General features: G+C 46.2%; 1 protein-coding gene and 1 long non-coding RNA gene across 2 annotated transcripts; both read left to right on the plus strand.

Annotated features, from left to right (window-relative positions):
• The first annotated feature begins 40,187 nt into the window (after positions 1-40,187).
• Positions 40,188-43,219, plus strand: LOC128322070 (uncharacterized). Its single transcript, XR_008305502.1, has 5 exons — positions 40,188-40,257; positions 40,578-40,641; positions 41,703-41,788; positions 42,112-42,184; positions 43,134-43,219. It is a non-coding gene; the product is annotated as an uncharacterized LOC128322070 (long non-coding RNA).
• Positions 43,220-44,020: 801 nt separating this feature from the next.
• Positions 44,021-50,281, plus strand: LOC128323199 (uncharacterized). The gene is made up of 13 exons (XM_053245918.1): positions 44,021-44,085; positions 44,934-45,003; positions 45,304-45,473; positions 45,842-45,964; positions 46,084-46,204; positions 46,295-46,432; positions 46,826-46,999; positions 47,175-47,327; positions 47,552-47,671; positions 47,773-47,881; positions 48,205-48,267; positions 48,535-48,726; positions 49,021-50,281. Exons 1-12 carry the CDS (start codon positions 44,021-44,023, stop codon positions 48,717-48,719), a joined length of 1,491 nt encoding a protein of 496 aa, XP_053101893.1. The 3' UTR covers positions 48,720-48,726; positions 49,021-50,281.
• The last annotated feature ends 21,299 nt before the right edge of the window (positions 50,282-71,580 follow it).

A 71,580-nucleotide genomic window follows, 5' to 3' on the forward strand; every position in this document is an offset into this window, starting at 1 on the left:
TCCTATCCAGTTATATCCCATCTGGTCAGATCTTCTCAAGTGGCCCTTTTGTTGGTCCCTGATTTCTGAGAGATTTGGGGAGCTAGGACCCGTGAAAGGGCCTTTTCAGTTGCTGCCCCATTTCTCTGGAACTCCCTTCCCCTTCAGATTAGTTTAGCTCCTTCCTTATTGATTTTTAAATATCTATTGAAGACTTTTCTTTTTCTACAGGCTTTTACCCTTTAATTTAACTATTTGGTTTTTCTCTTTGTTAGTTACTTTAGTTTTTAATTTAGAATGAAATTTTAATGCTTTCTTGCTCTGTATGCTTTTGTACACCGCCCAGAGTCTTCGGAGTGGGTGAGTATTAAATGTTTCTAATACATAAATAAATAAATAAATAAATGTGTCACAAACTGCATGCTGTCAAGATGAGACTCTTCCTTGTAAGAGGGGTAGCTGCCAGGAATGTGGTGTAGTGGTTAGGGTGCTCGACTAGGACCAAGGAGACCTGAGTTCAAATCCCCATTCAGCCATACTTGCTGGGTGACTCTGGGCCAGTCACTTCTCTCTTAGCCTAATCTATTTCACAGGATTGTTGTGAGGAGAAATTTAAGTATGTAGTACACTGCTCTGGGCTTCTTGGAGGAAGAGCAGAATATAAATGTAAAATAATAAAAATAAAAATAAAAATAATAAATTGTCCCAGTCAATACCTCTTAAAATGTGAAACAAACACCACTAGTAATACAGGATATTGTTTGGACAAATTATTGGCCGGGACTCTTTTTCTTTTCTGTACTTAGCTTTTATTGTTTACTAATACCTAATATAAACAGTATAATACAGAGGTTTGGTATAAAAGCCTCTTCTTGGAAAAGAAAAAAATATATTTATAATGAAAGGGCTTTCATCAAAAGAATAATTTGCTATCACCAAAGGCTTGCATCAAAAGGAATGCATAGTTTAAAAAAGGTCATCTTTAAAAAATAAACACTCAAAAATAATCAATAATCAATCACGGCTTGAAAAGCTCTCTCTCCTAGCCCAAAGGCTAACTCTAGCTTGCATACAAAAGGTGGCTCTTTAGTGCATCCTGGCATCTCAAAAAATATGCTTAAAAGGATATAATATAATGCAAAGCTATTCCTTCTAGTCTCAAAAGAGACTGGCTCCATCTTAAGACAGTCCATCCTGCTTCTTTAAAAGTCAATTTTCTCAGCCATAGGCTGGCTGGCTGGCTGGTTGCCGGGTCAGCCCATGATTCCAAGTCTCTTCTGTGTGTGCTCTGGAGCACTACATCTAATTATAGGGGAGCTTTCACTCCAACAGCCCCTCCTAATTCAAAACAATCATTTTAGCTCATGTTATTTGGTCCTTGAAATGTTGCTTCGAGTGGAGATACAAATATTGTTTTGCCTATGTGCATTCCTTCTCCTTATTAAGGTCAGACTGGTCTCTCAGCAGTGGAATGTAAAAACTTGATACAGGTATGAAAAACCTGGGAAACAGTTCATAGCACTGCTGGTAGGCACAAAAGTTATTCTTTCCAGCTTCCGCACAGCTCTGGCCCAAAATTGGCTCCTCTCATGTCAAGCAAGACGGCCAGATTACATTTATCCATAACAATGCACCGTCCTCCGTGCATTACTTGAATGGTGTAGCAAACAAGAAGGGGAAAAACCCCTCTTGTGTCTGACAGTAAATTTCATGCTCCTTAATTATATTTAAGTTTGGTTTTGCAGGAAAAATTCACATTTCTTTATTTATTTGTCAAATTTGTATACCGCCCCAAACTTTCATCTCTGGGCAGTTAACAATAACATAAAACCAGTTAAAAATATACACAAATCTTAAAACAGTTTAAACAATCTAAAAATCAAAACAGATCAAACATTTAAAAATTTTAAAAGCTGAAAAAGCTTGGGTGAAGAAGTGGATTTTCAAGTGCTTTTAAAAAATTATCAGAGATGGGGAGGATTGTATTTCAGTCTCGGGGCAACAATCAAGAAGGCCTGTCCCCATGTGGCTACCAGCTGAACTGGCAGCAACCGAGATGAACCTCTCCAGATGACCTCAATGAGCAGTGGGGCTCATAATGAAGAAGACGTTTTCTTTAATAACCAGGGCCTAAGCCATTTAGGGCTTTATAGGTTATAACCAGCACTTTTTATTATGCTAGGAAACATATTGACAGCCAGTGTAGTTCTATCAGCAAAAGAGTGATATGGTCCGTAGGAGGTGACCCAGAGACTAACCTGGCTGCTACATTCTGTACCAACTGGAGTTTCGGGACTATGTCCAAAGGCAGTCCCACATAGAGTGCATTGCCGAAGTCAAGTCTGGAGGTTACCAGCATATGTACCACTGCTTTGAGGTCATTCATCTCAAGAAATAGGGGCTTTCTATCAGCTTTGGCTGATACACAGCTCAGCTGGCGTAACAGCCGAAGCTGACAGAAAGCCCCTCCAGCCACTGCCTCAACCTGAGATACCAGGGATAGTTAACAATAACTCAGGGGATAAGGGGACACTGGGGATAAGCGGACAAGTGCATGTGTGGATTGCTAACTGGTTGAAAGACAGGAAACAGAGGGTTGGTATAAATGGAGAGTTTTCACAATGGAGGGAAGGAAGAAGTGGGGCCCCCCAGGGATCTGTACTGGGACCGGCGCTTTTTAATTTATTCATAAATGATCTAGAAGTTGGGGTAAGCAGCGAGGTGGCCAAATTTGCAGATGATACCAAACTCTTTCGGGTTTAAAATGTAAATTGATGCAAATTAGGATGAAAAACCCCAACTTCAAGGATCTTGGGGTCATGGTGGACAGCTCGTTGAAAGTGTCAACTCAATGTGTGGCATTGTGAAAAAGGCCAGTTCCATGCTAGGGATCATCATTCATTCATTCGATTTCTATACTGCCCTTCCAAAAATGGCTCAGGGCGGTTTACATAGAGAAATAACAAACAAATAAGATGGGACACCCAAAGGGTGCAAAATCTAAAAAGAAATACATTGGAGGTACTGTGCTGCGAGGATAGGGCCAGTTACTCCCCCCCGCTAAATAAAGAGAATCACCACATTAAATGGTGCCTCTTTAGGAAGGGGATTGAAAATAAAACTGCTAATATTATAATGCCCTTACAGAAAACTATGGTGCGGCCACACCTGGAGTACTGCATAAAATTCTGGTCACCACATCTTAAAAGGGACATTGTAGAACTGGAGAAGGTGCGGAAGAGGGCAACCAAGATGATCAGTGGCCTAGAGCACCTTTCTTATGAGGCAAGGCTACAACACCTGGGGCTATTTAGTTTAGAAAAAAGACGACTGCAGGGAGACATGATAGAAGTCTATAAAATCATGCATGGTGTGGAGAAAGTGAATAGAGAGAAATTCTTCTCCCTCTCACATAACACTAGAACCAGGGGTCATCCCATGAAATTGATTGCCAGGAAATTTAGGACTGACAAACGAATTTCCCCCCCACACAACACAATCAACTTATGGAATTCTCTGCCACAAGATGTGGTGACAGCCAACAACCTGGATGGCTTTAAGAGGGGTTTGGATAACTTCATGGAGGAGAGGTCTATCAATGGCTACTCGTAGGAGGGCTATAGGCCACCTCCAGCCTCAAAGGCAGGACGCCTCTGGGTACCAGTTGCAGGAGAGTAACAGCAGGAGGGAGGGCATGCCCTCAACTCCTGCCTGTAGACTTCCAGCAGCATCTGGTGGGCCACTGTGTAAAACAGGATGCTACATTAGATAGGCCTTGGGCCTGATCCAGCAGGGCTCTTCATATGTTATTATGTTCATATGAGAGGTGTGGATCCAGAAGTACCCCCAGACAGTTCCTTTTGGGGAAGCGTGACCCCATTTTGAATAGGCAGATCAAAATAGTCTCTGGAGTTCTGACCCTGCAAAATAAGTACAACAGTCTTATCTGGGTTCAGTCTCAGTTTATTCTCCCTCCCTCTTCCAGCAATATGAGTGAGCTAGCAGTGGCATACCACTAATGAGGCAAAGGGAGACGAAATTCTCCTCGCCCACAGTCTCTGAGGGCCCCCCACCAGGCCATTCCTTGTCCTCTCAGTTCTGCCATGCAGCATGCCTGCATGGGAGAGCAAAGGCAGCTGCCTGCCTGCCAAATCTCTCCCTGCTTCCCCACCCATGCAGCATGCTTGTGAGAGTGAGCTGCTGGGAGCCCCAGGTGATGGAAGGAGGGAGAGAGGGAAGCAAACTTCCCCTCGGCAAAGCTTCCTCCTCCTCAGCAGGCTGAGGTAGCAGAGAATAATTGTTTGGATCACTGCTGACTTCTGTCTTGCTGTTTTGGGAGGGGGATGGTTCTATCTGCCTTCTATTTCCCAGGCTGACCTGGAGGTAGAAGAGGGCGGGAGACACTACAAAGAAGATAAGAAAAAGTAACCCCTCACCCTATCCCATTTATTATTGATGATGATGATGATGATGATGATGATGTTGCCAATTGTGGAGCTTGGACTTCAGTTTGCAAACTGTCTCTCTTCAAAGGGGAAAGGGGAAGAGTTTCATGTGTGTGTGGGCGTGGAGAATGGAGCACCCTCTTGGAGATCGGGTCTGTCTTGTGTATGCTTCATTTTTTGTACCAGTGTCTGCTCTCTGTGCTTGCAAAACTCATGAACTCTGCAAATGTCCTGGAGCAGGAGGGAAGCTGGGAGACTGGAAAAAATGTCTTACTTCCAAACACTCCATTCAGCTCTGATGAGGGAAAGAGTGCAAGTCAGGAGAGAGAGGCATGAGAGAGCAGCTAAGCAGCTCCTGCTTTCCCGAATGGTAGGTCTCTTTCCTACCCAGCCCCCAAGTTGCATTAAAAAACAACAAAAATTCAAAGGTCTCCCCCATCCTCCCTCAAAAAAACCCAATACCTTGGTTTTTTACATCTTTATATTCTTGGAAATTCAGTTGTTTAAATATTGGATCCTTTAGAGACAGAGAGGGGAGTGGATAAAGAATTATGCAGGATGTGGGAATATGTTAAGTTGTGTGTTGAAACGTTTCTGCTAATGCATATTTTCATGAATATACTTGTTTAATATTATTACATTCTTGTGAGTTCAGTTGCTGTTTGTGCCCTCAAGAACCCATGTGTACCATGTTGTGTGTGTATGTGTGTGTGTGGGGGGGGAAAGATTCTTGACTTCCCATTCAGTGTATACAGGATTGCAGTTTTATTATAAAAGTATATCAGCACAAAGTCTCAGGTGGTGTGGCTGTGTTTTGAAATAAGTGTCAAGGCTTTCAAACTGAGTCACTTGGTGACAACCCTAGATTGGAAAAACTCTGAAAGATCCACATCCAAGCACGGGTTTGCAGGATTATTTGGATGTTTTAATTGTAAACCACCCTGAGCCATTTTGGAAGGGTGGTATAAAATTGAATTAATAAATAATAATAATTAAAATGCAGCATGTAATTTCTACAAGTTGCCTTTCCCATAATTTGCAAATTGTTTTGTTGGGTTTGAGAACACCCCCCCCCCGCCCCCGCCCATCATTTGGTCCATATATCTTGGAGTGGATTCAGATGACAATTTGGGTTGTCTGTTAATCTGCCACACTATATTACATGTGTCCTTAATGTTCTTCTGCAGCAGAGACATGGGTCCAGGAGAATGAGAGGAAGGCAGCGAGGGGCCCATTTTAAAATCTTGTCTCTGGGTACACTCCAGCCTTGGTACGCCCCTGAGCTAGTGAGCATCCATATGAGTGAGATACAGACAAAAAAACAGGGCTGGCACAGTCGCTATGAAGTAGCATTCCACAGAAACCTTCACTTTATGGCAAAACAAAACAAAATTGGTTGAAATCTACATTGAACACCACATTTTTATAGAATATTTAATGCTCTACAATTTTCATATTTAACATGTCCCCATTGGAGCAATGATTTGTGAGATATATGCAAAAAACTATTTTTGGTGGGTGCCCAGTTTTCAAAGATGGTGGCCAAAGCTCAAGTTCTAACAATCAGGACTTTTAGTAGTATGTTACTTACAACAGTGTCCTCAATATCTGTAGCAATTTTCAAAACTTTGGGATCCCCCCACCACCAAATTGCTGGATTTTTTGAGGCATGCCGAGTATAGGCTTCAGGGAGGCCTACTCGGATGCCTCTCTGGAAGCCCCATCCACCCACCCAGTGACCTTGTTGTTACACCAAAAGTAAACCATTTTGTTAGTAAAGTCAGGTGCCCACAGGTGAACCACGACCACCACCACCACCACCACCACCACCACCACAGTGGGGGGAATTCTAGAATTGTGAGGTCAGGAGTAATGCCCAGGGTTGTCCATTCCTCTGGACAGTGCCAGAAGTACCATCTTCCCCTGAAATAAGGGCGGAACCTTCAGGCGCCTGATGCATCTGAATAAACTTGCATCTCAGCCTCAAGGAATAACCTGGACCTCCAAAAGCTGGTGCCATAACAATCAGTAAGGAATTCCAGTCGCACCCCTATATTCACCTGCATCTCAGCCATAACTTCCACCCTATGATGAGATGCCCTAAGGCTTCTTCTGGTATCATATAAATGCTGTAACTGGGTGCAAGCAAAGTTCAGCTGCCCCATGGACACTTGGGTCTCATGTAACAGTAGCTTTCTTAGCTGCTGCAAAGCCACAGAGGTGCTCCTGAATCTCCACAATCTTTGGCAAAGGAAGCCAACACTGCTGCAAAACAGTGAGAAAAAGAAGTCAAGTTAGCAGGATCTCCCTTTTCTCAGTTTACCTTCCTTGGGAGGTGGGGGTCAGCCCACTGCCAGGCCCTGCTGCCATGGGATTGGTTAGAGATTGGTTAGAGCTTACACACTTCCTCCCTACCAGCACTTTGCAGCAATTCAACAGAGACCCTGTTTCCCAGAGGTCAGTCTACTGCAAGGGCGTTGTTCTGCTCACAGATCAGTAATAGAGCACCCTTGGTGATGCTCCAAGATTGCATTGGTGCAGAATTGGCTATAAAGTGTGTTTGGTCTATACTGTTGGGGTTTTTATAGGTTAGAAACAGCAGCTTGAAATGTGCCTGGAAGAGAACAGAGAGGCAGAACAGCTGTTGGAGCACTGGTTTAATGTGTAAGCAAGTTCTCTCTTTATATTGTTTATATGCCCTATGGGAAATGCTAGTTAAACTGCAAGGTATTGAGTGATCATTACTGTGTATTAGAGAGGTTACTCTGGGTTAGGTGTACTGCTGAGAGCTCAAGAGCTGACAAGACAACCTGAACTTCATGCGATGACTTCCAGATCACTAAATGTCTGCTTCAATCGACATCATTTTCCTTCCCCTGGAGATGTCGGTTCTCTGGAGTAAAAGAGTCCCAGAAGTACAGAGCCACAACATGCAGGGACAAACGAAGCATTATGTTAATGAACAGTTTGTCCTTATTTGTGTGGATTTTTTGAGGGGAGGGGAACTGTCTTTTTAAATAGCAGCCAATCCATGGAGGAGCTGATCAAGATTGGGGCAGCAATATATGGGGAGTGGGGGTTGAATCCTTCACTCCTGCACTGCAGTCCTGATGAATTTGACTTCCCCATAGGTACCAATGGCAGCTTCTCTCCCAGATCAAAATGCAGGAATGGGGAAGTGATTTTCATTGGACCATGGTATGAGGGGAAAGGGTTAACACCCACTCTCCTGTTCACCTTGGTCCCAATCCTGATCACACATACATCTTGGCAGCTTTTTTTTAAAGAAGAAAAAGAATGCACCCACATATGCAAGAAAAAACTTTGTATTTAAAATAGTGTGTAGTTAGTTTAGCCCTTTGAATACCTCTCTGTGCCCTCACTGTTTGTGCTGAGATGAGGACAACACTATGAACTGTCAACTGAAAAGACAGAGACAGTTTGGATGATTCAGTCCCCTTCCCAGGCCTGATACAATACTAACTGCATGGGCAGGGGACTGTATCATGGCTGTCATGACATCCTCTGTGGACATCCAGATGACTTCCCAGCATGTCTCTTTATTGCATGGGAGCAATGGGAACATGCATTTCATGTTCATCTGAAATGTTCCTTTAACATTTCAGGTATACTCCACAGGTATACTCCAAATACCCAAATATACTCCAAATACAGGTGCTTGAAGAGGGCCAAAAGGGACTTGTCAAAAGGACATTGAGACATCTGTAGGGATGGCATGACGGGTGCACTCTCAATGTGTGCCCTTCTAATCACATGGGCAGGGGACTGAATAATCTGAACTGGCTCTTCATTGTATGCAGGTTTTTATATAACGAATAAGTAAAGATTATGGAGCCTTTATCTCCTTGGGTGGTCAGCTTGCATGGCAAAAGGGGTTTCTGGCTCTAAGGTTTACAGAAGTTGTGTACTCCTGCTTTAGTTAATATCTGGTGTAAAAGAGTAACTGCAAACAATGCACTCATGCTGCTTTTTCGTCTTCTTTGGCAATGTTACCTTGGAAATATGTATTCATGCCAACATCTTATTTACTAAGAACATTCCCTGTTTCCTAGTAAATTGCTGTCCCTGTTTTGACCCTATTCTTGTCTTCTTGTAGAATTTTTTTCGTGTGAGGTGCTCACCTTGTCATTCTTCCAGGGTCATCTCCATCTTCAAGATCTCTAGAATAGAATCACAGAATTTTGGAGTTCAAGGGGACCTTGGAGGCCTTTGAGTCCAACTCCCCACTCGGTACAGAAAATGTCTGCAGAACCTTCACTTTAGTGCACAAGCATCTGAGTGCATTTGCATCAGTTTAAGGCAGGGATTCCCAACCTTGGGTCCTCAGATGTTGTTGGACTACAGCTCCCATCACCCCCTGCTGCAATGGGCTGTATATGATGGGATTTGTAGTTCTGAGTGCTCGCGCAGGGCATACTGGAGCTTCTGGGGGCCACGCGGCCCCCAAACTCCCCAGCCCCTGCTGGCTCTGTCACGGAGCCAGCAGTCATTTGGGTGGCCGATCCGGCCGCCCAGGCAGGTCTGCCCGATCATCTGCAGGCAGAGCAGGTTTAGCCTGCTCTCCCTGCAAACCCGGACAAAGCGGGTCTCACTGATCATGAGACCCGCCTCAGTCTCTGCAAGATAAACCACTCTGGCAGCTGAACAAACTACTCAGGCCAACAGAGGATATCTACCTGAGTAGTGTGCCATGTTGCAGAGTAGCCAGAAGGAAGAGAGGACAATGTCTGTGCACCCATGTACACAGAAGAGGGCACTTCCGCAGATGCTGCTTTCCCCTCCTCTTCATGACAAGCTACACGTAGTAAAATTCAACACCACTACAGGGATCGGTGTGTGAATAATACAACTTTGTGGGTAGGATTAGGGAGCATGCTGCTGGGTCAGGGAGTGTGCCACCACTGGGGTGGTGGCTGTTGGGTGCCTGTGGTGGCAAGGTGAGGAGGAAGGGCGAGCGAGACAGCCACAGAAATCAGTGAGATGGCCCTAGAGGCAGGGCAGCATGGGTTCTTGGGAATGATGTGCCCTACTACAGCTCCTCCCCTGGTGGGTAGAAATGTGTCAAATCTCTGGCATTGCTAGCTAGAGTGGGAAAGACCTCTGTCTGAAATCCTGGAGAGTTGCTGCCTGTCAGACAATAGTGGACTAGATAGACCAATGGTCTGACTCAGTATAAGGTAGTAGGGATGTGCATGGAACCAGTTATCCTGGTTCGGCTTGAATCTGGAACAGATTTGAGCCAGCTCAGGCTCAATTGAGTCAGGCCAGTTCTGGTCCAGCCCACAAGCCAACTGAGCCAGCTTGTGGGCCAGCTCAGGGGTATACCTGTAAAGGGGAATCTGGCTTGGATTCCCCTTTACAAGTACAGGGGATTCCCTATCCTGAGGGGGGGGGGCAGGCAAAAGGCTTTTTAAAATCTTCAAATGAAGCTGCGGGGATGGTGGAAGTGGCTACTGCGGTGGCGGAGACATCTGAGGTGGTAGTGGGGGCTCCTCCAACTGCCTTACCAGGCTCCCAAATGACAGTTCAGGCCAGCTACAGCCCGGGTCAGGCCTCTGAGCACACACACCGAACTGGGTGAAGTCCGCACACACCAAACTGGGTGCAGCTGGTCCAGACTGTCATTTGGAGGCCAGCGGGATGGTTGGTGGAGCCCCTGTCCCTGCCTCCAATGTTTCCATCACAGCCACTGCAGCTGCATGTGCCACCCCCATCACACCTGGGGCTTCATTTGAAAGTTAAAAAAAATCCTGTTCACTTGCCCCCTCCCTTTAGGAAAGGGAAACCCTTGTACTTCTAAAGGGGAATCTTTGCAGGATTTCCCTTTACAAGTATGTATGTGTATGTATGTATTTATTTGATTATTAACCCCAGGCTGACCTGCAAGCCAGTTCTTTGAACCGGGGGCTGGTCCGGTTTGAACCTGGACCATCCAAACCAGGTTGGCTCAATGCCAGCCGGCTCACACATCCCTATAAGGTAACCTCATATGATGACTGGAAGGCATCTGTGGCACTTTACTAGTTACTAGTAAATTTTATTATTAGTTGATTACTAGTACATTACTAGTTGATTCGTATTTTCAGTATTTCATTTGCCCAGAAATACATGAATATATGCAACAACAACAAAAAACCTCAACAATTCAAAGTTTTGAATCCCCAACTCAGCAGATAAAAGAGCAGAGCAACTTTCCTCAAAATCTTCCTCCCTACACCGTTTCTCTTCTACGTATGGTACAAGGTAGCCTTTCAAAATAAACCATTATTTTTGTTCACATTTTGAAGCTTGTCTTTTATAGGACTGCTCAAATTCCACATCCAGATCCAGGTGGATTCCATTATATGCTAACATATAGACATGGAGTGAGTATTGCAGTACCTGCAAAGATGTTATTTCCACAGCACAATTAAAGTGACATGGACAGCTTAAGTCTGTCACAAACTCTATCACTTCTTGGGTCTTTCTCAGATACTTAGCAGCCCACTGGGAAGAACCATGCTGAATTGGCTGGGAGTGGCCCCTTTATCTGCCCTACCCACAAAGTTGTATTATTCCCCGAAGCAACTACCATGCTGTTAGATGTACATGCAAATTGGGCCCAGCTCTTTGAAAGCAGACATATTTGGAAATGGAGAGGTGAAATCCATTACAACAATATAAACAATGGAGTGTACTTAATATCTCTCTGGCCGTCTCCCCTGAGACAGAATGCAAGACTCATTCAAACAATGAAAACAGCTTCAGCTGGTAATGGTAAGTGACAAGTTAATCACAGTATACTCAAAACACACTCACTCATTTTAAAAGCTGCTGGTTATCATTACTATATCTGCCACCACTATCTTAAATCTACCCTGTTAGCAAATATTTTACACTCAAATGCACCAAGTCATCAATAACAGGCTATTGATACAATATTTAACCAAACAGTTCCATCATGCATTTGTTACAGCTAACACTTAAACTGAAAGCAACTAATAGACTTGCTTTATTTTTGGCTGTAGGAGAAGCAGGCTTTTTGTTGCCTGGGCCTTCTAGATTCTTTATTTTTAACTTATTCTTTATCATTTTATGCTTCTAATTCATTCATACATACACACATACGAGAGAGAGAGAGAGAGAGGGAGGGAGGGAGAATGGGGGGGGGGGGTATTGTAATGCTCTCTGTACTTTAACCTGAAGGATAGGATTAAAATGTAATGATTCCATAAACCAGTCATTGGGCCAGTTCAGATGCAACATGGAAACTTGGTTGAATTTCATCCTTCTCGGTTTATTTTTTCATCCAGACATGCTGCTCAGATCCATCTGAGGTTCTGTTTGGCCCAACAAACTGAGTATTGTAACCAAAGTTTGTAATTGGCTTGTTTGTTTTAACTGTGCTTCAATTCACTGCTGCGTTGAGTCTGACCTGACCCTGGTGGTTTATTCTCGGCTTGTTGCAAGAGCTCCACCTCTGCCCACAGAGATGCAGGTGTAGGGTGCCTAGAAGCAGTCTAGTACCGTGGCTGCTTTAGGCAGCCAATGTGTCACAGTGGTTTCTTCTTGGGATGTACTCAGGCACAGACACTAACCAGGAGTTTAATGAAGGGAAGGATGGGGTGACAGGAATCAAAAGGAAGCAGCAAGTGGCTTTCTGTGATGTGATGTCGTGGGCCTGCTTCCCCTCTCCTGCTTCTCCTCATCCTGCTTTCCTCCTCCCTGGCCACAAAGCAAATGTTTCAGAAGCAAAAGTGTCAACGCTCCTATCCTAACCCAATTTCTGACTGGCCATGTTGGACCCCTCCTAATCATTTTGGATCCCTCTCACATTTTGGGGTTTGGCACCTCTGGAACCTTTGTAAGAAAACTTCATGCACATGTTCCTGAGATGTGTGCTTATGAACCATATGTGCAGTCATTGCCCTCAACCATGTAAAACACTTGGTAGCAAATGCTATCCAGTGATGGATGCTTTGGGGCCAAAACATTGTTCACTGTCCCTGCCATCAATAACAAATCCCTGCACCATCTCTGATGCTGATTGGCTAGTCATATAGAAAACACATAGGGGGAAGGGATAGCCATGCCAAGAGCAGCCAAGGGCAGACAAAAAGAGCCGAAATGGCTCAGGAAGCTTTTCCACGCCCACACACGCTGACAACCAGTGCTAAGAGAGGGAGTGATAGGGTGAAGCATTGCCAGTAGTAGGGCAGACTTGGAACTGTGTCTGGCTGGGGAAAGGGAAACCTCCAGCAGCCAAAACAAACCACGCAGTTGCTGATCATCTGTGGACCCAATCTCTAATGTATTTAGAAGTTCAGTTAAAATAATAATCGGTTCCATGTTGTGTCTGAATGGACCCATTGTCTTTGTGGTTTTTGCATAGCCGTCCTGCACTTTGGAAGACTAAGGCAAATAGGAAAGGGAAGATGTGGTTAAAACACAGTGAGCATTACCCCCCCCCCAAAAAAAAAACCCCAACCCAACAACCCCACCCCTTCCCATCCCCCTGTAACATGAGTGTTGGTCCTTAGTTGTAATCTGAACTGAGAATTCTGGTGCAGAGCTGGAATAGGGCAGGGGGATCAGGCAACAAAGCAGAAAAGTGGAATCTGACAGAGTGGAATGGTAGCAACTTCACAAGTATACAAGGAAGGAACAGGTAGTCCATCAGAAGTGCATTTGTAGAAAGTGTTTGTGGATGGATGGATCATGGCACTGTTTAATTTCTGTCTGTACATTTGCTATAGAAGGTAAATGGCATTGTGCCTTGTACAGATTGATCAGGCAGAAAATCATTGGGGCATCTCTAGAAAGTGATTGGGGAAGCTGCCCCTGTTGAATTCCTGTCTGGATACATATCTCCCCAATCCAATGCCATCTGAAAGGTCAAGGCAAAGTGTGGGTTATTGTATTTATTATTTATTTTTCTATGTATATTATTGCTTTAAGAACTTCTGTTGAAAAGCACTATATAAATATTGGGAGTCACTGTCATAGTAGTGGTGTGGGTGCATGGAGCCAGATCTGTAAAGCCAGCATAATATACAAGACTCTACACAATCTTTACTGCTCACATGGTGCTGTAGTTAGGGTGATCACCTTAGCTTGCAATTTCCATGCTTTTCAGAGCAAGAGTGAAAACTGCAAGGACCTTAACTCTCATCTTAAACTGAAGGTTTAAAAAAAACACAAGTGAATCGTCCTTCCTGGTGTAGAGGTTAAAACTGGCAGCTGGAGAGTGCCTGACTGAAATCTTAGCCCAGCTACCAAGTTCATAGGTGACTTTAGGGATGACCTTCTCTGTCAAGACCGTCTCAGTCCATCTGCAATATGGAAATAAAGGAGTGGTTCTGTCTCACAGGGCTAAGGATTATGAGGCCAAGTATCTGAAATACTTTGAACTGTTGAAATATATTAAATCCTAAAGATCTTTATTACTTCTCCTCTGCTTTCCTTCAGGCCATCATACAGGTTTACTGTCCTTTATCAAACCCTGTCTGTCAGAAATAGTTCCTTGTCACCTCTCAGGAATGCCTCCCTCTTTCATCTTAAAGGTTCATGCCTCATAAAAGACAGACACCAGCTCCAGAACAGTTTAGCTTTTAAAGAAGCCTGGTTTATTCGAATGTGCGAACATAATCTCAGAGGATAAGATTTTGGAAGCGAGATCATTCTTCCTTGACAATGGGAAATGTCTGGCTCCTTAGTGGTTACAGATTAAAACCAATATGTGCCACTCATATACCATATTTTTTTCAGTTGTTGGCATGACAACAAATCTTCAAGAGACAAATATGAATTATCATATGCATACCATACTTCTGTTCCTGCCTATTTGTCTGCCTGCCATGAAGCAGGTTCTACATAGCTACATAACTTTGGGTAGTTTTCTGGCCAAAGTGAATAATAACTCAACCTTTGGAAGCCTTTGTTGTTGTTACTTCCAGTTTTACAAATCTTCCCCACCCTTTCCTTGACTTGTTATATAAAACAACTAAATACTAACCGCTATAAATCACAGCTCTGCTTATTGTTATGCTCCAGCCATTTCTTCTTTAAGCAAAGAAGTCATTAATAAAACAAGCACACCATCATTTTGACAATGATACACATGGGGGAGCCAGAGGGTTACTTGCAGGTGTCAGATTCCAGTTAAGATGCACAACAAATTGAGGGGAGGGAAACTGGTTAAAAAAAACAACTACCACATAATCCAAAGGAAATCAAAGATCTCTTCTCTCTCCCTCCTCACTGCCTGCTGTCCACCACCACTGGGAAAGGTATACATTCCTAATTGGACTAAAGATGTTGTTGTTTTCCCTTAACTTGGAACAGTGTGACTAATTCTAGTATTCTGCACATATGTCCTCAAGCATTTGCAGCTCGTGTAACAAAAACAGGTTGTAGAAAAGATTTATGACCAAAGAAAATGTAGTAATTGTGGCTATTTCTTAAAACTTTAACTTCTTAAAACTCTTCCCAATAATAGGCTTACTTTGAGGAGACATTATGCAAACTGCTTTGGGCGGCAGGATCCAGAAATTCACTGTTTCTTGCCTCTAACCTCCTGCTGAGAAATAATGGGTTCCTTCCAGTTTAGGGCCACATCTTGAGTGTGGCTTCTGAATTTCTCTGTGGGGAAGGGGACATAATTCTGTGGTCATTCTGGGCTTTACATGCAGAAGGCCTCAGCTTCAGTTCTTGACATCTCTAGACAAGGCTGGGAAAAGACCTCTGTCTGAAACACTGGGGAGTTGCTGCCAGCCAGTGTAGACATTATTGAGCTCAATGGACCAGTGGTTTGACTCAGTATAGGCCTGTGCACTGTGCAAAACATCAGATTTGATCTGATCGGAGGGAAAATGAAAATTGTCGGGAGAGCCGACATGGGCCTCTCCAAAGATCTGGGGTTGGAAGAAAAGGTAACGTTTACTGACAAAATGTTGACATTGTGCCTGACACCCTCCTTTCCCACCCTGACCCCTGCTTACTGGGGCTCCCTGGGCCTCGGGGCAGTAAGCAAAATGCTTTCTTTACTCCCTATGGAGTGGTGGATGGAAGCAGCAGCAGCAGCCACATTCGCCCTCATGGCTTGCCTTTTTAAAATGTTCTTTCCCCTTCTGTCCAGAAAACATTAAGCCCAATGCAATGTATTGTGGCTCATGTACTTTTTTTCTTAATGCATTCAGACTTGCTCTCATTTGTGCCAATAGAAATTGTTCCTGGGGCAAATAGCAGCTGTAGGGTATATCTATATTTTGGATAAAGAGATAAAGCTCCCCCCCCCCACTGTCATGGTCCTGATCCGTATTGCCCCTTGTGTGTGCCATTTATGTTATAATAATCAGGAATGTCAAATCCAATCATGCAATAAGTGGACCATCTTATTTGGGCCTTATTTTGCAGGATTGTTGTGACTCACTAGCCTTATTTGCAACTTATGTTCAATGTGTACAGTGTATGCCTGTTCAGATCTGTATTCACATACAGTTATTCACATATTATGTTCAACACAGGGTACACTTCCTATATGCACCCTGCTTTTGAGTAGATCAGCACACAAGTTCATTTTTAAAGTGAATGCATGTACAATCACTTGCACAAAAACATGCACATGTATATGGAAACCTCTGTACATGTACAACATAATGTCTGGATAAGGCTAATGTCAGTCTTGGAGAAAACTGATTATCTAGACCCATTTCAAACTGGTTTTCGGGCAGGCTATAGGGTGGAGACTGCCTTGGTTGGCCTGATGGATGCTCTCCAATTGGGAACTGACAGAGGAATTGTAACGCTGTTGGTCCGTTTGGATCTCTCGGCAGCTTTTGATACTATCGACCATAGTCTCTTTCTGGAATATCAGAGTGTTAGGGGTGGGAGGCACTGTCTTACAGTGGTTCCACTCCTACCTCTTGGACAGATTCCAGATGGTGCCAATTGGAGACTGTTGTTCTTCCAAATCTGAACTTTCCTATGGTGTCCCTCAGGGCTTCATATTGTCTCTGATCTTGTTTAATGTCTACATGAAACCACCGAGAGAGATCATCAGGAGATTTGGTGCAGGGTGTTATCAGTATGCTGATGACACCCAGATCTACTTCTCCATGTCAGCAGCATCATGAGATGGCATAACCTCCCTAAATGCCTGCCTAGAAGTTGTAATGAGCTGGATGAGGGAGAAGAAATTGATCCTGAATCCAGATAAGATGGCGGTACTTATTGTGCGGGGTCGGAATTTGGGAGATTATTTTGATCTGCCAGTTCTGGATGGGGTCATGCTCCCCCAGAAGGAACAGGTATGCAGTCTGGGGGTGCTTCTGGATCCGAACTTCTCCATGGTGTCCTAGGCTGAGGCGTTGGCCAGAGGTGCTTTTTATCAGCTTTGGCTGATACACCAGCTGTGTCTATTTGTTGAGATGAATGACCTCAAAAAAGTGGTATATATGCTGGTAATTTCTAGACTAGATTACTGCAATGTGCTCTATGTGGGGCTGCCTTTTCACGTAGTTTGGAAACTATAGTTGGTCCAGAATATGGCAGCCAGGTTGGTCTCTGGGTCATCTAAGAGAGACCATATTAAAAAACTCCACTGGCTGCCGATGTGTTTCTGGGCAAAATACAAAATATAAAGCCCTAAATGGCTTAGGCCCTGGGTATTTAAGAGAACATCTTCTTCACTATGAGCCCCACCACATGCTAATATCATCTGGAGAGGTTTGTCTGCGGTTGCCACCAACGTGTTTGCTGGCTACTCAGGAAGAGGCCTTCTCTGTTGCTGCCCCTGGACTTTGGAATGTGCTCCCTGTTGAAATAAGAGCCTCCCCATCTCTGGCAACTTTTTAAAAGGCAATGAAGACACTTGTATTCACCCAGGCTTTTAATTAGATTTATGGTTTTAAATTTTTAATGTTGGTTTTAAATTATCTTAATGTTAATGATTTTAATTGTTTAATTGATTTAGTTTTGATTTTAATTGCTTGGTTTTTATTTTGATGTAAACCGCCCTGGGCCATTTTTGGAAGGGTGGTATATCAATCAATCAATAAAATGAAAAGATAAGGCTGAGAGAGACTCGTGCCTGAAACCTTGGAAAAGCCGCTGCCTGTCTTTATAGACAATACTGAGCTAGATCGACCAATGGTCTGACTTGGTATATGGCAGTTTTCTATGTCCCTATGCCAATAGAAATAAAAATGCAACAGAATGTATCCAATATTAATTCTGCTTAGAGTAGACCCACTGTAATAATTGAAAGTTAGTCATGACAAAGTCTGCAATCCTATAGCTGTGACATAATCAAATGAGCAGCAAGGTATATGTATGGTGAAACAATGATACGATCAAATCACATGGGGAGAAGAAGAATTCATTTTATCCCAGTTAATCCACTCTCCCCTTTCCACTCTCTCTATGCTATTCTTGAAGCACTGAGAGCAATGGAGGGGGGTATTACAGGAGTGACTCTGAAGGTTTCCCCTAAACCCAAGCTGTTAGTAAGAAGGCTAAACAAAGCTTCTGGTTTATATACAAATCAAAAGGATTTATTTGTATATCCTCCTACAAATCAGAAAATAAAGAAGATTCTAACTGCCACATAAGCCAATGTGGTGTAGTGGTTAGGTTGTTGGATGAGGACTGGGAGACCCAGGTTGAAGCCCTCACTCAGTCATGAAGCCCTCAGTCAGTTCACTGGGTGATCTCAGCCACTCACTATTTCTCAGCCTAGTCTACCTCAAAGGATTGCTGTGAGGATAAACTTGGGATTCTGTACATGGAGTCATCTGCTCCTTTGAGGTGCTCTCTCGCTTTTGCTCTCAATGTGACCAACTTTACAGGCCGTTGTGAGGGAAAAGATGGCTTTTAAATTTTTAGAAGCTTTCAATCCATTCTAAGCAAACATGGCTGCTTGGTTGTGTGTCCCACAGCGATACTTACTGAGACTGTTCTCATGACCAGCCTAACCCAGGCTAGGGCAGCCCAGCCCTGGGTTAGGCTGGACATGTGAAGCATTGGGATCCTTGCAGATCCCGGCTCTCCCATGCAACCTGACTCCCTTACTAAACCCAGCTGCTAGCCAAGGTTAAATGTGCAAGCACGAGGGTGTGAGGTTAAGGGTGGAGCGCTACTCATCTGGGCAAGAGGGAGGCTTGCAGAAAACCTGGGGCTTGGTCATCTGGGGGGAAGGTGAGTTAAAAGCAGTTGCCCTCCTCACCCACTCTCAGCGATCATGAGAATCACCGCAATGTGTTCCACTCCCATCACAGGCAGGTAACCTGGAAAGCCAGTTAAGCACTCTGCATGCCTTCCAGCAATCTGAACACAAAGCTCTCTAAAAGTACAGACAGAGAGTATGCAGATGCTTTATTTCAAAGAGAGGAATGAAATGGATATTTGCTACCATTAGTCAGCCACAGTAAACAACAGAGGACACAGACAGAGAGATATTTGTAAACTACTCTGCAAAGCAACCTACCTAAGCCTTAGGCAAGTTGCAAATTTACACTGAGACTGGACCAGAACTTCAACCTCTTCAGGTCAGGTCAGGTTTCTAGTTGCAGTGTTGCAGCTAGAGGGACAGAGAAACTTTAAAGCAAGATTTCTGTGAGGTAGAGAGTTCTCTTCCATCTAAAATCCAGGGGTGGGGGGAAGCTGCTCCCTCTTGCCCACTCCCCCCAGGACTCCCATGCCACTCTCATGCCTCATTTCCCATTTTACTCACAGGGACAGTCTCTCTCTCTTTTCCCTTTGATTTTCAAACTTGGCTGGCTGACTAGTCAGCAGCAGAATAAAACTATTCAAACTCCAGAGAGCAGAGAGAGTGAAACCGAGCACACCCACGAGGATGCTTGGAAGCCAATGAGCTGCCTGCTTGCAATTAAAAGGCAGCTCCTGAAGCAAGAAAGCAAAGCAATGATTGTCTGAGATGTATTTTGGTTTCAACAATGTATTTAAACAATAAAAAATACCAGAGTAAATGTATTTTAGATTCAAAATACAAACGTATTGAAAATATGGATTTTAAATACTTGTATTATAGATACTGCCCATCTCTGCTAGCAACGCTCCTGATATCAGGGAGAAAGGTTGTATCTATTCTCAGCTGTTTACCAGCTATGCTGATTTTCTGTTTTCAGGAGCTTTTAAAAGTAGTGGAACATTCAGAATGGTGGTCACCCCCTGCAGTGTAGAAGTGACACACAGTCCATTCTGCTACCTCAGCACTCTGTAAACCAGTCCTGAGAAATCTTGTTCTTCTGAGCTCCTTGGCAAAAGGGCAGGGTAGAGGATGCAAATAGGATAATGTTAATTTATACTATTACTACTACTATTAGTAATACTACACACACACACAATTATTTATTGTTATTATGCCACATTTCAATTGAAAATTTCCCAAAGTGTCTTGCATAGTGGAAAAAAGAAGAAGAATATGTAGAGTGTGAATTGGATTTAATTTAAGTGCTGTAATTTTGCTTGATTATGGAACACATTTCTTAATTATTTTATTTATTTACTTATTTATTGAATTTATATACTGCCCAATATTGAACAGGTGGTGTACAGAATTAAAACATAATATAAAATATAAAACATTTAAAATTCATTAAAAAAATAAAAATCATAATAGTTAAAACACATTAAAATTTAAAATTTTGGTATCAGTTGAAGGCCTGGGAAAATAGGTACGTCTTTAGGGTCCTCCTAAAAACAAACAGAGAAGGAGATGCTCTTATTTCAGCAGGGAGTGATTTCCAAAGCCCTGGGGCAGCCACAGAGTAGACCCGATCCTGAGTTGTCACCAAACGAGTTGGCGGCAACCATAACCGGACCTCTCCAGATGATCTTAAAAGGCGACAGGGTTCACGACAGAGAAGGCGCTCTCTTAAGTACCCTGGACCTAAGCCATTAAAGGCTTTATAGGTAATAAACAGTACTTTGTATTTCGTTCAGAAATGTACAAGGCTTTCCCCTGGAACGTTGCCATTTCTGGCAGCAAGCCAGGGTGGGGGGAGAGTGGCCATGCTGAGCATGGCAGCTGCTCTAAGGAGAGCAGCGAACGCACTCATGGCACGGCCCATCATGGGATGCGGGAGGGGGAAGTTCTCTCACTCCCGGCTCTTGCTGTTGCTGCACCGCCACTTGTGTGGACATGTGACGCAGAGATGGGAAGCACGACCACTGCTCATCTGTTGGAGAAGGCAGGCAAGCTCCTGCCTTCCCTGCAGCCTTTGGAAGCGGCATCTGAAGGTTGTGAGTATGACCTGTGATTTCTCAAGATGAATACAGCCCAGTACCTATGCATTGTGGGCTACCAGATCCTTGCCAGTTTTTCTGCAGTCCCAGGCAGGCAACAAAACCAGCCTAGCTGATATCGAGTTCTGCAAGTCTGCTATATCCACAGCACAGCCATACCGCTTCAGAACCAGCTCAACAAGGTTTTTTGTTTTTGTTTCATGTGTGGGTTTTGCTATTGACTGTATCCCTGAACCTAGGCCTGCTCAGATTCTGTCCCCACAACAGGGGGCTACCATTTCTGAGCTCAAATGACAGCAGACTTGTCTATTCTCTCAGGATACATGTCTCCCACAATATCCATGCTGACAAGTTGTAAAATGTAAGCTAAATGATGCTACTGTTCCATGGAATCAAATGGAAGGAATGTAGCTCTGTTCCAGGCCCTGTGCCTTTCAAAATATTCATAAATGACTGGAAGGAGTAGCGGGGTCGCTTCTCATATTTGTATTTACACAAAGTTGTGCGGGTAGCTTACACCTTAGAAGACAAAATCAAGATTCATTCTGATTTGGACATGCTTGGATATTGGGCCAAAAGCAATTAAGTTCAACAGAGACATCCTGCATTTGGATAGGAAAAGACCTGGCTTGGCAGCAGCACATGTGAAGAGGACCAATGTGTCTCCACGGACAAACAATTGTACATGAACCAGCAGTTTGATGCAGCTGCTAAAAATGCGAATGCAGTCTTAGACTCCATTAACAGAAGCATGTTGTCCGGATCTGATGAGACCTTACTTGGAATACTGTGTCCATTATTGGGTCCTGCATTTTAAGGAGGGCACTGATAGACAGGAACAACAAAGATGGTCAAGGGTCTGGAAGCACAATGAGGAACCATTGGAAGAACTGGCTGAGTTTAGACTGGAGAAAAGAAGGTTAAGCAGGGATAGGATAGCAGGGATAAATATCTGAAGGGCTATCACATAGAAGCAGGAGCAGACATATCCTCTGTTTCTCCCGAGGGCAGGACTAGAACCAATGGGTTGAAATTACAAGGAAACAAACTTAGGCTAGACTTGAGGAAGAATTTCCTAACTGTAAGAGCTGTTCAACAGTGGAACAATCTGCCTCATGCAGTGGTGTGCTCTCCTTAACTGGAGGTTTTCAAACCAGGGATGTGCAAACCGATTCGAGCTTGAACTGGGTTTGAGTTGAACTAGACTGGCCCTCCAGAAAGGGGGCAGGCAGTCCAAGCTCAAGCCAAGCCGGGCCTGGTTCAGGTCGAATAGGTTTGGGCTGGTTCAACCAGTTGCAAAGGGGGAATCTGGTAAGTGGAAATCAACCTGAACTGATGGGGTGGGGAGCACCGGTGGGGCCTAGGGGAGCCACCACCACCGGTTGCCACCCTTGGGAGCCATGCCACCATGCTATGTTAGGTAACCTCCTGCCCGCCTGCCCAGCCCACCCTTTTTCAACCCTGTAGGGTTCTCCCAGTGCTTGTAAAGGAGACTATTTACCAGATCCCCCTTTACAAGCACTAGAACAGGAACCGAACTGGTTTGACCCTGGTTCTAGGCATGAACTGAACTGCTGGCCAGCTTCTTAGAACTAGTACGCAGACTAGATGGTTTGAGTTCAGTTTTGAGCGGTTCCATACACACCCCTATTTCAGACAGAGGCCGAACAGCCATCTGTCAGGGATGTTGTAGCAGCTTCCTGCAGTGAGCAGTGGGATGGACCCGAAGACTTCCAAGGGCCCTTACAATTTTAAATTCTATGATTCTCTGTTTTTAACTCTGTTTGCAGCTTCCAATCAGACTTTGGAAATAATCTGACAGTGCACACTATGTCAGCCACTGCAATAATGCTACTTATCACTTACGAAGCACTTTTAATTTAAACAGTGTCAAGCAATCATTTTAATTATTTTTTTTTTGCTCCAACAACAACCATGAGAGGTAGGCCACAGTTCCCATTTGTTTGTTGAGGAACTGAGACAAAGAAACAGTGACTTCTTATGGCCACAGAATCACTCAATGGCAGAAGTGGGAGTTGAACCAAGTCCTACTTGTACTAGGCAGAGACAATAATATGGAAATAAACATACATACAGTAGTACCTTCTGAACATCTCATTTTAAAATCTGAAAGAAGTGGGGGTTTTTTTCATATAGGGCCAACAATTAAGTAGTACCTAATATTTTTATCCTGAATGTGCAGTTATTCTGTATATGCAAGTTTTCAAAGCTGCTAAAAACCATTGAGATGGCCCAATGATCAAATAGTTTTTGAACATGTTGATTCTTTTGGAAGAAGTGCTTATTTGTTCACTCAACCTGCTTTCATGCTGTTGGCACTTTCATTAAAATGCTAGAGAATGACAACTTCAAATGCAGTGGTGAGCTTAAACAAGCTGACACTGAAGGCTTTTAATACATTATAATTTTGCCTGCCAAGAAGACTTTTGCTTTTTAACCTGTATCATCTTGTGCCATCTTTTGCTCAAAATAGAAGTCGCAAGGAAATGTCAGGCACACGCTATGAAATGCCATTTTGCTTTGGCTCTTTTGTGCATATTCTTAGGCTTGGCTCACATGTAGATATCGGGGATGTGCTGGAATGACTTCTCTAGTTTCATCTTTGCAAGTGTTGAAAAATACCCCCCCATGTTTAATGACCTTTGACACTCATTGTAAATATATACATGTTGTTCTGACATCAGTAAGTGAGCTTTTGTTCTTTGGACTGCTTTTTCTTTTGTGTGCAGATCTCTTCTTCTTTATTGTGGCTGCCCTCTGTCCCATGGGCCCTCACTGCTGTTTCTTGCTCAAAATTATGATTAATTTTACGTATAAGATTACATGACATCATCCTGTCAGATGCTGCATTTGGCTGTCATCATCAAAGCAGCGTGGATTACTACAGCTAGTCAAAGGGCAATGAAAGCAAAGGAGGCAGAGGTCAGTGAGGGCAAAGAAGAAATTGTGTTATAAAAACACAAAGAGATGCCAAATAACAGGGTGAGTGTTCAGTGAGGTGACATTGGCGGAGGGGTGTTAATTAGTTCACCTGTGCCAGATACGCCATCATAACAATTTTTGAAATTAGCAGATATTTAGAGAAAGTCTAATTCATATGGCCTGTGATAGGGAATGTGTCCTGTTTCTTCAGAAATTTGTTATCTCTCTGCACAGTACAATAGAAAGGTCAGGCTATGTTCTGGAAAGAGAAAATCACAAATGTTCCCAGCAACCCTAAACCTGCTTCATTTGTAGTCTCTTATCATCTTTAGCCAATGTCTAGAGTCCTGAAATTTGTGTCCTAAAGAATGATTTCCAGATAACAACCCTAAGTTGGAGTTAAATCCTTGAATTGTGAATTTCAAACTTTTCTATTTTTGTATCTCCCTCGCGCCTCCCATCACCGCTAGTATATTTTTGGTCTGTTTTCTGGACAGGTTTCCTCAGGAAAAAAAGCTTGGCGGATTATTGTTTGTTCAAATTTTAATGAAAATGCTAATGCTGTTGCCAGACCTAATTGTTTAACGGGAAAGGGCAAACATGATTTACATTAATTTGAACACCTTTATAACTAATTAAAATTATAGCCTTGTGGCCACGCTATCAGACACCCTTGCACTTTAATGTGGCAACAAAGTATTGTTAGTCACTCTCTCATGTGAGATTTTGGTTTGATTTATAGATACTTTCAGGCAATTTTACAATTTGAACCTAATCAAACTGAACTGCAGATTTTGCACTCTGTGTGGCTCAAGGCTTTCATTCAGCTGCTTACTTCAAAATATTGCTTGTTAGGCAGGATTTTCTCTCCCAGCTTGCTCTTCGGAGTTTGCATTAGGCCAATTTTACCTAGAGCATCGGTCAAGGATTTTACAGATTTAAATCTCATCTGCTGAAGATAAGAGAAAAACGCTTAAAGGGAAGCTCTTTTATGAATGAATAACACTTGGCTGTGGAAGATGAATAATTTGATAATTTCCTGCCCCCTGACTTTTTTCCGCTGCTGATAGTTTTAATCCAAATATCAGTCAATAAAGAGGCTAAGAGCTTTTAAAATATTGTTTTGAATATTGCTTCATGCAGAAATTTCAAGTCGGTTGTCTTTTAAGAAGACAGCACTGAAACTTCCAGTGGTTGTGCAATACTTTATTTACCAATATAGCATCAGAGAGCAATCTAGCACCTAGACCAGGGCTGCTCAACTTCAGCCCTTCTGCAGATGTTGGCCTACAACTCTTATAATAAATAAATAAATAAAGCCACTGTAGCTAGGGATTATGGGAGTTGTAGTCCAAAAAGAGCTGGGGGGCCTAAGTTGAGCAGACCTGACCTAGACACTATGATGCTAGATTTTAAAGCACCATCAGTTCTCCAAAAGCAACTGGCATTTCCTTGGAACCTCTTAAATTATTTCTTGCAAACTAGCTGCAAAACTAAGCACTTGCATGTTTGCATGCAGAAGGTTCCAAGTTCCCTCACTGGCAGCATCTCCAAGATAGGGCTGAGAGAGATACCTGCCTGAAACCTTGGACAAGCCACTGCCCATCTATGCAGACAATACTGAGCTAGATGGACCAAAGGTCTGACTCACTATATGTTCCTATGTTCCAGCTTTCTATGTTCCTATGTAACTTGTTTCTGCTTTCAGTGACTATATGAAAAACTAGTTTCTCCATCTCCTATCCAAATGGACAAAGTTCCTAAGCAAGCATTTCCCCTAGAAAACTATAGAAGAGCATTAAGAAGATATATCCCATATTCCTCCCCTCACACCCCGACAACAAAAAATGTTTGCAAGAGTATCTTTCAAAAACAAATTAAAATAAGTAAAAATTACTAAATAAATCCCAATGTATACACTGGCATGGGGTCGCTTCAAGTATGACAAAATTTCTATAGGAAAGGCCTGCAGAATTTGTGACCCACCAAGCCAAATGCAGCCCACCAGCCATGCTGGTGGCCTATCGGATTCCTGAAGATTTCATATTTATAGCAGGCCGAGGTAGGGATGTGCCCTTTTATGGGCCTCTGAACATGTTTGAATGACTGGCAGTTCAGCCAGTTTGAAGGCGGGGAGGTACCTTTAAGGGTGGTGGAGGCTGCTCTTACCCCTCCCACTGCATTTCCTCCAACAGCACTATATTTTAAAAGGGTCCGGTGGGGCGGCAGTGTACCTCTCTGTCGCTCCGTTGCCTTGTTGGACCGGAAGCGACAGAAAGAACCCAACACACATGTTCCATCCCCCACCCACCCTGTTTCCTGTCTTCTCCCTTTTGAATGCCAACATATAAGGCTCTTTCTTATTCATGTATACATGTACTGGAAGGTACTGAAACAGAGGTTTGACTCCTAGTTCTTTCACCAGAATTCTTTTTCCCTCAGGTGGACTTGCAGCACTAGCTTGGTGTTCCTTCTGACACTCTTTCCTCCTCTGGTTGAGTCTGACCTTAAAAGCTGGGATCCTTTTAACCCTTTCCCTCCCCAAGAGCATGTTAGTTGGCTCAACACAGTCTTCCCTTTTGCTCAGTGGCTTCCTGACTGGCTGCTTAGTCTCAGTTTCCAGGGCTAAGGGCTCCTAATCCAGTACCAGCCTGCTCACCTCTTTTTTTCTTTTCACTGGGCAGACTCTGAAGTGGGAAACTGGCCAAGATGGCAGGAGTTTGTCCATCCTCTGCTATAGCCCTGTTTTAGTTGCAACCCATCTGAAGGACTTTTCCCATGATGATTGTACACAAACTTGCTTCTTTCTGTTTACATGTATTCTGTAAGACATGGTCCACTGTGTACATGCATAGGAATACACATATGCATCATTATGTGTAATGATTTACATGTAGGTTGTTTGCTATTTTGTTGAGATCAGAAGCCAGCCAAAATTAAAAAAAATAATACCCTACATTACTTCTGAAATGCTCCTAGCCTCAAATTGTGGCAAATTTCTAATTAAATAGAATGTGACATAGAAGGGTCAGCAAATGAGAATAATTAACTCTGCACCCTTGCTCCATAAGTGTTCAAACTTTGCTTTTGGAAGCTAAAAGGATATTCTTGTGAACAGCAGAGAGCGAGATTGCACAGATGTGTTGTATTCTATCCAGTAATCTTTTGAAGCTTGTTGTTTAGACATTTGTCCCAGGGAGGACCCTGCAGAGAGTGTGGAGGAGGAGTCAGAAAAGAAAAGGGAGAGAAAGGAAAAGGAGAAAATGGAGTTGTTGCTGAATAAACCTGTAGACTGGTTAAATCTACATAAGATTTCCTTGTGCATATGAGGGAAGCAGCTATAAAACAATGTGTTCTATTCTGAGGTAACATTGGTTGGCTTCTGTATTTTGTGTCTCACAGAGGTCTTTATCCTCTCCAACTGAGCATATGAAGCTGCCTTATAATGAAGCCAAAACTAGACATTACAGGCCACTTCCTGGCAAGGTCTAGTAAAATAATGCTAAGAACGTAAGAACAGCCCTGCTGGAACAGGCCCCAGGCCCATCCAGTCCAGCATCCCATTCCCCACAGTGGCCCACCAGATGCCTCTGAGAAGTCTAGAGGCATGAGATAAAGACATAGAGGCAGGTCTTATGATCAACGAGACCCGCCTCCAGAGGGTTTGCGAGGACAGCAGGCTAAGTCCGCTCTCCCCGCAGACAAGCAGCAAGCCCTGCCTGGGCGGCTGCTGTGGCCACCCACACAACAGCCAGCTCCATCACAGAGCCAGTGGGGGCTTGGGAGTTCGGGGGCTGCGTGGCCCCCAGAAGCTCCAGCATGCCCTGTGCAAGTGCGCAGGGCATGCTGGAGAGACCCCTGAAACGGGAGGCTGCTTTTAAGCCTCCCGGTCGGGGGTCTACCCGTGAGTTGTTGCGGCACGGTGCCATGCCACAGCAACTCACAATCATAGAGCCCAGGTTAGCGGAGTGCTTGCTCTGTGAACCTGGGCTTATGGCAGGGGTACTTTAGCGGGTACATCACTGGGCTTGCAGCTGAGCCCGGTGGTTCTCATGATGGGCGGAAATCGGGCTAGCCTCTGCTAGCCCGATTTTCTTTCATCGTGTGAATAGCCTCAGACTCATTCTCTTGCTGTTGCTCCCCTTCAAATGGTATTCAGAAGCATCCTGCCTCTGAGTTTGGAGGTAGCCTAAAGCCATTAAGAGTAGTAGCCATTGGTACTCCATGAATCTATCTGAACCCCTTTTAAAGCCATCCAAGCTGGTATATATGTATGATGTGAGGTGGGCCATTGTGCTTAGAGTTTCTCCACTCCTGCAAGCAGCAGCCAGTTACTGGGAGATGTGGGTCATGGCATTCATACATCCCAGTTAAGGACAATTTAAGCATGAATCAAATCATTGGTACATATAGCCTGGTATAATCTCCTCTGACAAACAATATATTCCAGGGGGAAATCAGTAAGAATGATGTACTAGGAAGGATATTTTCCACCCTCCTTGAGGTAATTTTGTAGTCGACTTGCATCATGTCATGAATTTCTCCCTTGTTAATTAAGAAACACGATATTAATAAATTAAAATGACAAAATCAAAGAAAGAACATGGAAAATAATTAGCAAAAGTACATTCAGCACTCATGTACTCTGGGAAAGCAATTTACACTGGGAAAAGTACAGAGAGAACTATTGTGGAGAAATGTTAGATATTAATAAACCTAGAGCAAAATTGTTGTAGTTAAGTGGCAGTTGTTTGAAGACTGTAGGTATTAGCAAACCTTTGTTCTTTCATTATTAAAACTCTACATTTTTGCCAGCTTTGCTTTCAAGATGTATTATTTTATTTCCAAGACTTTTAAGGGTTTGTAAATAGGCAAAGGGCCCAAGTACATGTTACACACAATTGCATGTAAGAAAGTAGCCTAGCCCTCTTCACACATTAAAGTATGTAACCATGTATACTGTAAATTGTTACACCAACAGAAGTGGACCAGTAAGCCTCTTCCCCCACACTAACATATTCCTTAAACATGCACCCCCCCTCTCCTTCCATAAAGTGTTTGTCTGCAGAGGCAAGGGCAAAGGGAGAGTTCCTCAATGTGATTAAATGATGGGTACCCAATATTCTCAGTCATGGGGGCGATCACTCTCCAGGTACAGTGTTTGTATCTGCAGACAAATGCTGTATCCATGGAGAGTTGGAGCAGGGGCATAACAAGGTTGGAATGGGCCCAGAGACAAAATTTTAAAATGGGCCCCTTCCTGATACACACACACGCGCACACACTTCACAATATATAGTGAAGTGGGGGGGGGATTGTAACCCAGCGATCTCATCTCTTGATCCTTCTGGACTTTTCAAACGCGTGGGAAGGAAGGATCCTTCAGAATAATGAAGGAAGCTTGGTGGGTGTTAGAGAGTCATGTGACTTGCCCCGGGGGGGGGGGGGCCTGGAGGTGTGGGGGCCCCCAGGCAACCGCCTCCCCTTGCCTAATAGTAGTTACGCCCCTGAACAAGGCCTTTACCTCCTCTTGTGCTCTTCAAATTTCTGTTTTGAATGTGTATTTGCTTCCTTCCTGTGCTCTGTAAGAAGAAGCTGGCAGGGATCAAGAGTTCAGTTTGGTCTGGTTGGGGAAAGAGTCCTGCTGTTTGGTTTTTGGAGGGAAGAGAGGGTTGGATTGGATTGGTTATTTTATTTTTTTAAATGGGGGGAACTCGCATTTATTTTGATTGGTTGGTTTTTTGTTTTTCCCCAAATTCAATTTTTATTATTTTTAACAATATTAATATTGTCATTAATTACGAATAGACAAAAGTGGACTTCCCGCACACATCTCTTCGTGAATCATCAGCTATAAAGTTTACCCTTGCTATAATAATAGTTCAAAACATAAATGTAAACCCTTACAAACACAGCTAATCTACCCAACCTGCAGTTTTTTACTAAATTTCGAACCCTGCTGTAAAGTCCATAGTAGGAAAATAGTTCTTTAGATACAACAAGAATGGTTTCCAATCTTCTTTGAAGCATTCCAAATTTTGGTCTCTTATTAGCGTTGTAAGTTTTGCCATCTCCGCATATTCCAAAAATTTTATCAGCCAATCTTCTTTTGAAGGCAGTTCATTACTCTTCCATTTCTGTGCATATATAATTCTAGCCGCCGTAGGAGCGTACATAAAAAGCGTTGAATTAGTTGTAGAAATTGCACCTTCTATTATTCCCAGCAGGAAGGATTCTGGCCTCTTAGGAAATGTCATTTTAAATATTTTCTTTAACTCATTATATATAATATCCCAATATGCTTTAGCCTTCCCACAGGTCCACCACATATGAAATAAAGTGCCTTCAGACTGTCCACACTTCCAACATGTGTTTGATAGATTTCTATACATTAATGCCAATTTTTTGGGTGTCAGATACCATCTATACATCATTTTGTAATAATTTTTTTTTAAAGCTTAACATGCAGTAAATTTTAAATTGGTTGGTTTAGGAAAATTGGAGGGGGGGAAGAGAATAAAAGGAGGCTCGCCTGCAGCAGAAAGTTAGTGAAAGCTGGAGGAAGAGCTTAAAGTTGGTGCTAAAGCTGGAATTAGAGCTGACTAGGAGTAAGACCCTGAGGCTATTCACATGATAATCCTGGGATGCGGAGGGTGGGCAGGGGGGTAGGCAGAGTCCAACTCATCTTCCCCCCAGATGATTCCTGAGCTTTTCTTCAGGTATACCACCATGCGCTCACATGATCCTCACTGCTCCCAGCAGTGTGGATCTCTGGAGGCTGGGATGACACATCCCAGCCTTTGGATATCCCACAATGCATAGTGTGTCGAGCGTGGTGCATTGGGGGATAGGAACATAGGAAGCTGCCATATACTGAGTCAGACCATAAGTCCATCTCACTCGGTATTGCCTACACAGACTGGCAGCGGCTTCTCCAAGGTTGCAGGCAGAAATCTCTCTTAGCCCTAACTTGGAGATGCTGCCAGGGAGGGAACCTGGAACCTAGATGCTCTTCCCAGAGCGGCTCCATCTCCTGATGGGGAATCTCTTATAGTGCTCACACGTCTAATCTCCCATTCAAATGAAACCAAGGCAGACCCTGCTTAGCTAAGGGGACAAGTCACGCTTGCTACCACAAGACCAGCTCTCCTCTCCTCTGAGACGGGCGCTCTAGGCACACGTCTCTGTGTGCACTCAGGCAACAAGCAGCCCGAGCACCCATCTGATCCCAGTGCCGGGGTAAAGGGCACGCTCGCACCCTAAACTTTGTCTAAAGGCTGGGTTTCAAAGTGGGGTTAGGCGGGCCAGCAGTGCCAGGGATGCCTGCGCTGCAGACGAGCAGCCTGGCTTAAACTGCTTCTTCTGGGAACCGTCTTCCTGAGAAACATAGCTAGAACAGTGAAGAGGGGAGCAGACCGCAGGAGAGAAGCGACCCCCACCACCACCCCGGTCAGTCAAGAGCAGAGAGCAGGAAATCACGGAGCTGGAATTGCTCCAGCACCGGAGAGGCAGAAACGACTTGGTGGTCGCAGTGAAGGAGCTCGGCCTGTTACAGGGGAAAGGAGGAAGTTTTGGGGGAAACATATCGGCTGCCAGTGTAGCTCCTTCCATACAGGAGTGATGTGGTCTCTCCGAGATGACCCAGAGACCAACCTGGCTGCCCCATTCGGCGGAGTAATGATCCCAAATCCCATGATCCCGTGTCATTCAACTCCTACAAGAAATCCCATCGTTCTGGCACAAAATGATACAACTGAGCTTGCTCAGAGGCCTCATTCCTGGCTCTGGGTTTGGTCAGGGGGCAGGCAGGTCCACTGGTCCCTTCCCCATTCACAAAGGCAGGGGGTTCTCTAAGGCACCATTGCTGTGGAGGCGGATGGGGCTCTCCTGTGCTGCACCAGTGAGTTCCAGAGGCTCCGGGTAGAGTGGCGAGCAGCAAAAGATGGATCCCCTGGACGAGAACATGGCAGCACCGTGTGTGTGTGTGTGTGTGTGTGTGATTGCCCTGAAAAGTGCCTGACCCAGTTTTCGCTTCTCTCCTCCCAGGGGCCGGAAGGTGGTCATGGCGCCAAGCCTGTGGGCTTGTGGAGATCCTAGCAGGACGTGAGACTTGCCGGCCATCTGCTGCGCTTTTCTTAGTGGCCACAATGACTGGGAATGAAGCCCTGCTCTGACCTGAAGAAAGGAGGTTCCTTGCCTGGACCCCCCCCCAATTGACACACACCTCCTCTGCCAAGCCTTCTGCTCCTCAGCAGCTCTATTACCCACATTTAGTGGGCGCCTCCCTCATGCCCTGTAACACCGGTGTGGAGAAGTCTCCCTTTGAAGACCCGAGGGGCCAGATGTTCAGAATATTCCTCCTGCCCCTTGGAGGAAAGGCACGGTCCTGTTGTCCCCTTCCATGTGTGATCAGGGATGGACTTCAGTCTGGATCCTGCAGGGTTGCCAACCTTTTTGCTAGCCTGGCTCCTGTGCCTTGAAAAAGAGCTTGACAGTCCAAAATTAAGCAGATGAAGCTTTTGCTGCAATGGAAATGAAGAGATGGGGAAATCTTCATCAGTTTAATTTCGACATGCCAGGTTTCCTCTAAAAGCATAAGAGCAGGAGCAGGTAGAGAGTTGGCAACCCTGCCTGCTGGTGCCTCGTGCCCACCACTGGGCCTGGGAGTTCCGCCATCCTTGTGTACATCCAAGTATGGCAGTTGCTGGAGGGGGGGTCCCTGTCCGGGAGTGTTTACCGGTCACCATGGCGCTGGGGTTCCAACGGATCCTGATGGGGCTGGAGGTTCCGCTGCTGCCTTCAAACTCTCTGGACTCGACCGTTGGCAGGAGGATTTTCTGGCCTCTCCTGCTGCTCACGGCATATTTCTGTCCAATTTGGGTCGTGAGGGAGCACAGAACATGGCCTCAGGCAAGGAGTCCAGAGTGAGTGTCCACCGCCCTACCCCAAATAGGTTCAATGTTTGGTGGGAGCGGGGGAGACCCCCAGGGGTTGGATTTGGATCAAGGTGGAGACATCTAGGAAGCGAGACTGTCCTGGCCCCTTTGGGCTGACCCTGTAGGGCAGGAAGGGACTGGCCCAGCCCATCTTCACAGGGTCTTCATGGAGCACAAGCCACCCATCGATGGGTCAGTGCACCGTCAGCCCCCTCCCTCCTCCAGGACTTCTTCCATCATGGAAACACATAGTGGTGCCACCTGCACAGAGGAAGGGAAGGAGCTCCTGGCCTCTCTGAGTACTCTGCAGTTTCCCCCTTCAGAGGGGCAGGATGGCCATATTAGGGAGTGAAGAAAACAACATTGGTCTTTCTTGGGTAAAAGAAATGAAGTGTTGTGGTGGTGGGGGGGATGGAGGGAAGATAGAAATGGCAAGATCTGCCAAGTGGCACTTATGTGGGGGATGGGAATTGCCCCCTCTTGATGTGGCCTGGCTCCTCTGCTTTGAGCAAAAGCTTGAGCAGATTGAGCAGGTGAAGCCATTCCTAGCCTAAAGAGATGGGAAACTGCTTCACCAGCTTAAGATCTGCATGTCAGGCGTCTGCTGAAGTCACAGGAGCAGGACCAGGTAAAGAGTTGGCAACCCAGCCTATTGGTGCCTCGTGCCCACCACTGGGCCTGGGAGTTCCACCATCCTTTTGTACATTCAAACATGGCAGTTGCTGGAGGGGGTTGGTCCCCGGCTGGGAGAGGTTCCACTGTTGCCTTCAAACTCTCTGGACTTGACCGTTGGCAAGAAGACTTTCTGGCCTCTGCTGCTCACAGCAAATTTCCATCCAATTTTGGCCGTGAGGGAGTGCCGAAAATGGCCTCCAGCAAGGAGTCCAGAGTGAGTGTCCACCGCCCTGCCCCAAATAGGTGCAGTGTATGGTGGGGGTGGGTGAGACCCAGAAGGGTTGGATTTGGGTCCAGGTGGAGACATTTAGGAAGTGAGACTGTCCTGGCCCCTTTGAGCTGACCCATGTGGGCATGAATGAACTGGCCCAGAGCACCTTCACAAGGTCTTCATGGAGCACCAGCCCCCCATGGATGGCTCAGAGTTCCATCAGCCCCCTCCATCCTTCAGGACCTCATCCAGCGAGAAAGCACAGAGTGGAGCCACCTGCACAGAACAGGGGAAGTTGCTCCTGGCCTCTCCGAGATCCCTGCAGTTTCCCCCTTCTGACGGGCAAGATGGCCACATGAGGGACTTGAGGAAAACAACACTGGTCATTCTTGGTAGTTGAGCATGACTGGAATGGATGGTGAAAAGAGCCCAAACTCGGGAGCACTTTCAGCATCCAGCACCACCCCTGCAGCGAGGCTCCCCCCCCTCTTCTGCTTTGGATAGATGGTGATGACCTCCATTTTTTTGTAAGGCTTCTTGACCGAAGAAACAGTAGCTTTGCATGGGAAATAATAATAATAATATAAGTCACTGTACACATATCTAGTTTGGCACTATGTATGGAGAATCGGGGCTTGTGAATGCTGAGCTGAAGCTTATGAGCTAGGATTGTATTCATTTGCTCTTACTTTGCTTCTTGTGATAAGTGAGTTAAATGTAATATCTTGATAATATGGCTATTAATGGTGAGTTTGTCTTTGAATCAGTGTGAAATCCTTAGCATTAAGGCCCACTGGGAGTTTCTTGCTCTCTTTCTCTCATTTTAACTGTCTTTCTGAAATACTAGAATATATTCCGAGCAGTGACACAGTTTACTCTGCATATCCTGCATATCCTTCTTCCTCTATAGCTTTGCATGGGATTATATGAATTCATTATTTTTAAATTAAATGTAAGATATAAATTTAATGGAATGGGGTTGGGGAGAAGGAGAGAGAGGATAGAAATGTCCAGTTCTGCCAAATGGGAGTTGGCGGATATGTGGAGATGGGAATTGCCCTCTCTTGATGTGGCCTGGCTCCTCTGCTGTGAGCAAAAGCGTCACCAGTTTGAGCAGGTGAAGCCATTTCAAGCCTAAAAAAGAAACAGTATGTTCTAATTCTAACTGTGGTTGGGAGTGCCAGGGCACGGCCACCACATGCTTGTGGCCATTTGGTTTCATGCTATGTCCAACAATGAACCTCCATGGTGATATGATCTACTGTGGTCAGCAAAATGGCCGCCATTTTGGCCGCGAGAGAGCACAGAACATGGCCTCGGGCAAAGAGTCCAGAGTGAGTGTCCACTGACATGCCCCAAATAGGTTAATGGGGTGGGTGGGTGGGAGACCCCCAGGGTTGGATTTGGGTCCAGGTAGAGACATTTAGGAAGTGAGACTATCCTGGCCCCTTTGGGCTGACCCAGGTGGGCAGGAAGTGCAAGCCCAGCCCATCTTCACTGGTTCTTCATGGAGCACAAGCCCCCCATGGATGGCTGAGAGCTCCATCAGCCCCCTCCCTCCTCCAGGGCCTCTTCCAGTGAGGAAGTGCAGAATGGAGCCACCTGCACAGAGGAAGTGAAGGAGCTCCTGGCCTCTCCGAGATCCCTGCAGCTTCCCCCTTCAGAGGGGCAGGATGGCCATATGAGGGACTTGAAGAAAACAACACTGGTCATTTTTGGGAACTGAGCATGACTGGATAGGATGGTCAAAAGGGCCCAGGCTCAGGAGCACTTAAGCATCCAGCACCACCCCTGCAGGCTGTCTCTCTCTCTCTCTCTCTCTCTCTCTCTCTCTCTCGATGGTGATGATGCCCTCCTTGTTTTGGAAGGTTTCTTGCCTGTAGCTTTGCATGAGATTATATGTTCTGCCAAGTGGGAGTCGCAGGTTCTGTGGAGGATGGGAATTGCCCCCTCTTGATGAAAGGGGTGGGGGGGAGACCCCCAGGGGTTGGATTTGGGTCAAGGTGGAGACATTTAGGAAGCAACACTGTCCTGGCCCCTCTCATTGCCCTGTAACACCGGTGTGGAGAAGTCTCCCTTTGAAGACCTGGGAGGCCAAATGTTCGGAATATTCCTCCTGCCCCTTGGAGGAAAGGCACGGTCCTGTTGTCCCCTTCCATGTGTGATCAGGGATGGACTTCAGTCTGGATCCTGCAGGGTTGCCAACCTTTTTGCTAGCCTGGCTCCTGTGCCTTGAAAAAGAGCTTGACAGTCCAAAATTAAGCAGATGAAGCTTTTGCTGCAATGGAAATGAAGAGATGGGGAAATCTTCACCAGTTTAATTTCGATATGCCAGGTGTCCTGTAAAAGCATAAGAGCAGGAGCAGGTAGAGAGTTGGCAACCCTGCCTGCTGGTGCCTCGTGCCCACCACTGGGCCTGGGAGTTCCGCCATCCTTGTGTACATTCAAACATGGCAGTTGCTGGAGGGGGGGGGGTTCCCCAGCCGGGAGTGTTTACCGGTTGCAACGGATCCTGATGGGGCTGGAGGTTCCACTGCTGCCTTCAGTCTCTCTGGACTCGACCGTTGGCAGGAAGACTTTCTGGCCTCTCCTGCTGCTTACGGCAAATTTCCGTCCAATTTTGGCCGTGAGGGAGCGCAGAACATGGCCTCAGGCAAGGAGTCCAGAGTGAGTGTCCACCGCCCAGCCCCAAATAGGTTCAATGTTTGGTGGGAGTGGGTGAGACACCCAGGGGTTGGATTTGGATCAAGGTGGAGACATTTAGGAAGTGAGGCTGTCCTGGCCCCTTTGAGCTGACCTTTTAGGGCAGGAAGGGACTGGCCCAGCCCAACTTCACGGCGTCTTCATGGAGCAGCAGCCCCCCATCGATGGGTCAGATCCCTGTCAGCCCCCTCCCTGCTCCAGGACCTCATCCAGCATGGAAACACATAGTGGTGCCACCTGCACAGAGGAAGGGAAGGAGCTCCTGGTCTCTCCGAGATCCTTGCAGCTTCCCCCTTCAGAGGAGCAGGATGGCCATATGAGGGACTTTACGAAAACAATACTGGTCATTCTTCGGTAAAAGAAATGAAATATTGAGGAGGGGGATGTAGGGAGGACCAAAAGGGCCATTTCTGCCAAGTGGGAGTCGCAGGTTCTGTGGAGGATGGGAATTGCCCCCTCTTGATGTGGCCTGGCTCCTCTGCTCTGAGCAAAAGCCTGACCAGCTTAGCCCAAAGAGATGGGAAATGCATCACCAGCTTGATATCTGCATGCCAGCCTTCTGCTGAAGTCACAGGAGCAGGATTAGTGAGAGAGTTGGCAACCCTGTCTGCTGGTGCCCCATGCCCACCACTGGGCCCTGGGAGTTCTGCTAACTGAGCAAGAGACACCTTTCAAAGTGGTGATACTCTCATATTTAGCAGGGGGAGAGCAACTTGTCCTCTCCATCCCCAGCACAGCATCTCTCCGGTGGTGTTGCTGGCATCTGCTTGATGTTTCTTATTGGACTGAGAGCCCTTTGGAGACAGGGGACCATCTTATTCAGGACTTCTTGATTTATTTCTCTGTGTAAACCGCTTTGAGTACTTTGTACTTTGAGTACTTTGGTTGGAGAGTGGAATATACATCTCTGTAGTAGCCGAAGGACTTGTTTAGATTCAAAAAGTGGCCGTTGCTGAGCTGCATCCCAGGGCTGGGTATGTTGACCTGGTCACCATGGCGCTGGGGTTCAGACGGATCCTGATGGGGCTGGAGGTTCCGCTGCTGCCCTGGGAGCCCCTGGACTCGACTGGTGGCAGGAGGGCATTGCGGTCTCCCCTGCTGCTCACCCCAAATCTGGTCCATTTGGGGTCATGTGGGAGCGCTGAACATGGCCTCCGCCAAGGGGTTTAGAGGGAGGGTTCACCACCCTGCCCCAAAGAGGTCCAATGTGGGGGTGGGGGGAGAGACCACCAAAGTTCTCAAAGCGGTTTGATGAGACATCTAGGATGGGAGTCCCCACTGGCTGCTTAGGAATGACCCCGGGGGGTGTGAACTGGCCCAGCCCATCCTCACTGCTGCTCTCCTCTCTCCTTGGCAGGACATGGGAGAAGGATGCCCCTTACTCCGCGGCGAGGGCAGCCTTGATGGGGCTACTCCTGTGGCTCCTCTCAGGTACGTCCTCCTGCTCCTCCTGCGTTATCCTGACCCATTCTTGATTAATGGCACCTTGGATTTGGGACCCTCTCAAGAAACATGGCCCCTGCCAGGGTTTCATTGTTGGAGATCCAGCTCCAGATGCCATCGGCCTTTGGCACCAGTAACCCTGATGACCACGACAGTTCTCTCTCTGACCAACACGTAGCAAGAAGTCAGATAGAGGTCTTTTCCTCTCAGCATCTACTTCTGAATAAAGCAGATTAGTTTAACCTTGTGTGAATCTCCCTGCTTATCATGGACAAGCTGTTGCCCCTGAGACCCTGTAAACTCCCCCCCCCATTCAATTTTTATTGATTTTAACAATAGTAATATTATCATTAACAAATAAACAAAAGTGGACTTCCCGCACACATCTCTTCGTGACTCATCAGCTATAAAATTTACCCTTGCTATAATAATAATTCAAAACATAAATTTAAACCCTTACAAACACAGTTAGTCGAGACCCTGTTGACTTCTGCTGTAATGCGAGTGAATTAGCTCCTGAAAGACTCTGCCATAGAAGTCATGACCCCCAACCCCCAAAGACATCTCTGTTCGCAAGGAGCATCCAGTCTAAGTTCTGACTATTGGAATGTGGGAAAGACAGAAAGGAATGACAGCAAGGGCAGGCAAAGGGAGTTCCAAAGGAGAAGAGCCGATCAGTCTGAGCTACCTGGGTTTTGGGGGAGGATCCAGGGATTCAGGCACAGGAGGCGGGGGAGGGTTCTCATGCACAATTTGCTCCCTAGGGTTTCAAATGAGGATGGGTGGGGTGGGGGGATCGGCCCCCTAGTCTGCTCTCTGAGGACTGAGGGGCTGTGGGGCCCCATGGGCTGGTGGGCCTGGCCCACCATTTCTCAGTGCCTGGATTCCAGGTGAGCCCTGCAGCCACCCAGAGTGGGAGGCTGAAGCCAGGGTGTGGCTGGCTGCTCCTTCAGGGCTGGATCCCCTGGTGCCTCCTTGAGTGGTTGCAGGGCAAGGGGAGCAACTGGGATGGGGAGCAGTGGAAGCCTCTCTGGGAGGCAGAGGAGGGTGTCATGGCAGCCCCTCGGAACAGGTGATGCTGAGTCAGACCATTGCTCTACTCCGACCAGTAGCCGCTCTCCAAACCCCAAACAAGGGAGCTGAGCTGTTTTAGAGGTTTTAAAAGTAGGCAATATATAAATATATATAAATCCAATGAATGAATGAATGAATGAATGAATGAATCAGGAAAGAAAGAAAGAAAGAAAGAAAGAAAGAAAGAAAGAAAGAAAGAAAGAAAGAAAGAAAGCAAGCAAGCAAGCAAGCAAGCAAGCAAGCAAGCAAGCAAGCCCTTTATGTTGTGGAGAGCTGGGAGGGTATATAAATAAAATAAAATAAAATAAAATAAAATAAAATAAAATAAAATAAAATAAAGAAAGTAACCCTTATGTTGCAGGGAGCTTGGAAGGTTCTTGCCTTCACCCCTGCCCACTGCTGGAAACTGGCTACTCCGGGTTCCTTTGACACACTCACTCACTTGTGTCTTTTGTCCTTTTCCCCTCTCAGTGACTTCCAGCCACAGGAGATATATGAAGAGTGCTCCGTGGCCAAAACGAGCAAATGGTCACTGGTAAGGGATGAAAACCCAGTCTGTACATGGCAGGGCTGGGAGGGGGTGGGAGAGTCCCCATTTCAAGCTACAATAATGGCGTGTGGTAGAGATCCAGTCTTAGCAGGTTGAAGGGATGAAAAGCCATATGCATCGATCTTTGCAGTGGTAGTAGCAGTGAATTGGGTGGGTGGGATGAGTGACAATCCGGGCTCAACTACAAGTGACTCAGGCAAAGGTGGGAGACCCTCGCTATGGAGGAAGCATCATGGGAACTTTTGGGATGGGAAGTGCTGAGAGGGAAGAGGGGTGTGTCTACCTATCTTCCAACCTCGCTTCTTCATTCCGCTCTCCTGCCCCAAATCTCTCCCTCCCCCAGGGTTCTAGACTTTGATTTTGTTCTGGACTACCAAGCAGAAAACACATCCAGGAAGGGAGCAGTCTGGAGGGGAACTAGAGTGGGAAAGTCTTCTTTGGGGTAGATGGTGCACTCTTTCCCCCCTGCCACTTCTTGGCTTCGCATGGCCCCCTTTCTGGTGTCATTTAAAAGGGCCTCAAAACACGGGTCTGCAGCATCAAGTGGCCAATAGCTCTGCCCAGCAAAGAGAAGAACTTAGCTAGGCTTTCCTTAATTAAAGGCACCATTAAAGAAACCACAGTGTCCCATGTAGCAGGAGGCCTGACTCTTCAGGATCCTGCCACTCCAAATGTTGTGTAATAGCCATGATCTCACCCGACTGCCCAGGAATGGGCGGAAAGCTGGTTTCTGAGGTTCAGTAGATTCTTGGGTTTGGTTCCTCTCTGAGCCCAGTTACACGTTGGTAGACACGGTTTTGAGATGCTAAGGAGCCACCTCCTGCTTTAAGCTCCTCTGTTAAGAAGGACCTCTTGAAGGAGGGTTGACGTTTGGACCCCAGATGCCCTGGAAAGGTCAAGTGGGCGCCAGAGCACCCATTCCTCTCTCCATTCTCATCCACAGAGGTCATTCTCGGACGGCTCCAGGATTCAGACGGTCAACACTGGGAACGAGATCCTGGAAGAAGCACATGCCATCAGTTCCCCGAGGAGGTAGAGTTTCTTCTTGAACTTTTGTGTAGGGAAGGTTTTCTTCCCCCTGCCAGCCTGGATCTGGGATGGATCCAGTGCCGCTGACTGGCAAGAGGTGCAGGCCAGACAAAAACCACGTCTTCATAATTTGTGTAGAGGTATTCACTCTTCCAAGATGTGGTGGCGATGTCCACTAGCTTTAAGGGCACAGAGGATAGCTTCCTGGAGGCCTGCCGGATGGCTGTCCCCTATTGGAAGCAGAGTGCTGGGCTAGATGCATCTTTGGTCTGATCCAGCAAGGCTCTTCCGAGGTACTCATGCCATTGTATTTCTTCCTGCAGTGTCTTCACGGTTGAGGAGGATGGATGGTTTCTGCAGACCGTGGACACCGAATGGTCTTGTGAGGTAAGGAAACGATTCCAGTCGCTTTTGTGGATGGGCTGGTTGAGGAGTGAGGGGAGATTGCATCTCCACCGTCAGGAGACAGAGGGGGGTCAGATCCAGAAAGGGGAGGAAATCCAGCTGCTGCAAGTTGGCCAGAGGATTACAGTGGGAACGCCATGGCTAGGGAAGGATTCTGCAACCATCTGCCTCTCCTTCCAATGGCCACCTTTCTGGGTTTGTGTGCTTTGGATTTGAGGCATCAAACGGCTCCCAAGACCCTGAGATGGGTCAGGAGAGGAGAGGGTCTTCCTGGCAGAGATCTTCCAGGTCTCTTGACTGAAGAGGCATTTCTGTAGAGACAATCATGGTCCCCTCAGGTAAAAACAGCCCACAGCAGGACGGATGGCCCTCACTCCGGACTCAGGGGCCCATCTTGTCTCTCCCCTTGGAAAGGCTGTGCTAACCCTGTTTCCTGGGGAGAGGAGAGAAGAGAAGAGGACATGAAGGGGTGGGATCAAGAAGACTCTCTGGGCCAAATTATTGATGCCAGTGGGTCCCGTTCCTCTTTGTTTCCATTCCCCATGAAAGGAATGCAGAAGAAATGACAAGAAATGACAACAAGCAGTTAGCATTCCATTCTGGAGCTCCCATGCAGTGATGTTTCTGTTAATGGCTGGTTTTGGGGAGGGAAAGAAAGAGATTTCACAGACCTACCTGTCATGCTGTCTTTGGACTAGAGCTCCAGAGTGCGGCCAGCTGATTCTGATGGTCCTTTTGAATGATGGTGGCCATTTTGCTGACCACAGTAGATCATATAACAATGGAGGTTCATTGTTGGACATAGGATGAAACCAAATGGCCACAAGCATGTGGTGGCTGTGCCCTGGCACTCCCAACCAGTTAGAATTAGAACACATGGTTGCTTTTTAATAAGGTTTTTTTGTCTTTAAAAAAAATCAAAATAATTTAAAGAAATAAAAATGAACTCAAAGAAAATGTCAGGGGGAAAACTCCCTACGAATCCTAGGCCCTAGGAAGATCAGAGTGAGTACACACATTGGAAACCTTTGTCTCATTTGCAGAGTCCTGACATCCAAGAGGCCAAGATCCCAGAAGACAACACTAGGGATCAGGAGCTGGACGTGGAGAGCTTTGTCAGTTCCCCGAGGTACTCTTTTCTCACCTGGAGGGGCAGCTCCATCGCTCATGGAAGTAGAGGACCTTCCTTAGGAGCCCATGCAAGTTTTTTTGGGGGGGAGGTGGTTAGTTTAGCAAGAAGCCAAGGGTGGAGAGAAGCTCCGAGCAGCATGGAGGATTGTTTCCATGGAGACAGGTGTCTCCATGCCCAGCCCGTGGGCTTCCTGCAGGCATCTGGCTGTCCACTCCTGGAAACAGGGTGTTGGGCTGCATGCCTCATTTATCTCATCAAGCAGAGCTCTTTCTAAGCACTCGTGTTCTGATCTCATGTGTCTTCTTTCTTTCTTTTCTTAGCGTCCAGAGGCCAAGCACCGTGTTGAGGAGGCTGCAAAACACCACTGCTGACCAAGAGCCATCCCTTGGAGAGGTCAGGAAGCCTCAACATCCTTGGAAGGACTGTGGGTTGGGCGTGTGGGTCCCCCGTGTTGCCCAGGAGTAGAGAGCATGTGGAATGGCCCCAGTTTTTGATGCTGCCGGGCGGGCGGCCATCTTCTGACAGTCGTTTGCTTAAAGCTATGGTAAAGGGACAGCCATGCCCTTAACAACACTGCATCACAATGGTGGCACGGTGGGGGTGATAGGATTAAAGAAGATGGCCGCAAGGAGATGGCGGCCATGGCCTTGACGTCCAGTCCAGATCTCACAGTTAAAGGTGGAGCATCCTGTTGCTTTAATGGCAACCATTGAAAAACAGTGACAAATAAATGAAGAATGAATAAAAATACAAAACAATAAGCAAACTAAACCAAACCAATGAGAAATGAACTAAATGGAAAGGGGAAAGAACTGGGAAAGAAAGAGGAAAGGAGACCCAATTTTGGCATGCTTTTGCACGTGCCTTTAGTGTCCTCAATAAGGAGCCGACTGAAAGCATGAAGTGGACTGGAAGTGGTCTTTTCCAGTCACCAGAGCCATCGGGGCCCCAGCTGAGGGAGGGAGCGCAACATGTCTTGGGCGGGGGGACGGTTGATGCCTTTCCCCTCTGCCATTTGCATGAGTGCGCGAAGGCCTGAAATCAGCCCGACCGACCTCACTGCGAGGAAGGCGGCTACGAGAGAGGAGCTCTTTCACCATCTCTCCCACCCGCCTCCAGCCAGCACGCCTGGGCTCCAAAGTGGTTTTTAAGAAAATTGAAAATCAGGAAAGTGGGAGGAATTGTGTCCAGAACGGGACAATCCCCTTCCGGCCCACTTCCTGCGTTCAGCTCACCCGGTGATGACCGCTGGAAGGTGCCAGGCTGGCCTTTTCCCTGCTGAAGCCTAGGAAGCCAATGCAAGGGCCAGAGCAGCCATTTCTCCCCCTTCTCTCCTTCACAGAGTTCTTCCTTCCCGGGGGCCGAGACTCCACCCGCCAGCGTGGAGGACGAGGGGTCGGAAGGGGACTGTGCCACCAGTTCCCCCAGGTACCTTTCTCAGCTGAAGGGCCGCTCCAGGGATCATAGAGGCGGATCACCTTCCCCGGGAGCCTTGGTTGATTAGACATGTTCATGGAGGAGAAGCCAGTTGAAGACTATTACCCATGACAGCCAAGGAACCTCTGAATCTCCAGATCTCTCTCTCTCTCTCTCTGTCTGAATAAACACACTTTGATGCCACATGTAACCAGGTCTCAAGTGGTTCACAACCAACTAAATAGGTTGATCCACAAGGGCTCTTGGCATGCATTGATGTTCTTGTGCCATGTCTCTCCTTTCTCCTCTCAGAGTCCAGAAGCCAAAGAAGTGGCTCATCAAGAAGAAGATGATGAACACCTACACAGTGGAAGACTCGTCCTCCGCAGAGGTCAGAAATGACCCATTTCATCATCCATTTTTTCATGTGAACGGGCTCTAGGTTGTGTGTGTGTGTGTGTGTGTGTGTGTGTGTGTGTGTGTGCCCTGTTCCCCAGCAGGAGACAGAACATGGAATGGTTCTAGTTCTAGATGCTGCAGGATGGGAGGGATTGTGATTGGTGGGATGGGAGGAAATGCAGCTGAGGCATTGGAAAGGGGGCAAAAATGTGGTGAAAGGCTTTTCTTCTGGGCAGAGATGCCAAATGCCTTTTCTACCAAGAGGCATGTCTTATTTTAGAGCCGGATGTCTTCCCAACTGTCCCTTGGGCTTGGTTCCTCTCAGAAGCCTTGCAAGGTCAACGCAAGCCCTGGAACGCTCCCGTTTCTCTTCTCTCTCCTCCCCAGTGCTCCTCTACGGACGAGGACGACACGATGCATGAGATCAGCAGCATTGAGGACGAGGTGTGGGACTCTCCACCGACACCCAGTTCGGCCAGGTAGGTACCCTCCTCTCAGCTGAAGGGCCTTAGGAGCCAGTAGGGAGCTGGGGGAGGAGAGCTGGTCTTGTGGTAGCAAGCATGGCTTGTCCCCATAGCTAAGCAGGGTCTGCCCTGGTTGCATATGAATGGGAGACTTGATGTGTGAGCACTGGAAGAGATTCCCCTTTGGGGATGAAGCCGCTCTGGGAAGAGCAGAAGGTTTCAAGTTCCCTCCCTGGCAGCATCTCCAAGACAGGGATGAGAGAGATTCCTGCCTGCAACCTTGGAGAAGCCGCTGCCAGTCTGTGAAGACAATACTGAGCTAGATAGACCAATGGTCTGACTCAGTAGATGGCAGTTTCCTATGTTCCCTATGTTCCTATGGGGGGCTTTTAGCACAGCAAGCAGAAGGCTGCAGGGGACAGGGGCAGCTCCCCCATGTCTGAGCCCCACAGAGGGATGTTTCCTCCAACTTGCTCCCTGAGGACTCTGGAGGGGGAGTTCACCCAAGGAAGCCGATTGACAGCAGGTGCAAGACAGACACCAGCAAGTCTATTGCTGGCTATTAGCAGAGGGAGCTCCGAGACCCCCATGCTGTTGGCATGAGCGGGTGTTGGGGAGAAGGAGCAGGGGAGGGGTCCTGTCTCAACGCCCCCTTTGAACACTTCCCAGGGCTTCTCAGTGGGGAACGAAAGGCTGGACTTGGGAGATCTCTGGCCTGATGAAGTTCCCCTGCCAGCCACCTCCCAAGGGAGGCGAGATCCTTGCTTAGCATCTCTTTGGGTGCCCGTGTTCTTCTTCAGCTGGCTGCCATCTCCAACAGGACAGTTCTTGGAGCAGCTTTTCTCTCTCCTCTCCTCTCTCAGGAACATCGATGAAGAGGAAAGAAGAGGACAGCTGGCCCTAGATTGGTTCTCCTCGGTCCATCTGGGAGAGGTAAGGGGCGCAAACCAAGGGTGACTTCCCTCCACCTGTCTGCCCCTCCTTTCCTGCACTACACAGGATGGCGGATCAGATGGCAGTCACCGTTCACACGGGAATTGGAGACTTGCCCTTTCCCCTTGTGGATGTCTTTCCCTTCCAGTTGACCTCATGCACCCTGAGCCAGAGGCAGCACCCTCCAGGCCCAGATGTGGGTGCAGACACCCATGGCACTGGCCTGGCCCTGGGGATTCTCCTGACCCATAACCATCCCTCGGACTGTGTGCTGAGGCCTGACCCTCCTCTTCTCCTCAGGGGAGAGCAACAAAGAAGATCGGGGACGTCGTCCGGTGTGTGGAGTATGCCAGTGAGGTGGAGGAGAGGTTCCCCGAACTCCTGGTGGGCCTGGTGAACAAGATCCTCACCGGCCTGCAGAACACCACCGAGGGAGTCGGGAACCGAGACAGCCAAGACCTGCCTCCTGAGTAAGTCATGGCGGTGGGGAAAGCGGGGCCAGCAAGTCCTCCTTCCAGCACTCTGGGAGGACAGGATGGGGTCATTTCTCCCATGTCCCACTCTGATGGGTGAGGAGCATTTCTGGCCTGTTGGGGTGACTCTGGCACGGTGGTCCCCTCCCTCAGCTACACAGGGGAGACCCCAGAATTTGCAGCCCTCTTGGCTCTGCAGAGAGCCTTAAAATGCATCTGCAGTGTTAAAAAACCAGCTGTGGGAAAAGTCACTTCACCCCTGTGGTCTCCCTCCCATGGTCCAACACAGTCCATCCACCCTTGACACTACACCACCCCGCAAGGAGACACACACTTTGGTGACAGCAACCTTCTCTTCTCTGCAGGGAGACCACACAGATTGTCCGGACCCTGCTGGAGAGGGTGGCACAGGTGACCCCGGAGAAGACCTGCTGGGAATCCCTGTGCTCTCTGCAGAGCTGCCTCCAGGGTGTGGCCCTCTTGGTGAGGTAAGTAGGAGAGAATAGGAGATTCCTCAGGAGGCCTGGGGGCTGGGGTGGTTTGGGTCAGGTCTGCTCTGTCCGGATCTTCCACCCAGGACTCAGCAGGGTCTTTTGGTGTTTTGCAGGGCTCTCCTCCAGACACAGTCCTCCACAGTGGCCAGGCTGAAGGCATACCTGGCTTCCCTCTTCAGCCTGAACAAAGATCCAGAAGAGCATTCCCTCGCAGAGGTGGCCTTCTTTGTGGAGGTGAGCAGTGTGTTCCTCAGGGTGGGCTTCCCTGAGAGGAGGGTCTGGCCCCAGAGGCTGATGGATGTTTTCCTTCTTTCCCTCTTTTAGCTGCTCCTGATAGACCAAGACTTTGCTGCCTTAGAGAAGACCTGGACGCTCCTGGTAGCGTGGCTAGTACATCCAAGCCAGAACATCCGCTACCTGAGCGAAAGGGGTCTTCTGCACATTTATGGCACCCTGAAGGCGGTGAGTGACATCCCTGGGCATGGAGCATCCCTAGGCATGGAGACTCCTCTCTTTGGGGAGCCCTGCCTGAGGCTGGTGCTCCTAGGCATCCCCAGGTGTGATGGGGAGATTTCTCCAGTTGGGTGGATTCAGTCTGTGGAACCCTTGCCACAGGACAAAGGAGAAATCCTTAAGGGAAGGCACAGGAATGCATCTCTCAGTAGGAGCCTGATTCCCCATGTGCTCCAATGCTGCCTTCTCCCCGCTCTTTGTGCCTCTGGGATGGCTTGAGTCATCTGCTCCCCAAGGCAGTGGATGGTGGCCAAGCAGCATCAAACACGGACAGCTCTGTGGTCCGTTTAGCAGCGGGTGGACTAGCATGTGTTCTCAAGGATCCACCTTTTCCCTCCCTAGGCGAAGAAACCCCAGGATTTTAGTGCCGGGATCCTGGGAGGGCTCAGGACCTCCAGTCTGGAAGCCACTTTGGGGGTCCTGGCCTTCAGGGAGCGGCTGAGGCACTGTCCATCAGAACACCAGGCCACGGTGAATGCTGTCCTGGCTGCCCTGTGCCGCCCTCTCTTCCACCACGTGAGTACTTGCACGCCAGCCCTCCTCCCCGGCTCTATGAGGGCCAGCCAACCTGTAGATTCCGACTGGGTTGGAGAAGGGAAACCAGACACCCCCTAGAGACCCATGCAAGCTCTTCATCAATTATGGAGGTGAGGAATTCCTCCCTAATAACAACCCCTGTTCTTCTTTGTAGGAGGAGGCTAAGATCCGAACGGCGGCCATGAGGACCCACCTGGATCTCCTGCAGCACCGCCACCACCACCACCACAAGGGTACAGAGGAGAACATCACGACCCTCATCGCGGTGCTGATGCATGTGGAGGATGAGGACCTGGAGGTAGCACAGGTGAGGGCCCACTTCTTTCTGCTACCCCTATGAAGGTGTTTAGGCTCCCCCAAGTCCAGCCACCCAGTGGCAGGCCCCAGAGTTAGCCTCACGGGGTGGTGAATCCACGAGCTGTCCTGCTGTGGTTTGGCCCATCCAGGTCCTAATCCTTGAAGCCCCCTAAGAGGTTTCTTGGAATCCCTTGGCAGCCTTTTTCACTCCCATTCTGATCTTTCTTTTGGCAGGCTGCGAAGGACAATCTGAGCCTCCTGGCGGAAGCCCTCCTATGGCACCTGGAGGGCAAGCTGCTGGCGCGGGACTCTTACAGCCTGCAGGAGCTGCTCCACAAGATCACCAAGCGTCTGGTAAGGGCAGCCCCTCCCTGTCCATCCCTCGGCTCAAATGGCTCAAGGACCTTTGGGTGATGCTTTGCTCACTTGGGATTTGTCTTTGCTCTTGATCCCAGATTCGGCAGCTCAGCACAGAGGACGCCGTGGAGATGGAGGCCACCAATATCCTGGGCTTCTTCCGCAGCGAGCAGCCTTCAGTGAGGAGAACGGCTGCCCTGCTGATCGGTAAGCAAAACAAGACTTTTGGGTCTCCCTTAGTGGGTCGTCTTGGTGGACAAAGGTTCATTCTCTTGGAGGGCACTGCCAGAAGGGTGTGGAGGGGCAGGAGCTCTTCCCTCCCCAGGAGGACTGGCCCAGTGAGCGTTAGCGAGGTCTCTTGGCTTAATTTCCTTCCAAGGTGACATAAGAGTCCCTGGAGGAATGGCTCAATCTGTCAGTCCCAGAGGGAGCAGAGAGGGGAGGACTTCCTCTCCTGAATGATCAGAAGTGGGCTGTCCATGCGCAGGGTCCTGAACTGTGGTCCTATTTCCTTCCACCCTTGTTTTTAGGTCACCTGGTCCACAAAAAGGGCAGCATCCTCACTGAAGGGAACATAGAGACCTTCCATGCTGGTAAGTGTGGGTTTCTGGGTTGGAAGGGGCAGTTTCTGTGAGGGGAGAGGCCTAGGTTTAGGGACCACAGACCGGGAATGGGCCACCTGTCCCCTCAAATGGAAGGTCCCAGTTGCATCCTCAGGGATGCTCAGCAGTAGGGCTTCCCAGAGTGCAGGGGAGAAAGAGTCAGGACTTGCTCCCTCTTGGTGTGGAAATGGTGGGGCTTGGCGAAGGGTGGGGTGATCTCTTCATGCCATTTCTGAACCTTCTCCTTCATCCTTCCAGCGCTGGAGAGCTTGCTTGGCGACCATGACCCCGAGGTCGGGAGAGTTGCCTGCACGACGGAGAAGATCGTGAAGAAGTCCTTTTCCCTCCACTCCCGGCACGGGCTACGGGCTGCCGTTCGGCGCTTGTGGGCGGGCTGTAAGAAGAAGAGACACCCGCCAGAGTATGGTGATCTCTCCACCTGACCGACTGGTGAGTAGACCAAGGCAGGGCTTCACTTGAAGGGGCCCCGATGGTTAGGGAAGGGGCTGGGGCTGCAGGAAGGGCGGTCAGGAATCTGGGCAACCCTCCCTCGTGTTGGAATGCCATCTTCGGCCCTTGTGGCCGGTTGTACAAGTAGCCAAAGGGAAAGAGGAAAGATCTCTCTTCCCTCTGGGAAATGAGGACACGGATATTCTGCCAGGAGTCCCTGGTGCTTGGTGGTGTCATGGGGGAGAGTGTGAGAAGACCCCCAATCTCTGAACCAATGTCCTTCTCTCTTTCCAGGAACAACAGCCCCGTGCCCTCCCCTGGAAGATCAGCAGCTGAAGGGAGGCTCAGGAAACACCGTGCAGTACAGTGGCCTCCCAGAAGACCTCCTCCAACCCAGTGGATATACTGTAAGATCTGTCCACAAGAAGACATCCAGCAGGGAAGTGCAGTTCTGTCTGAGGAGTGAGGGGGAAGCAGGCTCCACTCCCCTGGCCCAAGGAAACCCCGCCTCTGGGGTGCAGAAGCCCCTCCCCTTGCCTCTGCTGGCAGGCTGTGGGAGGAGGCTACAGAACCACCCTGCCCCCAAGTGGCCCTTTGGAACCATTCTTGGGCTTCCCTTGGGTCCGGGGAGGCTGTGTGGCCCCAGCAGGAGGGCAAGGTCACCGCCTCCCTCCATTCCCACCAGCTGGCCAGGGAGCGCCCCCTCCTCCTTCCACCTTTCTCCCCTTCCCCAGCGGCCTGGCTTCCCCTGGCAGGGGAAGCACCATCCAGGCATCCGCCCCCTCCCCTGCCGAGGGTGTGCTCCTCCCCCCCTCCACTCCCGCAGCCACGCCTCACTCCCCCCTCCGCTCCCTCCTCCTTCCTCCCAAACCTATGCAGCAGCAGAGGAGCCCGGGAGACTCTGGGGGCCCCCTGCAGCCCCAGTAGCGCCCCCTAGTGCTGCCCGGTGGCAGGCCAGAGAATCCTGCTCTCCCTCCTGCTCCATGCTGTGGCTGCACAGTGGGGAGCCCGAGGTCAAGCAGAATTCTCTGGCTTCCACCCCCCCATCAACCCCCACCCCCTGCCCGATCCTCGCTTGCTGGGCTGCCGGAGTGGAAAGGGAGGAGGAGCAGGGCAACCCCACTGACGCTGCTTTGTGCTTCTTGCAGGCTTGTGCTGCTGCTGGGCGGCTAGAGGAGTCGATCCGCCCCAGAAGAGGAGACCACGCGAACATGCCTGCAAGGAGCGGGGGCGGGGGGGTTGGGGGCTGGCTGGTACTCCCCCCAATTTTGTTTGCCCTGCCATTCCCTTGTTCTGTGTGACCCTGGGCTTCCTCCCTTCCTCCCTTCCCTCCTTCCCTCCCTCCCCCCTCCCTCCCAGGGGCAGAATGGGCTTTGCTGGTCGCCCTGTTGGGGGCCGAGTAGGAATTTTTGGCTTTCCAACAGATTGGCCGAGATGGAAAGTTTTTTTGCCTACTCCATTCTGTCCTGTTTTGTTTCCTTTAGTTAGGAAGTTAAGTGATGACTTGTATCCTAATTAAGTATATTAATAAAGTTCCCCCTTTTGTTAAAAACCATACCGTCGTTTCTGAGTTCCTCTTTTCTTCTCGTCTCCCTTGGAGTGTTTGTGCCCACCGACTCCCAAGCTCACCTCTTGGCTGAGGGAGACGCTGCTACACTGCTACACGTCCATGCAAATGCCTCTTGCTTTGAAGCACTCTCTCAGACAATTGGCTTGGATCACTCCAGAGGAGCCCAGTTGAGGTTTGCCACCAATGAGGTTTGCTGAGCACAGGATCCTGGGAGCAAGCTGCACCTTCCAATCGAGTGCCCGGAAAGCACAGCCTTGGCAAGGCCTGGCAAGCTTACAAACCAACACTGACTGCCCCAATACAGCCAAATGTGAAATGTGATTCCATTCCAATGATTAAAAAGTCCTGCCAAGTATGAAATGCCATTTGTGCAGGAACAAGGCTAGGGGCATAACAAGGTTGGAATGGGCCCAGAGACAAAATTTTAAAATGGGCCCCTTCCTGATACACACACGCGCGCACACACTTCACAATATATAGTGAAGTGGGGGGGGGGGATTGTAACCCAGCGATCTCATCTCTTGATCCTTCTGGACTTTTCAAACGCGTGGGAAGGAAGGATCATTCAGAATAAAGAAGGAAGCTTGGTGGGTGTTAGAGAGTCATGTGACTTGCCCCTGGGGGGGGGGCCTGGAGGTGTGGGGGCCCCCAGGCAACCGCCTCCCCTTGCATAATAGTAGTTACGCCCCTGAGTTGGAGGAAGAGCTATGGAGCACATTGGCATAGGAGATTGAGCTTGCTAGCACGCAGTCATGGTGTGTGCCTGGGTAGAGTATCCACAGACTGAGAAGATCTGAAGAGGGATCTGTTTATTTGTTGAAAAGCAGTTTCGGGAGGGGAGTGATTCTCAGCATAGAAATGGTCAGAGGTGAAATGCTTAATTTCTTCTTGTTGCTTTTCCACCACATCTCCTCTGCCTTGCAGTTGCCTCCTATTCCCTGTAGGGCTTTAGGTGTCCCTTTGCAAGAACAAGCACTCCTCTGGAAAATCAACATGAGGGTGGTGATCTGAAATGTGATCCTACCTAGGGGAGGGGCCACAGCCCTTATAAGGAGTGGGAGTGTTAAGCAAGGGGTGTTGGTTTGTTCTTTGTTCTGGAGATCTTCTGCAGCTCGCACAGCGAAGATGATAAAGAAGTGGTTCCTTTTGAACTGATTCCTCACATCATTACCTTTATTATTCCTATCAAGAACATGGTGTCAAAAGTTGGGGTCACTTTCTTGTGTCTCTGGAGTGTGAGAAAAGAAGGGAAAAGAAAACAAACCAAGACCCCTTCTGCTTAACTGAGGCCTAGCATGGCAAAATTCTCTCCATCAGAAGCCTTTGATTTTTGCAGGCCTGCAGGATGGTCTGACTGAAGAACCATGAGAGTAGTTCTTTCATTACAGGATTGCTACAAAGCTGCACACTGAAGAAGAAGAAATCCAGTTCTGTGCTCTCTATTATGTAATGGGCCTACAAGCAGAGCAGATTTTTTAAAGTCCTTTATCTTTGCTGCTGGGGATATTAGAAGGAATTTCCCTCTTCATGTTCGTTCTCCTGGTCAGGTCATTCACCGGACACCAGTATCAGAGTTTCAAGCTTTTATTGATAGTTTGCGAACAGCTCTTGGGTGCAGCCATGCCACGATCGGTGGGCAGCATCCTTATATACTATGCAGTAAACAACTTCTTCATGTTTTTATGCAAGGCTTAGCATTTATCCCATAAAAGGTTATATTTCAGATATTTAAGTTCTGATTGGTATAAGCAGCTTATCTCTCCTATATACTTTCATGGCACGTGATTTGTCAGTTTTCCTCAGAAGACCCGGCCCCATCTTTGTCCTCTTTGTTACAAGTCAAGCGTGTCAGCAGTTCAGCAAACATATTCAACCTCAGCTAAAACCCACATCCTGTTGCAGTCAGCCTGGGAGTGCCACCTGTTTGGTGTCTACCGTTAAGCATGTTACATGTTGACATAGTTCTTAAGCCTTGGCAAAATAATATTCCAACAGGGATAGGGATAACTATCTCATAGTCCTGGGGAAAATTTGATGAATATTTTGTGCCAAAGAGGAACCTTATTCATGAGAGGGCCTGCTTCCACCAGAGGACTCAGAGGCCTGGGGAATCAGCAGAGGCCTACCTAAGATGGCTGCAAGAAAAAGCTACTGATGGTGAGTTTGGGAACAACAAAAATGGAAATATTTGGGATAGACTAGTTGAGGGCATTTGGGTTAAAGAATGATCTCAGAAGCCGCAAATGGAAAGCAACCTAATCTTAGAAGGGGATTATAAGGAATTCAGAACTTAATTCAGATAATCCACTTAGAAGGGGATTATAAGGAATTCAGAACTTCCAGGGCCAGGTTCAGGATCAGGGAGCATTATTGGGGCTTCAGGAAATTGCTAAGAAGCCCTGGGAGTCAAAACACTCCTGTGAGGGGAAGAAAGAGAAACAGCCAGCCCAGGCAAGCTATGCCCAAGACAAAACCAACCTGCCCCCAAACAGAGGAAAGCTCCTGATTGCATACACTGTGGTAAAGCACATGCACAAGAAACAGTGTCCAGCAAAGATGGCAGTATGCCACAAATGTGGGGGAATGGATCATTTTGCTGTTGTTTGTTATGTCTGAGGAGTGAGAGAAGCTGCAAAGCAAAATAATCATAACCCATGGGAGGTGCAGCTGCAAATTAATGGTGAGATTCAAAATGTATACAAGCGCGGATGTAAGTGTGATCTCTGAATCCTACAGGAGCTTTTTCAACCCACCTCATCTCCATCAGACATCTACATGCCTTATTGGCCCTGGAGGGCAGAATCTAAATTGCAGGGGATATCTTACAGCCACTATCCAATACAGAGGCAAGGAATACAAATTCAAAATATATGTACTCTATTCTCAAACAAACCATTCTGAGACAGGACACAGTTACTACTTCAATGGGCCTGGTAAGCGACCTGGAAGAAGTTTTCACACAGCCTCATGATGAGATAGGAACCTTAAAGACAGCACCAATAAAGATAAGACTCAAGGAGGAGGAAGTACCTTATGCAGTCCATACATCTAGAACGATATCAGTTCCACTACTTCCCAAACTGAAAGCTGAATTAGAGAAGATGGTTAGATGTGGAGTTATTGAACCAATCACAGAAGCATGGCACAGTTTGTATATGTGTGGACGTTAAACAGCTGAACAAAGCTGTGAAAAAAGAAAAATACATCCTCCCCACAGTGGATGATATCCTAGCTCTTCTAGGCCCCATCGGCGCTCCGCACCCTCAGCGGAAGCCAGTGGGGGCACAGTTTGGGCCTCTGTGCATGCTTGGAAGCCTTCTGTGTGACCTCTGCAAGCGTGGTGATGCAAATGGCCTATGCATAAATGGCCTCTGTGCATGTGCAAAGGTGTGAATCAGGCCCCTGGTGGTCTGCAATGCGGAGGAGTGCCGGAGGGGTCTAGGGGAGTCGCTGCCACTGTTGCTGCCAAGGAGCCACTGTGGTGCAGAAGGTGATCTTCTGCCCCCCACCCTTTTCAACCCCATTAAAAGTTGGTAGGGTTCCCTTTTTGCCTGTAAATGGGAACCCTTACCGGAGTCCCCTTTACAAGCATGTCAAACCGGGCTGAACTTGGTTTGACCCAGTTCGTGTATATGAACAGAACCACCAGCCGGTTCTAACGAACCAGCTTGTGGACTGACAGTTTGGGTTGAATTCCGTTTGAATTCGAACTAAACCACCCAGAACAGTTCCATGCATACCCATATCACCATGTGAACCCTGACTGGCTGAGTTATGGAATCCAGGAAGATGACTGAAGCAACTAGGATGGCGGGGGGAGATGGCACTGAAGCAGCAGTAGACACAAACAATTGAAAAAGAGCTAATGGTCTCATAAAGCATTAAAAACTATTTTTACCCCTCTCCCAGGATACATTCAACCTGAAATTTTACATATATGCTTTTGGATCCATGCACTCGGGACACTAGCCCCAGGAGGCCTGTAGCTCAAAGACAGCACAAGACATGGCTGCAGCAGCCAATCCTAGACTGCTGAATTCTCCCTCATGGACATTCCAGAACTGTTACTGCCGCTACTGTACCTTTCATATAACATCAGAGCAACTGAAAGAAGGTGGAAGCAGAAACATCTTGCACATTGTATTTCTATTTGTTAATCAACAATAAATTATGACTGAATGGGTAGACAGACAGATGCTTTATTCAGCCCTAAATTTTACAAACAAAACAAAACATGCCTTTTCCAAGCAAAAGTGCAATTGTGACAATGAAGAAGTTGCTGAAAGAATTCTTAACAGGAAAGAAGCAAGCAATGGAAATCTACACCTGCTATCTACACCTATCAGTGTGTCAGGAGACAGGATAGAGAGAGAATGGATCCAGCACAAGAATGAGTTTCAATGCTATTGAAGTCTAGATGTGCTTAGGGGCCCACTTCTTTGAAGGTGTGCACAGCTCAAAATGAGCTAGGTTTTGGCAGCCCAATTTGCACTCTGAAAGATATAATAAAGACAGTCAGAAAAATCTGGCTTCTAGCAGGTCGCTACTAGCAGGTGCCCTGAAATGCAAATATGTATAAAACTATGCAAGTCCATTAGCACGTCCTTGTGAATTATGAATTCAGGTTACAGCTGAATGTCCATCCCATTTCCACTATAGCTGGAGGCATTTTGAGAGGAGAGCAGTTCAGATGCCCTGAATTACCCAAGGAATTCTACATTTCTTGTCTTTCATTTGTTGCACAGTTACATTCTCTGCTCAGAGGGACCCAAGATGACTTACATAAATTTAAAATACAGTAAAACCAAGAAGAAAGTCAATAAGATTAAAACCCCTAAAAACTGACACCAAGCCACCTTAACCATCAGACAAGCATCAAAAAGACCTCATAAGTTGAAGCTTCTGAAAATGACTGAAGGCTTTTTGCTTGCTCTGGGAAAGCAGTTAAGGAGTTGCCCAGGTCCTTTGGAAAACTATTTCAGAATGTGTTACCTTATGATGGATAATGTGATGGAGATTTACATATGTTAAGATGGAATCTCCTGTAGGACATCATCCCAAATCAAGAGTGTAGAGTTATTTCTATGCAGTTGTACCCTCTTCATAAAGGATAGCTATTGACTTCTTCACCCTGGACAATATTGGCTTTAGCAGCACCTGCTGATATGCAGGAGATCCAAACTATTGCACTGCTGAAAGGGAACACAGTCTTTTCTGGTGTGATATTTTTGATAGCGTTTCTTTTCCATGGAATGTGAAATGATGCAATACAAAAGAACACAGAGTATACAGCAATGCAGACTTACAAAGGTGCCCCCCCTTTCCAAATACAGTTAGAATTGGGTAATCGTTCATGAATGACAGAGGCTATATTGTTTTCTGGAATGTATGCTGGAGTGCCGCAAGTAATTAACATGCGTTTCCACTGTATGTTTGAGGGTATTTTGTTTCAATGAATGGGGGAAAGGCTGCATGCTTTCAGTTTGGGGATTTGAAGACATCATCTGTACACTTGGATCTTGAGGATGGAATTAATGGAAAAAATAAAAAGGACACAGCCAGTTCTTACCTCAGCCACATATTCACTAAGGAAATTTTAAGCATCTCTCCACCTCAGCCACTGCCCCTTGAGATCTGCTGTATGAGAGTAATAATACTGGCTGCCTTCAGGATATTGTAAGAATTACAGCAATGATGTTTGTGGAGTGCTTTGAACACTTGATATAGCACTTGATATAGCACTATATAAATGCTAAGTAATAAGTACTATAATCATCCAAAATTTCATGATACTTGCATTTCAAGAAGGAGAAAATTCTGCAATGTATGCATATCTTTAAAGAGTTGGTTGGCTTATGCTGGAGCCCAAGAATGAGGCTCCATTCCTTGTTCCTCACTGTTATTGCTCTCAGACCAAGGGGAAGCCAGATACTGCCGATAGGAGGTAAGCATAAATGAAACTGTCTTGCACCAAGATCATTACTTTGCCTAGCTTGACACTGACTAGCAGTGGCTTTTCCAAGATTTCAGACAGGTGTTTTCCACAACCCTTTTCTGGAGATAGCAGAAACTGAGCCTGGGATCTTCTGGGTGCAAAATATTTGATACAGCACTAGGACATGGCAATGGTGGAACTGAGAGAGTTTGGAAGAGAGTGCTCTCCAGGTTGCTGTAGCAACTGGTATAAATTCTGATGCTAAAGTCAATAGGACTACTTTGGACCAGTGTTCCCTCATGGGAACATTCCCAGATGTTGTTGACTACAACTCCCCAAATCCCCAGCTGCAATGGCATCTGGGAATCCCTGTCAGAAGGAACACTGCTTTGGTCTACTAGGTTCACACAAGCATCCCTGAATGAGGCTCCACATGATGAGAAGCCTCCCACTACAGGCAATAGGAGGCTTCTCACCATGTGGAGCCTCGTTCAGAGACTCTTGTGTGAACCTAGGCTGTGTTTTAAGAATCTAAAGGTGTGAAAAGAATATTGGCATTTTTACCATGAAGCCAGCATAACATCCTTGTTGGTGTTTATTATATCGCACCAGAAATGTGTATCAGCAGGGGCGTAGCAAGGTTGGAGTGGGCCCAGAGATGAGATTTTCAAATGCCCCCCCCCCCCACAAAGTCCAGGGCCTCCGCACACCCCAGGTCCCCAAGGATTTAAGTCTGATATTTCAAAATAAGTATGCTGCCTGGAAATACATTTCACTGAATACACACACGCACACGTCACAATATATAGTGATATACATTGAGTACTATATGTTTGTACCACTTTTAATGCCTAGAACACACTAGAAACACTAATTATTAAAATGGCCCCCTCGCTGCAGATTAGCAAAGGAGACTTTCAGCCATGCAGGGTGAGCCTATGTGTGTTTTCTCAGAAGTCTGAACAAATTCAGTAAAGTTTGATTCCAGGAGATTTTTCACACAAGGCTTTTAAAGCCCTTTCACACACCTCTCCTCTGGAATGGAGGTGCTGCATTCACATGTTGGCCAGATTTACCCTGAAGTCCCTGCAAGTTATTGGGGAGCAGTTCACACACAAGAAGACTAAAATAAAAGCACCACACATGCTTCACAGTTCTCACTCAGACCTTCTGGGTTGCAAAACAACTTGAACATAAGTGCATTTATAAATGAATGAATGAATGAATAAAATAAATATAATACTGTTTGTTCCAATAGTTTTTGTAATTTTCTGCCATGAAACAAGCCACTTATAGGACTTTTTAGATAGTTTTTTTTTAAAGCCAGCAAATTTTCCAAGCTGTTTTAAAATAAATATTCAGAGACTTCTCAGTCCCACCCCCCATATCAAAGCCCTATGGCAAGCAGATCCCTATATATCCGGGGTGGGGGGTGGGAAAGGTAACCACAAAAAGGAGTTCACACTCTACCTGGCAAATGCTGGGCTGGGTTGCGCATGGCAGCAAGGGGTCTTCTGCTGTAGAGAACAGTGGTGGCCACTCTGGCTGCCTCCTCCTTCCTGGCTTGCTTGGGCCCTAATTGAGTTCAGGCTTCACAGAGGCCTACACGGAGGCCTCTGTGGAAGCATCGCCCACTCGCCGATCAGCTGAGAAGCGGGAGAAAAGGAGCTCTTTGCAGCTTGTCTGCTGCTTCCATTGCGGGCCAGGAGAACAAGCAGGAGAGACGGTGAACAGGACAAGTGGCTGAGGGGCCTTGGGGCTGGGCAGGGGGCAATGGGGAGTCACGTGAGGTGCCTCTGGGGGGCCCCTCCAGGCAGTGGGGCCCCTAGACAACTGTCTCCCCTTGCCCGATCGTTGTTACGCGTATGTGTATCAGATCTGGTATAAGTCTGTAAAGAGTTAGGACAGATGATGGATTATGTTCCTTTCAACTGTAGTCAATGTTCAGACCAGGACAGGATGAAGTGGAGTGATGAAAATGTTTCTTTTATACATGAGCACATGCAATGCTGAGATTATGTAGCAAAATGACTATATGAACCAGGTGGCACACCCGTGATAGTAATTTCCACAGTTGCAGCTACACTTTCCCAGCTGTGACTCTATCTGGTTTCTATTAAGGGCCAAAATATATGTTACTGTATTTACCTGAATCCAAGCTTAGGTTCCCCCCCAAGTTTTTTGATATTAGAAATTAGGGGTCATCTTAAAATCAGAGTCCTGTTCCTTTCTAGTAAATGCAGGTATAACCTGTATTTAACCTCTACTTTTTAAGGGGTCTGTCTTCGATTCGGGTAAATACGGTATAGTGCATTTATTATTTTTTAATGAATCAATCCATACTATTTGAAACATAAAACATTCAACCTTTTCTTTCTACTGCTTTCATTTTTTTAAAAAAACACCTTATCTCTGTATTTTATCAAGGTTCTAGCTTAATTCCTCCCGACTGAATTCATTTCACATTAAACAGTTAAAGGATTTCTGAAAAGAGCATATGAATATATTGCAAATTTGCGCATTTTTCTGCTGCAGTACTACACTACTGAAAATATTTTAATGTGTTTTGTACATTAAAACATGACATTTGGAAGCTTAATGAATTCATTCAACAAGATGTTACTAAGACTCATCTACCATTCCATTAAATATTTCTTCAACTTGGTATCTCATAACTGCATCTGAGAGTATGCTTCCTAATGTTTAACATTCACCAATGAATTCGAGAATGCTCCTGAATAAAGGATGAATGCAATATGCCGATGATGAATACACTTCTTTCCTTTTAGTTGATTGGCGCTATGCACCCATAATACTGTGTGTTGCCAGATTCTGTCGGCTGCATGTAAGGTTAGGTCTGAGATGGTTTAAGGTTTACTTAATGGTACTATGAAGCTCCTGCTATTATGTATTTGTATTATTTATACTATGTTTTGTGTTGCTTTGTGTTGTTGGGTCAAAGACCATAATAAAGTATTCATTAATTAAAGGAGAAATGCAATCTGTTGCATTTTAATTGTGTTAGTGGGGAGTAATGTATTTATTTTTTAGATGAACAAGCAAATAGGTGTAGTAAAAGAGATTGGGACAATTTTTGTGTGGGGAAATGATCAGTTGTCTGAGTGGTGTTTGAAAGAGCACCCCATGAGGCTTATGGAAAAATATTTATTAAGCCTTTGGAGGTGCGTTGTAGCTCAGTGGCAGCATGCACGCTTTGTTTGCAGAAGGTCCCAGCTTCAGGTGCTAACATCTCCAGATAGGGCTGGGAGAGACTCCCATCGGAAGCTCCAGAGAGTTACTGCCAATCAGTGTAGACAATAATAAGTGAGGTGGATCAATGGTTTGACTTGGGAAACGTTCATGTATTCCTGATAGTGGAACATAGAGGGTGACTGAAATGAATTCAGGGATGTGCTCAGAATGGAATGCAAATGCCTGGAATGTTTCGTCGGAACAACCGGTCGAGCCAGTTGGCTTGGATGCCAACAAGCCAAACGAGAAGCAAAGAAGTAAGCAACCAGGAAGCAAACTCCTATGGTCAGATTAAGAGGGTCATGGCCTCTCAGCTCTAGGCAGTTAGGGGTGTGCACAAAACTGGGTTGCCCGGCTATGTTTGGTTTTGGACAACCCCGAACATCCCTGGACACACACACCCGGTTTGATTCAGATTTTATACATATAGCCCCTGCTAACTCGGCAAAGAGGCACCTTTTAACTTGGTGATTCTCTTTATTTAGCAGGGGGAGAGTAACTGGCTCTATCCACCCGCAGCACAGAACCTCCAGTGACTGTTGCTGGTATCTATCTTGTGTTTGTTTTTAGATTGTGAGCCCTTTGGGGACAGTGATCCATCTTATTTATTTATTCGTTCTCTGTGTAAACCGCCCTGAGCCATTTTTGGAAGGACGGTATAGAAATCAAATAAATAAATAAATAAAACCATTTTTTTGAAGTTCTAAAACTCGCTGCCTCTGTCTCTGGGGGCTTCTCTGAGGCCGTGTGTGTGTGTGCGCGCGCGTGTGCGTGTGTGTCCAGAGGTTCCCTCTCCCCCCACCGGCTTCCATTTATCCACAAATGACACAGTTTGGGTGGTCTTCAGTCTGTTTCGGGCCTCACTTCTGTGGCGGCAGCCATTTTGGAGGCCGCTGCGCATTCCCAATGGGCCTCTGAATGGCCTGGGTCATGACCCGGCACAAGGCCATTTCGGTCCAGGGATGGTTTGACATTGAACCAAGGAACTGGCCATGTTCAGTGTCAAACGGGTTCAAATTTTGGATTAAACTGATTATCTAGACCTATTTCAAACTGGATTTCAGGCAGGTTCTAGGGTGGAGACTTCCTTGGTCGGCCTGATCGATGATTTCCAATTAGGAATTGACAGAGGGAGTGTAACTCTGTTGATCCTTTTAGGAATTGACAGAGGGAGTGTAACACTGATGAACCTTTTGGATCTCTCAGCAGCTTTCAATACCATCGATCATGGTATCCTTCTGGACCGCCTGTGGGGATGGGTGTAGGAGGCACTGTCTTGGGCAGATTTCAGAGGGTTTTGCTTGGAGATTGCTGTTCTACAAAGCGAGATAATTTATATGGTGTTCCTCAGGGCTCAATTTTGCCTCTAATGCTTTTTAACATCTACATGAAACCTTTGGGAGAGTTCTTTAGGGGATTTGGTGCAGCGTGCTATCAGTATGCTGATGACACCCAAATCTGTTCTTCCATGTCAGCTTCATCAGGTAATGGCATAACTTCCCTAAATGCTTGCCTCGAGGAAGTAATGGGCTAGATGAGGGATAACAAACTGAGGCTGAATCCAAGAACGATGGAGGTGCTCACTGTAGCAAGCTGCAATTCAGGAAATGGAGTAGATTTACTGGTTCTAGACGGGAGTTACACTCCCCCAAAAGGAACAGGTTCTCAGTCTGGGAGTACTTCTGGACCCAACTCTCTCTCTGATATCTCAGGTGGAGGCGGTGGTCAGGAGTGCTTTTTATCAGCTTGAGCTGATACGCCAGCTATGCCCTTTCCTGGATGAGTGTTACCTTAAGACAGTTGTGCACATGCTGGTCACTTCCAGGATTAACTACTGCAATGCACTCTTATGTTGGGCTGCCTTTGTATGTAGCTCGGAAACTGCAGTTAGTACAGAATGCAGCAGCCAGGTTGGTCTCTGGGGCTGCCCGAAGAGATCATATTGCACCCATTTTGAAAGAACTACACTGGCTGCCAATAAGTTTATGGGCAAAATACAAAGTGCTTCTTATTACCTATAAAGCCCTTAATGACTTGGGTCTGAGTTATTTAAGAGAACGCCTTCTTCTTCTCCTGTTCCACTGCCTCTCAAGATCATCCGGGGAGGTCCAGTTGGGGTTGCCACCAGCTCGGTTTGTAGCAACTCGAAACTGGGCCTTTTCTAGAGTTACTCCAGGACTTTGGAACCTATCCTAATGAAATTTTTTCGCCTACTCCATTCTGTGTCCTGGGTGTGTAGTTAGAGTTAGGTCAACCACAATGGCAGGAACAGTGCGGGCGGGGTGGCAGTTTGAGGGTTAGAACATCGGTGAGCACCCTTGGATATGTAAAAGGGGTGATTGGTTAATCGCTCCTTTGTAGCCTGTGCGGCACGGGGAGAATGATTGCCATGAACCCTGCTTCAGGACTTCTCCAACCTTTGGGCTGTGCGGTCCGGGGTGGACGAATGCCTAGAAGTATCCAGACCCTCTCTTACAGAAGGGAGGGTTGGCTTTGAAGGAGTTGGGTGGGGTGTACCTGCCCATTCCCGAGCCAGGGTGTGTCCCCCAGTAGGGTGCTGGGTAGGATTTCAGAGTTCTGACCTGCTCTATTGGCCCGCACTGTTCTTTAAGGGTGATTAATCACCTGGTGTTGCAGTCTGCCATGTCGTGTGTAATAGTTAACAAAGCTGTGGCCCTTTTCTTCTATACTGAGTCTACGTTTTCTTGAGCTGGGGTCTGGGGATAATGTTTTATTTTTGTTTAAAATGTTTTTAAATTGTTAGTTGTTGTTTTAATGTTTTAATTTGTTTTAGCTTTTTATTGTTTTATAAGTTGTTTTAATTGTAAACCGCCCTGAGCCATTTTGGAAGGGCGGTATATAAATCAAATAAATAAATAAATAAATAAATAAATAGAGTTTCCACTTCTTTGAATGTTTTTCAGAAGGAGCTAAAAACATACCTGTTTCGTCAGGCTTTTAGTTTATAGTTTTAAAGTTTTGGTGTTTAGATGTTTAGTTATATTTTAAATTGTTTTAATTATGTTAATGTTTTAATGGTTTTTATATTGTGAACCACCCAAGGACTTTTTGTATAGAGTGGTAGATAAATGCACAAAATTAATTAAATAAATATATCCATGGGGAGATCAGGGAGGCTGGCTCTTTGGAAAATTGTTCCAATGCGTTTTCTGAATATTAGCTTTCATTTAAAAACAAGACGCCATTCCCTTCAATACAGTTCCAACAGAACACAGATAAAAATAGAGACATGCCTGGATACTTTAAGCACCTTCTGGTCACACAGTAATCACTTGTGTGCTCTCTCTTTCACTCACAGACATCTTTTCACTATTATACATTTCTGAAAGCTTGCCACTGCCTCTTGTACATTGTTTGGTTATGGCCAAACTACACATTACATTAGATGCACCATTGGGCCTAATGCACTTGGATTTTTTGTTTACTAAATAGTATCCATGGGATGAGGTCCAGTCCGGAACAGGATTATCGTGGGGGGAAGGAGCTTCTAACCTTATGCCCCTGCCACAGTTCTAATCAAATCCTTCCCTCAAACAGTTGCTGTTTGCCCTGAGAGGGAAGCTTCCATGGTGCCAAGGGGTTAATGGATTAAAGCACTTTCTCTCATGGTCCTGATCTAAAACAAAAAGAAAGCATGTCAGGGCCAATGACACATATAACGTAAGTCTAGTTGGACTCTAATACAGTAGAATTAAACATAGTAGAAGGAAAGTATCAAAGGCAGAAAAGGGAAAGTGATTTATCAGAGACAGGTATCACTATAAATAGGCACAGGAAGGATGAAACATCTCTCTTTCAATAACCTCTGATATTTCATAGATGAAAATAGGAACACTTGTGAGTTTATGTAACATCCTTGTCCTCACATCAAGGACTATTGACTAAAATCATGCTAACCATGTGTACACTGTAATGCATGACAACTTCTCTGTTTTACTGTGGATATAAGATATCCACACCACTAAACAAATGTGTTCAGTTTTCACACATTTGCATACCTTTTCCTACACTGAAGTCCTTTCCCAGTATACAATTAGACTTGAAGGAGTCCTTAATTAGCTGTATTGTCATTTGTTTTTTTTATCATGTCTATGAACGGAACTAGATGCAATTAGGCATGTGCGCAAAACTGATTTTGTGTTTTGATTCGAGCTTGAAATGAAACAAAGTGCTTAAAACGTTTCATCAAAACAGCAGTTAAACTGGTTGTTTTGACAAAACAGACTTGAAAAGTTTGAGTGTTTCAAGTGTTTCAGCCATAGGGAACAATGTGGAACATTGAAACACCCCATGGGATCCTATGGAGGTTTGGGGAAAAGGTTAGCATTTTGTTTAAAATTGCTGGCTTGCCCATTTTTTTGTGGGTTGGATGGTAGGTAGCACCCATCATGCCCTATTATCCAACCCACTTTGGTGTCCCTAAGATCTACCCATGGGGAATAATGGGGTGTTTTGAGTTCCCCATCGTGTCCTATGGCTGGAACAGTTTTGCATTACAATTTGCAATGCATTTTGTAACCGTGCCTTGAAAAACACTGCAAGCACACAGTAAAAGAGAATCTGTCCCTCCCAACACAGAACACACATTCCACTGCCAACCACAGTGCCTGTGCTGCAGTAACATCATTGGCACAAGTTGCTCTCTCACATACAATTATGACTCCTTACATAACTTCCTAGCATTGCAACAACTGCCATAGCAGCAGCCTTACTTAGCAGCAAGCATAGCCATAAGTTCAACTAGAGCAACTTCAACCATATTAGACTGAGTATACCTTGCAACGCAGATTGCAGAGCAGACCAGAGTAGTGAGTGAAGCACAAGTTAGTCTCTAGGCAAGACATGGAGCTCATCACAGCAATCACCAAGAAATGACACACAGAGAGCTGCCACATTCCTCACCACAACACGATTCATTCATTCATTCTTTCATTCATTCATTTCATTCTATTTATTCTATTTATAAACTGCCCTTCCAAAAATGGCTCAGGGCAGTTTACAACAAAATAAAAACAAGTTAACAATTAAAACCATAACTATAAAAACAGAATAAAACCAATTAAACATTCAAACAGTTAAAAACCCTGGAAAACCATGGCAAACATTTAAAATAATTTAAAACAGTTTACAACAATTTAAAAACCCTGGAAGGCCTGACCAAACAGATAGTTTTTAAGGGCTCTCCTGAAGGACAATAATGAACTCAAATTACGGATTTCTGCTGGGAGTGCATTCCATAGCCCAGGAGCAGCTACAGAGAAGGCTCGCCTCTGAGTTGCCACCAGACAAACCGGTGGTAACTGGAGACAGACCAGCTCAGATGACTTTAAAGTGCGGTGGGGATCATGTAGAAGAAGGCACTGTCTAAGATAACTCAGACCTAGGGCTTTAAAGGTAATAACCAGCACTTTGTATTTTGCCCAGAAACGTATTGGCAGCCAGTGCAACATTATGCCAGTGCAACCAGGCATAATATGGTCTCTCCAGGTTGCCCCAGAGACCAATCTGGCTGCTGCATTTTGAACTAACTGAAGTTTCCAAACGACGTACAAAGGCAGCCCCACATGGAGCACATTGCAATAGTCTAATGAACAAACCAAACCACAACTCAAGGAAGGAAGGCGCCCAAATTCTGCCTTTGACAATCTGAGATCCAGCAAAACCAGATAGTTATAGCAGCAATAGCACACCATATTATACTCAGTGCTAAGAAAAGAAAACCACAAACTCAAACCTTCTTTGATTCCTCCCTCCTCTCCTGATGTATCCTCTTCAAGAGACTATAAGGGCTCTTTCTGCCTCCAAGTCCCTTTGAGTACATTTTGAAATTCCCTCCAAAGGTGTCCCCCCTCTCTCCTCCCTTTTCCTTCGCCCTAGCCAATGGGGGTACAGTTGCCATGACAACATTTGATTTATATGATAACAAACCAACCAAGAAGCAAGGAGATCACAAGCCAATCAGGAGCCAGTGCTAGAAAACCAATCAGCAAGGGGAAAACATGCCTCCAAAATGTTTGAAATACTCAGAATGTTTTGATTGAATTGGGGTTCTTTTGTTTCAAGCTTGAAACAGGCCCTTTGTTTTAAGGGTATTACTTAAGGGTGTTCTGTTTTGAGCTTGCAACACTTGAAATGGCCTGTTTTGAGCTCAAAATATTTCAAGCTCAAAACATTTTGCACATCCCTAGATGCAATGCTTGATGAAGATCTTTCACTGAAAATGGCAGTTCAACACTGAATCGCCTTCATCCTGTAACATTTAGGCAGATGTTCTTGTGTCATTTCCCTGTGTTTCCTCAGATCTGCATGCCAACCCTGTGGAGTAAGGCTGGGGAGAGGGAGGAGAATGTCACAGTGCTGTCATTTTTGATGGCAGCCCTGTGCAGAGAATCATGTCTAATTCTGCCCTAAGATCAGAGGCTGTGTGGGTCTGTGATCTCACAAGGAAGTCACAAAGTCCCTTTCAACTTCTCCATTCCTTCCCTAGAGATGTCACCTCAGAACACTTGAGGACAAAAAAGTCATAGCTTCCCAATGATATGGAAATAGAGAGAATAGCTTATGCATTTATGATGTGTGAAAAGCTTGTGGGCTGTTTGCATACATCTGACTCCACCATTCATTGGACCTCAGCTACTTAGGAGATATCTGCCACCTGTACATAGATCAGCTTTTTAGATCAGTTTTTTACCAGAAAGATTCCTCTTCATTAATAAGTGCAGGGTAGTTAATTTTCAGCCTTACTCTTGCAAAAGAACATTAACATTTGCTAGCTAGAGTGTGTCATCTTGTGCCAGTTCTAATTTATAGTCTCAGGAAAGAAATCATTAAGGGCCTAAGTGAATGAACTGACTATTCCTAAATCAGGTCAATGTAATTTGGCTAGAGGTCCCAGACCTAGAGGACAGCAATGGCTTAGATGAGTAAAACTGCTCTGCAGAAGTACTGTACACCTCTTAGAAATACATTATAATGATTTCCCTAACAGACCCCTAGAATGTTACTGCATTAATTACAGCCTTTAATCCCGTTTCAGTTGAGTGTGCAGCAGTTCTAACTGCTGAAACTGAGGAAAGTGGCACCTTTTAAAGTGGGGTCTCCCTTATATTTAGCAGGAGAATAGCAACTGTCCCTGTCCAACCCCAGCACAACATCCCTACAGTGGTTGTTGCTGGGGTCTGCCTTATGTTTCTTTTAGATTGTGAGCCCTTTGGGGACAGAGAACCCAAATTATTTATTCTTCTATGTAAACCACTCTGAGAACTTTTGTTGAAAAGCAGTATATAAAAAGTAGTAGTAGCAGCAGTGGTGGTGGTGGCGGCGGCGGTGGCAGCAGCAGCAGTAGTTCTGCTGAAACCCAACTGCCATGTACTTCCGTTCTGTTTCCTTTCCTATTGTGCTTCTGGCAGAGGAGTGTGAAACCTTTGCCTCACACACCTGAGAGGCAAATAGAGTAATGAGCATTGGTGTGACAAACTGAGATGCAAACAGGATTTTTGCAAATAAAATGTGTGCATTCCCCATGCGCACATCACTAGATTACTGCAGCATTGTAATGTGACTCAAGAATCACTCGGTGAAGTTACTGGCAGGATGATCAGACTGACAAAGGAAAGTACTTTGTGTGACACATAATTGAATTATAGAATTCATTATAATATTATAGCCAGTAGCGTAGATACTATTAAAAAGAGTATTAGACAAATTTATAGAAGACATTACTATCAACAGCAAGTGAGTACTGCCCACTCCACAGTAAAGGCACTGCAGAAAAGCCTAGAATGGACTGCAGAATCCATCCAGATGCTGCTGCTGTTCACTCTGGAGTTTTGGCAGAGTGGAATGGATTTACATTCCATTCCATCCAAGTTGTTTGGAGTAGAACCATTAGAAGAAAGAAAATACTTCCCTCACATCACTGTCTCTGTTCATTATTGTACAAGTCTCTGTCCCACTTTAGTCATCTTCCTTACTCCCACACACAACCTACAAAGCCTCAAGAACCTTAGCCTGTCCTTGTCAGATCTTGGGCTCTGTTGTTGTTGTTATTATTATTATTATTTTTATTATTATTTTACATTTTATATCCCGCTTTTCCTCCAAGGAGCCCAGAGCAGTACACTACATACTTCAGTTTCTCCTCACAACAATCCTGTGAAGTAGGTTAGGCTGAGAGAGAAGTGACTGGCCCAGAGTCACCCAGCAAGTATCATGGCTGAATGGGGATTTGAACTCGAGTCTCCCCAGTCCTAGTCCAACACTCTAACCACTATACCACGCTGGCCCTAGTAGTCTGAGAACTACCACTGGAGTGCCTCTGTGTTCAAGTCTATTTGAAAAATTGGCATGCATTTAATTGTGTGTTGTTGTTTTTAAAAAAAAGATTATTATTGTAAGACTAGAGGTAATCATTTGACGTGGTAGATTTTGCTATCAGCTTTGGCAAGATATTAAATTTGCATTAATCTCTGAATATGCTACGAACAACAAAACCTGTTCCTCTGCCATTAAATGCCAGCACAGGCTGGCATCTTTTTGCACTGACCACATGGCTGCCAGCTGTTTCTTAGTATAGCTCATATCAGAACTAATGGATTTGTTTTGCCTTGTAGTAAAAAAAAACCATGTCCCATGGACACTAGCACACTGATTGATATCTGTCTGTTCTTTTTAGGGTCTTATGCCCATTTTTGCCTTGGCTGCCTTACGCTCCTTGGAATTTCACCAAAGAGAAGGGAAGGGAAGTTCAAAACACTTGGCTTGCCTTGGTTTTATTTGTGGTTTATTAAGTTGTTATTCAGGATATAAATACTCTCTGTATCACCCATCTGGTTTTTAAAAATCTCAACTATGCAATTAATTGTCTTGTATTTTGAGGATTGTTGCCAATTTCATTGGTCGTTTAAACTCAAGCCAACTTTTAGGAAAAGCTGCTGCTGATAACAGAAGATACTAAAAACCATTTAAAGTGAATGAGATTGCTTTGGTCTATCAGCGGATAATGCTTGGATGTGTTCTTGCTTGGTCATTCCAAGCAAATTTATTGTTCTTGCAATCACTGCTCCAGATGGCAAGCTGGAAAAATCAGCTCCTAGCTTTGCACTAGTTATTATAGCAATTCCTAAAACCTTTTTTTTAAAAAAACCTGCAAACAGTGTCTATAACAATATAACTCTTTATATGCTCCATATTTTTCATAAAACTAGTTTTAAACAGATTTTTATACTGCCATCTTTTATAGATGGAAATGGGAACACTTAGGTATTTGTAACACCTGTTCTCACTCCAAGGCTTACTATGTGAGTGTTCCCCACTATTCAATGTAGAAGTCTCTTGTCTACCTGCTGTATGATGATATGCATTTATTATGTACTTGTCTGCCCAGCCCTGGTTTCTGAAACTGGGTTTGTGAGTAAGCTGACCCTAAAAAAGTCCTTAAAAGAAAAGAACATTTAATACAATATTTCATCACACAGTGAAGTTGATTGTGTGTATAGAATAGCTATATATTCAGCAACATTTAACACAAAACCGAATATTGAGGCTGTTCTCACAAGCAGCCAAGACAGGGTTAAGGCAGCCAAGATTGAGTTTGGCTTCTCGTGAGAATCACCAGGAGCTGTGCGGCTCCTGGCAGAAACTCAGCAGCAGACCCAGCTATGAAGCCCAGCTGTTAAGCAAGGTTAAGGGAGCGATTGCTCCCTTAATCCTGTTTAACTGACCGAGTGTCAGTACTAGCTGCTTTCAGCTGAGACACTCCACTCAGTGGAGTGAAGCCCACTCGTCGCTGGGGGAATCCTCACAATGTGTACTCATGCTGTGCATTGTGGATTTTCCAGGGGCCGGGATGACACATCCCAGCCTGGGGCAGCAGCGGATCATCTAGGCATGCAATCCACATGCCCAGCAACTAGGACCCAGTTGTCTGCAGAGTAGGCACACTTATGTAGTCCCCCTCCCAGGTCCCTGATCATGAGAAAGGGTGCACGGAGATATAGGGGAACAGAAGCAATGCTGTGCACTGGCATTTTTGTTTCCATTGGTGTGCATTTATTGCATGCGTCAATGCACTAGAATCTAGATGAAGCTGCCACCCCCTTCTCTGCCCTCAGACTCCTGGTGAACTTTTGGAGACTCAGAGAAGGAGAACAAGTAACATTTTAAAGAAGCATTTCTAACATCCTCTCAAATGACAAAATAAGCCAGTGGTTTGCTACCAGTAACAAGGGACTGTTCCTGGTAAAGAGGGACAGTTGATTTGTGATCCATGTGGTGGCTGGTTCTTGTTGCATGCTGCCTCTGTTCTCAGTTCGCACCCCTGAACCTCAGGGGCTACAAGCACCTTTATCCTCCTCTAAGGATGGATCATAAAACTAACCTGGCTCCTCACCAGGAGACCATGTTCTCAGCCTCATCCAGTCTAGCCAACTCAAATTGCTGTTGCCCTTCTTAAATAGCCCTGTAAATTCCCCACACCCTGTTATCGCCCTTAAACTTCTATACAAGGCTACTGCCATATTTCATAATAGCCCACTTTCCTCCTTGCCTTTCACTGCTCTCCCTCCCACTCCTCCGGTCCAAGAGGTGGTGATGTCAGTTTCCAGAAGCTCCACCTCCAGTCTGTCTTGCTTTAGAGCTGCTGCCAGTGGGGGAATCATGCTCTGCATCTCTGGCAGTGAGCAGGTCTGGCCGTACTGGGGGCACAGAACCTGCCCCAGGCTTTCATATAAAACAATTCACAACTAGAAGCACTTCAAGGAGAAGAACATTAAAAAAAAATGTGTACTTCAATATATTCTTTTTAGTCATATGGGAATCTTCACATCCCACCTTTCTTCCATCAAGGAACTCACGGCAATGTACACGAGGTTCCCAGGCAGTTCCCTAACCAAGCACTGAGCAAACCTAGACCTGCTTAGCTTCAGGAAGGTGGCAGCATTTGGGGCTCAACTGTGCTTTGCGACTCAGCACTGGGTTTCCAGTATTGATCGATATAAATAAGAGTTTATTACTTACAAATGCAAGTTTACACCAAACCAATTATAGCCTTAAGGTGGCCAATAAAAGTAGATGCTTTACACAGGCTAGCAATAATGGCTATTAGTTTTTATAGAAGGTGATCAGAGGTGGCTGACACCAAAGAAAGCAGAAAATCTTAAGTGGTCTCACAGAAGTCTGCAGGAGGAGCAATTCCTGATTGAATGAGTGTAGCATTGTTGATAACGTGTTAACGAAACACAGCTTGAATGAAAATATAAGAAATAGAAATAGCTGTATTAAAAAAAAAACTCTTGGGAAAATTATTTCCAAAAATCCCCCCACAAGTGGATTTTATTTTATTTTATTTTATTTTATTTTATTTTATTTTATTTTATTTTAACATATTTATATACCACCCCAAATGCAATTTATGCACTTGGCCTGCTGTTTTCTATTAGAAAACAATTCTGACTTTTTTTTATGGTGGGCAAAAAGCCCTTTCATGACTCTTTCTTTTTAAAAAATGTTTTATGTTCTCTATAATGACCATAAAATGGTATGCTTCTCAGTCTGGTAACCCTCAAATTAATGTTTGGAAAGGCAGTCTTGGAGATCAGTGGCAGATAATGTGCTGCATGGTATTATAAGCCATGTGGATTAGGGTTGCTGCTCCCCTTATTTCCATAATGGATCCCTTCTTGTGAATGCACTTCTGAGCCTGGCTTGGAACTGACAATACCTTAAAAGAGCTTGATTGCCTTTAGTACTAGTTTTGATTTTATTTACTACAAAACCACAATTCCCAACAAACTGCACTTTTCTATCAGGATTTCACTGATATGGAGTATAAAAGGGCGGGTGTTGGAGGGGGGGTGTTGCTGCAGATTTCATCAAACCAAGCAAAATGTTTATAATAATTATTCCATTTCAGGGGTGGAGGAAAGCACTCCACATGATGAGTAGCTTGACACTGCCTTGACTTCAGTGGCTTTTTTCTCTTTGACTTGGGCCTATTGCCTCTTGAACTAGTGATGAATGAATAATGCTATTTCATTCATTGCGGTTGTATCAGTAATATATTCAGTCTATGCTAAAC

Source organism: Hemicordylus capensis, chromosome 4 (assembly GCF_027244095.1).
Source record: "Hemicordylus capensis ecotype Gifberg chromosome 4, rHemCap1.1.pri, whole genome shotgun sequence".
In the NCBI taxonomy this organism is placed as follows: Eukaryota; Metazoa; Chordata; class Lepidosauria; order Squamata; family Cordylidae; genus Hemicordylus; species Hemicordylus capensis.

Coding starts and splice junctions, on each gene's coding strand:
- LOC128323199 (XM_053245918.1), top strand. CDS start 44,021: ATGCATGAGATCAGCAGCATTGAGGACGAGGTGTGGGACTCTCCACCG. Junction 44,086..44,933: donor CCGACACCCAGTTCGGCCAG/GTAGGTACCCTC, acceptor CTCCTCTCTCAG/GAACATCGATGAAGAGGAAA. Junction 45,474..45,841: donor AGCCAAGACCTGCCTCCTGA/GTAAGTCATGGC, acceptor TCTTCTCTGCAG/GGAGACCACACAGATTGTCC.